A 72,089-nucleotide genomic window follows, 5' to 3' on the forward strand; every position below is an offset into this window, starting at 1 on the left:
ATATAAATCATCGATAGAAGAACCTCCGAAATTAGAGTTAAAGCCACTTCCAAACCATTTGGAATACGCTTATTTACATGGTGAATCTGAATTACCTGTAATAATATCGTCTTCTCTTACTGAAAATGAGAAATCACAACTCATTTCTGTGTTAAAAGCTCATAAACCAGCCATTGCATGGAAGATTCATGATATTAAAGGAATAAGTCCTTCGTATTGCACACATAAAATCCTTATGGAAGAAGGTCATAAAACGTATGTGCAACGCCAACGAAGACTAAATCCTAATATGCAAGATGTAGTTAAGAAAGAGATTATTAAACTGCTAGATGCAGGTTTGATATATCCAATTTCTGATAGTCCATGGGTAAGCCCAGTTCAATGTGTACCTAAGAAGGGTGGTATGACTGTCATTACAAATGAGAAAAATGAGCTTATTCCTACTAGGACTGTAACAGGATGGCGTGTATGTATTGATTATAGAAAATTAAATGACGCCACCAGAAAAGATCACTTTCCCTTACCTTTCATAGATCAAATGTTGGAAAGACTAGCCGGAAATAGTTACTATTGTTTTCTAGATGGATTTTCCGGATATTTTCAAATTCCAATAACACCCGAGGACCAAGAGAAAACTACATTCACGTGCCCTTATGGTACTTTTGCTTACAAACGCATGCCATTTGGACTTTGTAACGCCCCTGCAACCTTTCAAAGGTGCATGATGGCGATTTTTCACGACATGATAGAAGAATGCATGGAAGTATTCATGGATGACTTTTCAGTCTTCGGTGATACATTTAAATCATGTCTAGTTAATCTGGAACGAATGCTAATTAGATGCGAAAAATCAAATCTAGTACTTAATTGGGAGAAATGCCATTTCATGGTTAAAGAAGGCATCGTTCTTGGACATAAAATTTCAAAAGAAGGAATTGAAGTGGATAGAGCTAAAGTAGATGTAATTGCTAAACTTCCACATCCCACAAATGTTAGAGGAGTTAGGAGTTTTCTAGGGCATGCCGGTTTTTACCGACGTTTCATAAAAGATTTTTCTAAAATTGCCACTCCTATGAATAAACTCCTAGAAAAGGATGCGCCATTCATCTTTTCAGATGAATGTATCAAATCTTTTAATATTCTTAAAGAGAAACTCACTAATGCGCCGATCATGATAACACCAAATTGGAATCTACCATTTGAACTAATGTGCGATGCAAGTGATTTTGCAATGGGAGCCGTTTTAGGACAAAGGATTGAAAAACGATTTCAACCTATATATTATGCTAGTAAGACGTTACAAGGAGCACAAACGAACTATACAACTACTGAAAAAGAACTCCTTGCTATTGTCTTTGCTTTTGACAAATTTCGATCATATCTCGTTCTAGCAAAAACGGTGGTCTATACCGACCATTCTGCTCTTAGATACCTATTTTCAAAACAAGATGCTAAACCAAGATTAATCCGTTGGATCTTACTCTTACAAGAGTTTGATATTGAAATCAGAGATAAAAGAGGAGCAGAAAATCTCGCCGCTGATCATCTTTCTCGTCTTGAAAATCCCGAATTAGAAGTTCTGAATGAATCGGCCATACAAGACAACTTTCCTGATGAATATCTATTGAAGATAGATTATAAAGAAATCCCATGGTTTGCAGACTATGCAAACTACATAGTTTGTGGATTCCTTGAAAAAGGATTATCGTACCAAAGACGAAAGAAATTCTTCAGTGATATAAAACACTATTTCTGGGAAGATCCACATCTGTTTAAAAGTTGTCCCGATGGAATAATACGCCGATGTGTATTTGGAGATGAAGCTAGTAAAATTTTAAACCATTGTCACACAGGACCAACAGGAGGGCATTATGGGCCTCAACTAACAGCAAGAAAAGTTTATGAAGCTGGATTCTATTGGCCTACAATTTACAAAGACGCACACCTTCTTTGCAAATCCTGTGATGCATGTCAAAGGGCCGGAAAAATAAGTCAACGTGATGAAATGCCACAAAATGTCATCCAAGTATGTGAAGTATTTGACATTTGGGGTATTGACTTTATGGGTCCATTTCCAAAATCTCATAATAATCTATATATACTCGTAGCCATTGATTATGTATCTAAATGGGCGGAAGCACAAGCTCTCCCAACTAACGATGCACGAGTTGTAGTCAACTTTTTAAAACGTCTTTTTGCAAGGTTTGGAACACCGAAAGCTTTAATAAGTGATCGGGGTACTCATTTCTGTAATAATCAACTTGAGAAAGTTCTTAAAAGATATGGAGTAACTCATAAAATCTCCACCGCATATCATCCACAAACAAGTGGACAAGTTGAAAATACAAACCGAGCTTTAAAACGTATTCTAGAGAAAACCGTAGGATCAAATCCGAAGGAATGGTCCATTAAATTGGAGGATGCACTCTGGGCTTTTAGAACAGCCTACAAAACTCCAATTGGAACCACACCTTTTAGACTTGTTTATGGAAAAGCATGTCATCTTCCAGTAGAAATTGAACACAAAGCATTTTGGGCTTTGAAGACATGTAATCTTGATTTACATGAAGCCGGACGTCTACGATTAAGTCAACTAAACGAATTAGAAGAATTAAGACATGAAGCATACGAAAATTCGTTAATCTATAAAGAAAGAACGAAGAAATGGCATGATAAAAGAATCAGAAGTTCAAAAGAATTTAAAGAAGGAGACAGAGTTCTTGTTTTCAATTCACGATTCAAGCTATTTCCTGGAAAATTGAAATCAAGATGGTCTGGACCATTCATAGTCAAAAGAGTTTTCCCATACGGAACGATAGAATTAATAAATTCAAATGGGATAGAATTTAAAGTTAATGGTCACAGAGTTAAACATTACATACATGGTCCGATGGAAGTCGACAACGAAGTTAATCACAATTTCGACACCACAGCTAACTAAGTGTGGGGAGAATCAAGTCTTTAAAGAATAATATGTATTTCTGTTAGAGTTAGATTGTCTGTTTTCGTGTAGTTCTCGAAAATGGAACCCGAATGGTCTTTCCCTAGCAGACCCTAAAGAACTAGTCTTCTCCCCCCATTCTGAATTTTTATTTTTTTTAGGTTTTTACGAAATGAAGACTGCCTGTGAACTAAACCATGGTCTAATGCTACACGCTTTGATCACTAAACGTAATAATGACATACTACCGAGCGAATTAGTATCAGTAATCAGAGAAAGAATGGACGGAGTTAGAAAAGGATCCAGATGCGAAGATAATAAGTTACAATTTGGTAAAGGAAAATCAAAATCCGCAGCGAAAAGAAGAGCACGACACCTAGAACGATGTCACAAATGCGGAAAATGGTCACATGGAGGTAAATGTTCAAATAATCAAACCTATTCAAATACCGAATTTGTTACTTTATGCAGAGACGGACCGTTCATATGTTTAGAAGAAAAGACACTGAATGCTCGAGGTTACACCTTTGGAGCCATGGAAAACCAATTAAACCGACTATCTTATGAATGGAATAGATCATATAACTAAGAAATCTATTTCACAGGTATGTCTGTACAGTTTTTGTTTTTATTTTTATTTTTAACCTTTTGATAATAAACGCTAATTTGTTCGCTAAAAAGTATTAAATTGGTATTGAATAAAATTAGGTTTGGCGACCGAAATTATTGATATCATTCAAAAATTTATTACATCACTGCGAAATTTAACGTTTATTCTTAAGGTATAAATATCTTTAATCAATCAACCCAAAATATTTCAAAAATTCGTCATGAGTTAAATTAGGTCTTGGAACCGAAATTACTTTACCGAAAAGAGGGGCGCATATTTTTGATAATATTTGATTGATTAAAGTGGGATAAAAAGACAAAAAGATTTTTAAATTTATTTTTACCATGTTTTTAAAATTAATATTTAAATCTTAAATTAATATTGTAAACTTTGTAAAAATAATATATTTAAAATATTTGAAAAATTAATATAAGTTTGATATGAATTTATAAATTTTTAAATTAAGTTTGGTGTGAATTTTTAATTTTTAAAATATAAATTTTTAATTTTATGCATTTCAAATTTTAAGTTTGGTGTGAATTTTTAATATTAATTTTAAATTTTATATTTAAGTTGTGTGAATTTAAAAACAAAAATTTACTTTATCTCATTAAGTTAAGAATATGATTTTTAAAATTCGTCGTAAGTTGAAGACTAGGTCTTTGAACCGAAATTGCTTTACCCGAGGGAGGGACGAGAACTTTTATTATCATTATTTTTAATCTTATTGATTTAAAGTATGCCAAAAAAATTAAAAAAATCCAAAAATCTAAGCTTTTAAAACAATCGCTTGAAAATGACAAAATTTTAAAATTTTGTCGAGGGGCGGACTAGGGCATCGTCCCGAAACGACCTCGTCTTAAAAAGAAACAAAATTTTTAAAATTTTATTTAATTTATGTTTTAAAAGCTTAAGGTTTAAAAAAAAAAAAAAAAAAAAAAAAAAAAAAAAAAAAAAAACCTGGAATTTAACCCCATGCGAGTCGCATGGGGATGGGCAGGAAACCATGCGACTCGCATGGCTAATAAAAACTGGCCAGGATCAAAATTCCAGTCGACCTGTTTCTTTCTCACAATAAACACACATACACAAACACGAAAACTCTCCCAAATCCTCTCAAAAATCCGCCATTTTTCACCAAATTTCTTGCAAGACTTCACAACAATCATGCCTAGATTCAGTAGTCTCAACCCCTTCAGGAGAAAGGTAAAGATTTCACCCCTAATCTCTTTAAATTCGAATTTTTGTGTTCTTGAGCTAGAAATTTTATATTTTGATTTTGTTAAATTTAGGTGTAATTAGAGCTAAATTGTTGTTATATTATGCATGTATATCCTAGATAGAAGCTATTTAACATGAATTGAAGCTAAAAACTTCAAAATTTTAAGAATCTAGGGTTTGTGTTCTTGAGCAATTTGGGGCTTTTTGATATAAACAGGTTATGGCCGATTTTTGTCATGAATTGTTGCTAAATTAAGTAGTGTAACATGTTTAGGTAGTTAATTGATCCAAACTTTGAGCCTAAACATGATTTTGAGAATTAAAGTAGACTTTTTAAGTCTAAAAATTCATGAACTTGGATAATTTGATATAAAGGCCATTTGAAACTTGTTTCATTGCTAGTAGTGATTATTTTGGCATGTTATTTGAGATAAATGCTTATGAACTTGATGTACATTTTTCGTATATGCTTATTTGACAAAGTGTAGACTTGACAAAAATATGAAAATGAGCACTAGTTTGATTTGAATGCCATGTAACAAGTGTTTAATTGCTATAATGATTATTGTTGACATGTTTAAGAGTTTAAATGTGATAAAACATTGTACACATTTTCGTATGTAAAAGTGTAGAATTGTTATTGTTAAGAAAATGTGTATAAAATGTGTTATGAATTGAACATGTCATCATAATTGTTTCAAGTTATTATTTTGCTAACACTAATGCATATTTGGATGCACAAATTTTGTGTTTAATGTGTTTTGCAGAGAAATACAGATACGGACGGTGCATCATCATCCAGACAACCAGAGCCCGAACCGGAAATGTTTCATGAACAAGAACAACATATGCAACAAGAAGAAGAAGAACATGAGGAGCAACATATTCCTTATCACGATCAAGATCAATTATTCATGAATCAGTTTCGTCAATTCGCTCCACATCAAATGATTCTGAGCTTAGACATTAATGAAGATCAGTTACACCCAAATCTGAGATTTGATCGATGTTGGATAGAGTATCCAGATTATCAAAAGAACATGCACATTCTCTACTTTAAGGTTGTTGAAATGCCAAGGGCAATTGACTGGGTACCTTTGGAAACAGTTGACCTTGCCGAACCGATTCGGGAATTATTGGTGCAAAGGTATGGTAATTCTCAGTTTAACGATTGGATGCGCCTATTTTCAATTCGTAGAACCATATATAGGGAATGGTGTATACAATTACTTAGTACTATTAAGTTAAACAGTGATGTTAGGAGGATAGATGATAGAAGCTTTATTATATTTCTGTTAGGTGGACGCATGTACAGAATGTCCATGATAGATTTAGCCAGGGCCTTACAAATTTACACCCCTGCTGAACTTTTGAGCCCCGACTGTAATAGCCTGATTGCCCAAGGAGAAAGGATAGATAGGGAATTTGATATTAACGCCGTCTGGAGGCGTATGTCCCACTTTAATGAATTTCACGCCAGTGGAAATCATACATACTTAGATATAGACAGAGCTGAACTCCGGGTGATTCATAGATTCTTAGCAAACACAATTACACAAAGGGGTAAGAATAAGGAGAAATTGACCGTAAACGATTTGTTCTACCTCAAGTGTATTAGAGACCCGAGGAGTTTCGTTAACATTCCCTATTGTGTTGGTTATTATCTCGCTAATGTAGTTTCGGGGATGAAATCAGGGAGTATTATAGGTGGTGGTATTTTCATTACTCTCATTGGAGAGTATTTAGGTGTGGATAAGCACCAAGGGGGTCCAATGAACGAAATAGAGGACGAAGGTGAAACTATAAGTTCAAACCTTTATCACGGTGCAAGGGTATTATTGATGAGACGTGGTCGGGTATATCGATACGAGGGACCTCAGCGACAGGTAGAGAGAGGTTCGGATGACGAAATGGAAGAGGCGAACAACATTATAGGAGTTGTTCAGGAGACTGCTCTTGATTTAGGCGTTCGTATGGAGGATGAATACATGACGAACTATGATAGGCATATGCAGTACGAGGCATGGCAACGTCGGAATGACTACGAGCATTCCCGGCAACGAGAGCATGGCCGATGGGATTATCATCAGCGCCAAATTATAAGCCAGTTGCAGCCTGGCGAGATGTATTATCCGACCCGACCCGCATACTATCCTGCACATCAGCCAGAAATGAGACCACCCTATGATTTATATGATTATGACGCAGCATACCAGTTCACCTATCAACAGCCATGGAACCCGGACGCGAACATGAATTGGGATCCATATCCTAATTTTCCTCCTAACCCACCTCCTGATCAGTAGAGATAAGTTGGTAATTTATATTTTTATTATTTTAAACACTTAACATTTTAATTACATTTATGTAATGTTTGATATTTCTATTATTATTGTGTACTAATATTTTTCTTATAGTTTGAAAGTGGGATGCGAAAGTTCCATTTCAAATTACATGTATGATTATATTTGTATTGTATGTATTCTATTTTATGCACAAAACAGGGTAAAACAACGCATTTTCAAAGACTGGCATTAAGTTCAGCAAAAGCAAGTAATTTTGACGACAAGATGCAAAATATATGTGAAATAACAACAAGACGGAATGAACAAATGACGTGCACCATTTATCATTCAGCAAACAAACGCCAATATATTTGGAAACTTTGGTAAAAATTTAATCATTTTCACACTAATCACCCTCAATAATTTAAATTGTTACTGATTTCTTGCAAATGAGGGCATTGCAAGATCTTAAGTGTGGGAAGGGGTTAAATTCTTTCGGATTTTAAAAATTTTTATATTAAACACTTGGTTACCATTAAAAATACTAGTAAAGCAGTAGTTGTATTAGAATCTAGTGCTCTCTGATAAAAAAGAACAGCCCTAGTCTTATATACTGACTACCCAATTCTAGTAAAATTTTTCAAAATTTTCAATTAAATGAATTCAAAATCATGTTTATACATATTTATGAACGATAAAACTAGGTTTTAACACCGAAATTATTGTTACCTCGGAAAGGACATAAATTGAGAAACAAACTAAAATGTTAAAATTCATTTAAAATGGAATAGAGGACGATAAAAAGGAAAATAAAAGCCAAGTGTGGGAAAATTTACCAAATTATTTTAAACATATATCTGTAACAAATAACTGAAAATACTTTTGCTTTGGACTAAACTAAACTGTTTTACCCGATGAAAGAAAAGAAGAGATGGATCTACACGATGAATCAATTCCATCATTAAAAGGAAGTAAAGTCTTCCGAAAAAGAAACGCGCTTCTTGATTTAGGTCATGAAGTTGTCGTCCAGACCAGCTGTAGGTTGACGAAAAATCTAGAAAAGTCATCACTAAAATCAGCAGAAAATCCACGGACCTCAGCATTAAACAGGGTCGCCAAGTGGTCAGATTTATCCTAACCATGAGAAGGATTTATCTCGTACAATGGGGAGGCACCGTGCAAATTAGCTGGATAAGACTAATGAATCAGATCCCCAGAAAGGATAATCTCCTTAAAGATTAAAAATCAGCTTTTAAGCCTGATATTACTCAATCCTTGAGATTGACCTTAAAGATTGAGAATTCAAACTCATGGAATTCAATGATATCTAAACTCGAGCTTGAACGAGAAAATATTTTGATCAAAAATACAAACCGATTTGTTTTCTGAAAACCTATTTTCAATGCGTTCATTACCATTGAACGTAAAATCCTAGGAATTCACCTGGAATTCATTAGGTCACCTGAACTAAATCGGGTGTCAACCGTAAGAACGGTGGTTGCATAGCATGGTCGGAGACAGGACCTTGTGCCAGACCGAAAAATCATAGGATGATCTTTACTATCGCTCCTACCAAGGATATTTCTAGCATCCGACACGTTTAATAAGACCATAATCATCTGCATGTCATAGGACATTGCCTTAACAGTTTCTTGTTCAACGCTTTCCTTTACAACCGGACGGTAGTTTACCGAAAGGTAATATACGGGACAAGTAAACTGGACGTGTTGCTTTCCAAATACAAGGTTAGCAAGTGGGTGACACAAAACCGCAAGTTTTGAGCTAAAATTTTCAAATCTGAAACCCACCAAACCCACAAAAATATTTTGCAAACACCGGTAAAGGGTTATTCCGGAAAACTTATCTAGGGTAAAAACTAGATTTAATTTTCAAAAGATCAAATGTTTTCATAAAGATCCAATTTCCTTAATGGATCTAAATTTTTATAGTCATGTGGGACTGTAAACCATATCGTTACTACCATTGTTTATACCGCCGTATAGAAATCACTGATGTACAAAGTGTGAAGAATAAAGAAGTGATTCTAGTATTTCAAGACGATATTGCTTGAGGACAAGTAACACTCAAGTGTGGGAATATTTGATAATGCTAAAAACGAACATATATTTCATAGCATTATTCCTCAAGAAAGACAAGCTTTTAGTTGCAATTGTTCTATTTACAAGCGATATTCGTTTAAATTTTAAAAAGAGAAGATAAAAGGCAGATTCGACAAATTGAAGACAAAAAGGTCCAAAGAGCTAAAAAGTACAAGATACAATTAAAAAGGTTCAAAATATTGATGAGGAACGTCTCAAAATGACAAGAGTACAAGTTACAAGACGCAAAGTACACGATATAAAATAATACGCGAAGACGTCCGAAAATCCGGAACCGGGACCTGAGCCTAGAAGAAACGCCCAACGCAACGGACCAAAACTATCTACTCAACTATGCATATAAATATAATATAATATATAAATAATTATTAAAATTATTTATATATTTATATTATTTATTTATTATGTCGGCAAGCAATCAGACAAAAGATCATGAGCTGGAATCTCTTTCCATGCGACTCGCATGGCTGGAAGGGGAAACTCATGCGAGTCGCATGACCCCCTTTTCCAGGCCACATTCTATTTAAAGCGACTTCTGGCATCCGTTTTCTACACCTAATATCTATCTCTCTCTCAATATATACGTAATATATATATATATATATAATTTATATTTTAATTTTAATTTTAATTTTAAATCCTAATAATAAGGGTATGTTAGCGAATGTTGTAAGGGTGTAAGTCGAAATTCTGTCCGTGTAACGCTACACTATTTTTAATCATTGTAAGTTATGTTCAACCTTTTTACATTAATGTCTCGTAGCTAAGTTATTATTATGCTTATTTAAAACGAAGTAATCATGATGTTGGGCTAATTACTAAAATTGGGTAATTGGGCTTTGTACCATAATTGGGGTTTGGACAAAAGAACGACACTTGTGGAAATTAGACTATGGGCTATTAATGGGCTTTATATTTGTTTAACTAAATGAAAGTTTGTTAATATTAATATAAAGATTTACAATTGGGCGTCCCTATAAATTACCATATACACTCGATCGGACACGATGGGCGGGGTATTTATATGTACGAATAATCGTTCATTTAACCGGACACGGGAATGGATTAATAGCCACTAGAATAATTAAAACAGGGGTGAAATTACATTCAAGGGTAATTGGTGTAATTGTTAACAAAGTAGTAAAACCTTGGTTTACACGCAGTCGATAACCTGGTGTATTCATTAAACAAAGTATTAAAACCTTGTTACAATTCGAATCCCCAATTAGTTGGAATATTTAACTTCGGGTATAATAATAATTTGATGAGGACACTCGCACTTTATATTTATGACTGATGGACTGTTATGGACAAAAACCAGACGGACATATTGAATAATCCAGGACAAAGGACAATTAACCCATGGGCATAAAACTAAAATCAACACGTCAAACATCATGATTACGGAAGTTTAAATAAGCATAATTCTTTTATTTCATATTTAATTTCCTTTATTTTATATTTAATTGCACTTCTAATTATCGCATTTTTATTGTTAATTTATTTTATCGCACTTTTAATTATCGTACTCTTTAATTATCGCAAGTTTATTTTATCGCACTTTTATTATTCGCAATTTCATTATCGTTATTTACTTTACGCTTTAAATTAAGTCTTTTATTTATTTAATATTTTACATTAGGTTTTAACTGCGACTAAAGTTTTAAAATCGACAAACCGGTCATTAAACGGTAAAAACTCCCCTTTATAATAATAATATTACTTATATATATGTTTGTATTTTTATAAAAGTAAACTAATATAGCGTTGAGCTTTGTTTAAAGATTTCCCTGTGGAACGAACCGGACTTACTAAAAACTACACTACTGTACGATTAGGTACACTGCCTATAAGTGTTGTAGCAAGGTTTAAGTATATCCATTCTATAAATAAATAAATATCTTGTGTAAAATTGTAGCATATTTAATAGTATTTTCGCACTAAAAATAATACTATTTCGTATACACCTGCTTCGACATCAAGTATTTTTGGCGCCGCTGCCGGGGAACGCCGAAGCGAAACGCCATATATTTTTTTTTAGTTATAATTAGTTTTTGTAAAATTTATATTTTTGTTTAAAAATTAAAAAAATAAAAAAAAAATATATTTTAAAGAGTATTTTAAGTTTTTCTTTATTATTTACAAAATATTAAAGTATTTGTATTTTATTTTAGTATTTTATTAAGTTTTTAGTTAAATTATATATTTATATCTTATATTATAAAACTGAAAATATAAAATAAATTTTAAAAATCACGTGACCTGTCAAATTGAACCTGTCAATTGAACCAGTCCAGTTCAGTCATGTGACTCGCATGACCCACCGGCTTATTTCATGCGACTCGCATAAGGAGTTTGACCAAGCCACATCCAAACCCTAATCACGCATTTATTACGGATATTATTTAATTATTATTACTTAAACCCTAAAACTATTATTATTATTATAATTAAGTTTTTAATTTATTTAGTTATTTTTACTTTTGTTTAGTTTTATTATTTATTTACTTAATACTATAATATAAAAAATATAAAAATAATATTTTTATAAAATCTAATATTTTTATAACTTTTTATAACTTTTATATTTTGTTCCTTTTTAATCGTTGTAGCGTAATATTTATATTTTTTGCTCATATTTAATTTTAAACTTAGTTTTTGCCATAATTATTTTTACTCCTAGATTTTTAGGCTTTGCCGTAGAATTCCTTAAGTGCTTTTTCTTTAGACTAAGATTTAGGTGCTTTAGAATTTTGCGACGCCTTTTTAAGTTTTAGTTTCTTTTTAAGTTATTTCCATTTGGGATTTAGTTTTTCCTGTAAGCTTTAATATTTTTAGACACCTTTTACTATGTATCAATTATCATTCCAATTAATAATTTCAATTTGCGATTATAATTTTAAGTTAGTTGTAGTAATAAGGTTAGGTTAGTTAAGTATTTTTAAGTTTTTATAAGTTTCTTTTATTTTTCCGTCACCTTTTATTTTTCAACCATTTTTTCTTTTTCAACCTTTTTCGACGAACTCTTTTTCTCTCTTATTTCTCGCTATTCTAGTTTTAGGACTTAGAATTTTTTTTCTACTTCTAATCTAAATTTCTTAAAATAACGAAAATTTATTTTAAGTGGTTAAATTAATAGACATCAAAATTTTCTGGTTCGTAGTAATAGTTGGATTTGTACGTGGACCGGGTTATTGGAGCCAAACAGTCCTCAATTATATTGAGACCAAACGAATCCTGCCCCTCTGCTGCATCTTTTGGCTATTCGAAACGTGGGCAAAATCAGAAAAGTCTATTGATTGGATAACTTATTATAATTTTTCTTTCCTTTTTAAAAACTAATAGGATATTCAGTGAATGCACCGAGCAAGACGTTCATCACCTTTTGTACGTTCACCACCTGTAACTCGATCAAGACATCTTTTAACAAATATAACCGCCGTTGATTTTTCTTTAGAATCGTCATCCAGTCGACCAAGTACTTCAATTCAAATTTCCGATAATCCATTTTTTGAACCCAACCTCACAATTGAGAATCCGGAAAATATTCAGGAACGGTTCGTAGATCCTGAACCACTAAACTTTCCTCCGGAGCCACCAATCATTCAAACAGAGATTGTTGAGGAACGAACTATTAAAACAGAATCATCTAGTGATACCGATTCAACAAATTCAATTATGGAGAATCTGGAACCTTTAAGTATGGAAGACCGAATGAGAGCTAAACGCACTGGCCAAGGTCACGCAATTACTCATCCAGACATTAATGCGCCAGATTATGAAATCAAAGGACAAATTCTACACATGGTGACTAATCAATGCCAATTTAGTGGTGCGCCGAAGGAAGATCCAAATGAACATCTACGTACCTTTAATAGGATCTGCACACTATTTAAAATCCGAGAAGTGGAGGATGAACAGATATATCTCATGTTATTTCCCTGGACTTTAAAGGGAGAAGCCAAAGATTGGTTGGAATCGTTACCTGAAGGGGCGATCGATACATGGGATGTTTTAATTGACAAATTTCTTAAACAATTCTTTCCTGCATCTAAAGCCGTAAGACTTCAAGCAGAAATTGTTACGTTCACACAGAAGCCAAATGAAACTCTATATGAGGCGTGGACAAGATATGGAAAGTTATTAAGAGGATGTCCGCAACATGGTTTAGACACCTGTCAAATAGTACAAATATTCTACCGAGGATGCGACATCACTACAAGAAAAGACATAGATATAGCAGCTGGTGGTTCTATTATGAAGAAAACCGAAACTGATGCTTACAAAATTATTGATAATACTGCTTCCCACTCACATGAGTGGCACCAAGAAAAAGATATCATTAGATCATCTAAAGCAGCTAGAGCCGATTCTAGCCATGACTTAGATTCCATTTCCGCAAAGATAGATGCTTTCGAGAGACGAATGGAAAAGATGACTAAAGATATTCATGCTATATGAATTAGTTGTGAGCAGTGTGGAGGACCACATTTGACAAAAGATTGTCTCAGTATTGAATTAACAATGGAACAAAGAGAGAATATTTCATACATAAACCAAATGCCTGGAAATAATTATCAGAATAATTATCAACCGCCAAGACCGATTTACAATCAAAACCAGAATTATAACCGAAATATTCCATACAACAACCAACAAGGTCCTAGCAATCAACAAGTATCTAATAATACTTACAACCAGCAAAGACCGAATTTTCAAAACAAACCACCACAACAAACCGATGATAAAAAGCCGAATTTAGAAGAAATGATGACGAAGCTAGTTGAAACTCAAACGCAGTTTTTCACATCTCAAAAACAAACTAATGAACAAAATGCTCAAGCAAACTAAGGATAGCTAAGGAACAGGAGAATGTTCTGTAGGAGAAGGAACTGAACCAATTGATGAAACTGAAATGATAGCTACACTTATGGCTAATGGATATGAACCAACAACAGAAGAAATTTAAATGCTAAAAGAAGAAGACAGATATCGATATAAATCATCGATAGAAGAACCACCGACATTAGAGTTAAAGTCACTTCCAAACCATTTGGAATATGCTTATTTACATGGTGAATCTGAATTACCTGTAATAATATCATCTTCTTTTACTGAAAATGAAAAATCTCAACTCATTTCTGTGCTAAAAGCTCATAAACCAGCTATTGCATGGAAAATTCATGATATTAAAGGAATAAGCCCTTCGTATTGCACACATAAAATCCTTATGGAAGAAGCTCATAAAACGTATGTGCAACGCCAACGAAGACTAAATCCTAATATGCAAGATGTTGTTAAGAAAGAAATTATTAAACTGCTAGATGCAGGTTTAATTTATCCAATTTCTGATAGTCCATGGGTAAGCCCAGTTCAATGCGTACCTAAGAAGGGTGGCATGACTGTCATCACAAATGAGAAAAATGAGTTTATTCCTACTAGGACTGTAACAGGATGGCGTGTTTGTATTGATTATAGAAAATTAAATGAAGCCACCAGAAAAGATCACTTTCCCTTACCTTTTATTGATCAAATGTTGGAAAGATTAGCCAGAAATAGTTACTATTGTTTTCTTGATGGTTTTTCCGGATATTTTCAAATTCCAATAGCACCCGAGGACCAAGAGAAAACCACATTCGTGTGCCCTTATGGTAATTTTGCTTACAAACGCATGCCATTTGAAATTTGCAACGCCCCTGCAACCTTTCAAAGGTGCATGATGGCGATTTTTCACGACATGATAGAAGAATGCATGGATGTTTTCATGGATGACTTTTCAATCTTCGGTGATACTTTTGAATCATGTCTAGTTAATCTTGAACGAATGCTTATTAGATGCGAACAATCAAATCTAGTTCTTAATTGGGAGAAATGCCATTTCATGGTTAAAGAAGGCATCGTTCTTGGACATAAAATCTCAAAGGAAGGAATTGAAGTGGATAGAGCTAAAGTAGATGTAATTGCTAAACTTCCACATCCAATCAATGTTAGAGGAGTTAGGAGTTTTCTAGGACATGCCAGTTTTTACCGACGTTTCATAAAAGATTTTTCTAAAATTGCCACTCCTATGAATAAACTCCTAGAAAAGGATGCTCCATTCATCTTTTCAGATGAATGCATCAAATCTTTTAATATTCTTAAATAAAAACTCACTAATGCGCCGATCATGATAACTCCAAATTGGAATCTACCGTTTGAACTTATGTGTGATGCAAGTGATTTTGCAATTGGAGCCGTTTTAGGACAAAGGATTGAAAAATGATTTCAACTTATATATTATGCTAGTAAGACGTTACAAGGAGCACAAACGAATTACACAACTACTGAAAAAGAACTCCTTGCTATTGTCTTTGCTTTTTACAAATTTCGTTCATATCATGTTCTAGCTAAAACGGTGGTCTATACAGACCATTCTGATCTTAGATACCTATTTTCAAAACAAGATGCCAAACCAAGATTAATCTGTTAGATCTTACTCTTACAAGAGTTCGATATTAAAATCCGAGACAAAAAAGGAGCAGAAAATCTCACCGCTGATCATCTTTCTCGTCTAGAAAATCCCGAATTAGAAGTTATAAATGAATCGGCCATACAAGACAACTTTCCTGATGAATATCTATTGAAGATAGATTATAATGAAATTCCATGGTTTGCAGACTATGCAAACTACTTAGTATGTGGATTCCTTGAAAAAGGGTTGTCGTACCAAAAACGAAAGATATTCTTTAGTGATATAAAACACTATTTCTGGGAAGATCCACATTTGTTTAAAAGTTATCCCGATGGAATAATACGCCGATGTGTATTCGGAGATGAAGCTAGTCAAATCTTAAACCATTGTCACACAGGACCAACAGGAGGGCATTATGGGCCACAACTCACAGCAAGAAAAGTTTACGATGCTGGATTCTATTGGCCTACAATTTTCAAAGACGTACACCTTCTTTGCAAATCCTGTTATGCTTGTCAAAGGGCCGGAAAAATAAGTCAACGTGATGAAATGCCACATAATGTCATTCAAGTATGTGAAGTATTTGACATTTGGGGTATTGACTTTATGGGTCCATTTCCAAAATCTCATAATAATCTCTACATTCTTGTTGCCATTGATTATGTATCTAAATGGGCGGAAGCACAAGCTCTCTCAACTAACGATGCACGAGTTGTAGTCAACTTTTTAAAATGTCTTTTTGCAAGGTTTGGAACACCGAAAGCTTTAATAAGTGATCGGGGTACTCATTTTTGTAATAATCAACTTGAGAAAGTTCTCAAAAGATATGGAGTAACTCATAAAATCTCCACCGCTTATCATCCACAAACAAGTGGACAAGTTGAAAATACCAACCAAGCTTTAAAACGTATTCTAGAGAAAACAGTAGGATCAAATCCGAAGGAATGGTCCATTAAATTGGAGGATGCGCTCTGGGCTTTTAGAACAGCCTACAAAACTCCAATTGGAATCACACCTTTTAAACTCGTTTACGAAAAAGCATGTCATCTTCCAGTAGAAATTGAACACAAAGCATTTTGGGCTTTGAAGACATGTAATCTTGATTTACATGAAGCCGGACATCTACGATTAAGTCAGCTAAACGAATTAGAAGAATTAAGACTTGAAGCATACGAAAATTCGTTAATCTATAAGGAAAGAACGAAGAAATGGCATGATAAAAGAATCAGAAGTTCAAAAGAATTTAAAGAAGGAGACAGAGTTCTTCTTTTTAATTCACGATTCAAGCTATTTCCTGGAAAATTAAAATCAAGATGGTCTGGACCATTCATAGTCAAAAGAGTTTTCCCATACGGAACAATAGAGTTAATAAATTCAAATGGGATTGAATTTAAAGTTAATGGTCACAGAGTTAAACATTACATACATGGTCCGATGAAAGTTGACAATGAAGTCAATCATAATTTCACCACCCAAGAAAACCTTCAAAATGAAAACATAAATATGTTATCAACAACATATGAAAAATCAAAATTGGAAAATAAGGAGGATTCAAATTTGAGTGATGAAGAAGAATTATTATACAAACCTCCCATTCCAAGAAACAAAGAAAAATATGAACAAGAAGTTCAAATAGAACTGAAAGAACACCCGAAAAAGGTTTACAAACCAACTCGACTTACTAAAGCAGGAGACCCGGGTGAATTTATCATTTTTTGCTTGCTTAATGATGGTGCTGTATATAATGGACTCGCAGATTTAGGAGCAAGTGCAAATATTATGCCTCTTTCGTTATACAAAAGATTAGGTATGGGTAAATTAAAACCAACCAAAATAGGTGTTCAATCATTTGACCTAACCATTAAACACCCGGTTGGAATAGCAAATAATTTACTTGTTAACGTGGGAAGTTTGACCTTTGTTGCAAACTTCATAGTGATTAATATGGAGGAAAACCTTGATATTCCTCTAATTTTAGGTCGCCCATTTTTAGCCACCACCGAGGCATTCATTGATGTAAGAGAAGGAAGAATGACACTTAGGGATGGTGATAAATCGATCACCTTTGTGAACCGAAAGTTTAGATCTCCACTAACCAAAACTGTTAAATCAATAAAAATGCATAAGTGTGGGGAAGATGAAGAAACACTTAATGATGATTCGATCACAAAGAACCCCGTTGATGATACGAAATTAGATGAACCCATTTTTAACAGTTCAACGAAGAAACTTTATAAACGGATTCACGATGCTAGGATTAAGGGAAACTTTAAGTTATGTAACCGATTAATATCCAATTTATCGCCAAAAGAAAAGGCAATGTTAGTTGAATTTGTGAAAGTGACGGAGGAAATCAACAAATGGATTGAAGTAAAAGTCAAAGATATACAAGTTGTTGATGATCCAATTGAAAATAACGTTAATCACAATTTCAACTAAGTGTGGGGAGAATCAAATCTTTTTAGGGTAATATGTATTTCTGTTAGAGTTAGATTTTCTGTTTTCGTGTAGTTCTCGAAAATGGAACCCGAATGGTCTTTCCCCAGCAGACCCTAAAGAACTAGTCTTCTCCCCCCATTCTGAATTTTTTTTTTTTTTTAGGTTTTTACGAAATGAAGACTTCCTGTGAACTATTCCATGGTCTAATGCTACACGCTTTGATCACTAAACGTAATAATGACACCATTCCAAGTGAATTGGTATCATTAATCAGAGGTAAATTGGACGGAGTAAGAAAAGAATCGAGAAACGAAAATAATAAGTTACAATTTGATAAAGAAAAATCAAAATCCGCAGCGAAAAGGAGAGCTCGACACCTTGAAAGATGTCACAAATGCGGAAAATGGTCACACGAAGGAAAATGTTCGACGAATCAGACATATTCCAATACCGAATTTGTTACTTTATGCAGAGATGGACCGTTCATATGTTTAGAAGAAAAAACGTTGAATGCTCGAGGTTACGCCTATGTAGCTATGGAAAATCAATTAGTTCGACTATCTTATGAGTGGGCTAAAGCATATCACTAAGAATACTATCTCACAGGTAAGTATGTACAGTTTTTATTTTTATTTTTATTTTTAACCTTTTGATAATAAACGCTAATTTGTTCGCTATAAAGTATTAAATTGGTATTCGATAAAATTAGGTATGCGTGACCGAAATTATTGATATCATACAAAAATTTATTACATCACTGCGAAATTTACCGTTTATTCTTAAGGTATAAATATCTTTAATCAATCAACCCAAAATATTTCAGAAATTCGTCAGGAGTAAAACTAGGTAATATAGCCGAAATTACTTTACCGAAAAGAGGGGCGTATGTTTTTGATAATATTTGATTGATTAAAGTGGGATAAAAGACCAAAAAGATTTTTAATTTTATTTTTACTTTGTTTTTAAAATTAATATTAAAATAATATTGTAAACTTTTTAAATCAATATATTTAAAATTGTAAATATTTGAAAAATTAATATTTTTAATATAAGTTTGTATGTATAAAAACAAAAATATAATTTAAGTTTGGTGTGAATTTAAAAACAGAAATTTACTTTATTTCGCTAAGTTAAAAAAATTGATTTCTAAAAATTCGTCGTAAGTTGAAGACTAGGTCGTTGAACCGAAATTGCTTTACCTGAGGGAGGGACGAGAACTTTTATTATCATTATTTTTAATCTTATTGAACTAAAGTATGCCAAAAACATTTAAAAAACCCAAAAATCTTTACTTTTAAAACCGCGCTTTGAATTGACGAATTTTAAAATTTTGTCGAGAGACGGACTAGGACATCGTTCCGAAAAGCCCTCGTCCTAAAAAGGAACAAATTTTTAAAATTTTATTAATTATATGTTTTATTAGTAAAGGTTTTTATAAAAAAAAAAAACAAATGGTACTGTACCCGGACCCCCATGCGATCGCATGGGAAGTGAACTCCAACCCCATGCGATCGCATGAGGCTGGATTCCAGGCCACAAACAAAAAGCTCAGCGAGTTCTGTCTTCTCCACAAAAACACACACATATACACGAAACTCTCTCAAATCTTCACCAAATTTCATCATTTTTTTACCATAATTCGTCAAATTTCTCCCTCTAATCATGAAATTGTTCAGAAGTTTATCAAGAAAGGTAACAATTACACCCCTAAACCTCTTTAAATTTAATTTTTAGTGTTCTTGAGCTATATTTTTCATAAATTGATTTTGTTAATTTCTAGTGTAATTAGTGTTAAATTTTTAGTATTTTATGCATGTATAACCTAGATTGATGCTATTTAACATGATTTGAAGCCAAAAACTTCAAAATTTTTAGAAATCTAGGGTTTGTGTTCTTGAGCAATTTGAGGCTTTTTGATATAAACAGGTTATGGCCGATTTTTGTCATGAATTATTGCTAAATTGAGTAGTGTAACATGTTTAGGTAGCTAAATGATCCAAACTTTAATCCTAAACATGATTTTTGAAGATTAAAGTGGACTTTTTAGTTGCAAAATTCATGAACTTGATTAATTTGATATAATTGCCAATTGAGACTTGTTTAATTGTTAGTAATAACTATTTTGACATGTTATTTGAGTTAAATGCTTATGAACTTTGTCTACATTTTCATATGTGTTTATTTGAAAAAGTGTAGAATTGTAAAAATTATGAAAATGCATATAAGTTTAAGTTTGATTTAACATGTTATTGTGATTGTTTTAAATTGTTATTTTGCTAACACTAATGCATATTTGGATGCACAAATTTTGTGTTTAATGTGTTTTGCAGAGAGCCGATACTGGAGGTTCATCATCGTCATCATCTAGACGACCTGCTCCAGCTCCAGAACCAGAACGAGAAATGCAATATGAACCCGAACAAGAACCACAACAGGAACCACAACAACAGCCTGATCAACATGTACCTTATTATGATCCGCTACAGTTTGTTACTGAATTCATAGTATTTCCGATGCATCCGCCTGTAGAATACCCAACGATTCCTGAACACACGTTGCATCCTAATCTGAGATTTAGAAGATGGAGAGATTACCTGGCATATCAAAGTAATAAATTCAAATTAATAACGAAAGATGTGGAGGTTCCTAGGGTAATTGATTAGGATCCTTTGGAAAGGGTCCAACTTGCTAACTGTGTTAGGGAGCATTTGATACAAAGGTATGGCAGTTCTTCTTTTACTGATTGGGAACGCTTATTCACCATTCGTAGACCTGTATATAAGGAATGGTGTGTTGAGCTGATGAGTACTATAGCGTTAAATGTAGATGTAGATAGATTAGATTATAGAAGTTTTCTTAGGTTTATACTTGGCGGTAGGATGTACAGGATGTCCATGCTGGACATGGCCAGGGCATTACAGATATATACGCCCGCTGAATTACTACTACCCGATTGTATGAATTTGATTTATCGTGGTGAAAGGGTAGATAGGAATTTTGACGCAAACGCCGTCTGGAGGCGTATGTCAGACTATAATGTTTTTGGGCGGGGAGGAATACATACCTACTTACATATTAACAGAGCCGAGCTTCGTATAATTCATAGATTTTTGGCTAACTCGATTACACAGAGAGGTCACAACAAGGAAAAATTGACCTTACATGATTTATTTTACCTAAAGTGTATTCGAGACCCAAGAGGCTTGTTAATATCCCCTACTGTTTTGGTTTTTATTTATCTAAGATGGTTGAAGGAATACAGGAAGGGGGGATAATTGGAGGAGGTATTTTTGTTACTCTCATTAGAGAGTATTTAGGTGTAGATAAGGACCAAGGGGCTCCACTTTTGGAATGTAGGGAACAGGTTGAGCTTTTAGGATTGAGGGTTTATGCGGGAGCTAAGGTATTAAAGAGTAGACGCAACCAGGCAATACCCTATGTAGGTAGTCATCCTCAGGTAGAGAGAGGCTCAGATGAGGAGATGGAGGAAGTAGATGACATTAGGGATGTCATTCGGGAGGCTATGACTGATGTCTACCAGCGTGTAGATGATGTAAACATGACAAACGCGGAGAGATTTCGTCGGATGGAGCAGTGGCAAGCCCGGAATGATTACGAGCATTCCAGGCAATGACAGCATGATAGATGGGACTATCATCAGCGTCAGATTATGACCCGACTGTCACCTCAGGAGCCCTACATCCCGACCCGACCAGCTTACTATCCTCCACACCAGCCTGAGATGAGACCGCCTTATACTCTCTACGACCCTAACCAGGCATACCAGTACACCTATCACCAACCATGGAACCCGGACGATGACATGAACTGGAATCCCTATCCATGATTGATATAGTTCCTGTTGGTAATTTTTATGATTGTTATTTTTTTTTTTATTTCTGTTTATTTATGTTTAAACACATTATATTATGATACTTTTATTGTAATGTTTAATATATTTATTATGTTGTACTAATATTTCATATTTAATTTAAAAGTGGGATTTTAAGTCCCATTTTAAATTACCATGCATGTTTATATTTGTATGTATGTATATTGTCAATTGTACAAAACAGGGTAAAACAGCGCATTTTCAAAGACTGACATTAAGTTCAGCAAAACCTAGTACTTTTGACGACAAAACGAAAAATAAATGTGATGTAACAACAAGACGGAATGAACAAATGATGTGCACCATTTATCATTCAACAAACAAACGCCAATATGTTTGGAAACTTTGGTTAAATTTAATCATTTTTCTACGCTAATCACCCTCAATAATTTAAATTGTTACTGATTTCTTGCAAATGAGTGCATTGCAAGATCTTAAGTGTGGGAAGGGGTTAAATTCTTTCGGATTTTAAAAATTTTTAATTTAAACACTTGGTTACCATTAAAAATACTAGTAACGCAGTAGTTGTATTAGAATCTAGTGCTCTCTGATAATAAAGAACAGCCCTAGTCTTATATACTGACTACCCAATTCTAGTAAAATTTTTCAAAATTTTCAATTAAATGAATTCAAAATCATGTTTATACATATTTATGAACGATAAAACTAGGTGTTAACACCGAAATTATTGTTACCTCGGAAAGGACATAAATTAAGAAACAACCCAAAATGTTAGAATTCATTTAAAATGGAATAGAGGACAATAAAAAGGAAAATAAAAGCCAAGTGTGGGAAAATTTACCAAGATATTTTAAACATATATCACATATTTCTGTAACAAATAATTGAAGATACTTTTGCTTTGGACTAAACTAAACAGTTTTACCCGATTTACTGTAAGAAAGATGGATCTACATGATGAATCAATTCCATCATTAAAAGGAAGTAAAGTCTTCCGAAAAAGACACGCGCTTCTTGATTTAGGTCATGAAGTTGTCGTCCAGAACAGCTGTAGGTTGACGAAAAATCTAGAAAAGTCATCACTAAAATCAGCAGGAAATCCACGGACCTCAGCATCAAACAGGGTCGCCAAGTGGTCAGACTTATCCTAACCATGAGAGGATCTGTCTCGTAAAATGGGGAGGACACCGGGCAAATTAGCTGGATAAGACTAATGAATCAGATCCCCAGAAAGGATAATCTCCTTAAAGATCAAAAAACAGCTTTTAAGCCTGATATTACTCAATCCTAGAGATTGACCTTAAAGATTGAGAATTACAAACTCATGGAATTCAATGATATCTAAACTCGAGCTTGAACGAGAAAATATTTTGATCAAAATTACAAACCGATTTATTTTCTGAAAACCTATTTTTAATGCGTTCATTAACATTGAACGTAAAATCCTAGGAATTCACCTGGAATTCATTAGGTCACCTGAACCAAATCGGGTGTCAATCGTAAGAACGGTGGTTGCATAGCATGGTCGAAGACAGGACCTTGTGCCAAACCGAAAAACCATAAGGGTGAGCATTACTATTGCTCCTACCAAGGATAGTAAATGCATCCGACACGTTATAGACCATAATTAAAAGCATGTCAGGGGACATTGCCTTAACAGTTGCTTGTTCAACGCTTTCCTTTACAACCAGACGGTAGTTTATCGAAAGGTAATATACGGAACAAGTATATTGGACGTGTTGCTTTCCCAATACAAGGTTAGCAAGTGGCTGACACAAAACCGTAAGTTTTGTGCTAAAATTTTCAAATTTGAAACCCACCAAACCCACAAAAATATTTTGCAAACACCGGTGAAGGGTTATTCCGGAAAACCTATCTAGGGTAAAAGCTAGATTCAATTTTCAAAAGATCAAATATTTTCATAAAGATCCAATTTCCTTAAAGGATCTAAATTTTCATAGTCATGTAAGCCACAACGTTACTACCATTGTTTATACCGCCGTATAGAAATCACTGATGTACAAAGTGTGAAGAATAAAGAAGTGATTCTAGTATATTTCAAGACTATATTGCTTGAGGACAAGCAACGCTCAAGTGTGGGAATATTTGATAATGCTAAAAACGAACATATATTTCATAGCATTATTTCACAAGAAAGACAAGCTTTTAGTTGCAATTGTCCTATTTACAAGTGATATTCGTTTAAATAATAAAAGGTGAAGACAAAAGACAGATTCGACGAATTAAAGATGCAAACGACCAAAAAGCTCAAAAGTACAAAATACAATCAAAGTGGTTCCAATTATTGATGAGAAACGTCTCAAAATTACAAGAGTACAAGACGCGAAACGCAAAATACAAGATATTAAATTGTACGCAAGGACTTTCGATAATCCGGAACCAGGACCAAAGTCAACTCTCAACGCTTGACGCAACGGACTAAAAATTACAAGTCAACTATGCACATAAATATAACATAATATTTAAATAATTCTTATAATTATTTATATATTATATTTATTTATTAAAACGTCGACAAGCAAATAAACAAAAATATGTGAGCTGCTACCTACCCCCATGCAATCGCATAGCCTGGAGGCACAAAAGCCATGCGATCGCATGGCCCTGAAATCCAGGCCTGGTCCTATAAATTCGCGTGTTTTGGCTCAGTTTATATATCATATATCCATCTCTCTATCTATACGTAAATATATTTATATTTATATTATAATTTTAATTTTAAATTCTAATAATAAGGGTATGTTAGCGAATGTTGTAAGAGTGTAAGTCGAAATTCTATCCGTGTAACGCTACGCTATTTTTAATCACTGTAAGTTATGGTTAATGTTATTTTTAATTTAATGTCTCGTAGCTAAGTTATTATTATGCTTATTTAAGACGAAGTAATCATGATGTTGGGCTAAAAATATTAAGATTGGGTAATTGGGCTTTGTACCATAATTGGGGTTTGGACAAAAGAACGACCCTTGTGGAAATTAGACTATGGGCTATTAATGGGTTTTTATATTAACTAAAAGATACCTCGTTAATTTAATATATAGACTTATAATTTGACATATTTATATATAACCACATACGCTTGACTATGTACGGTGGGCGGGATATCTATAAATACCAATAATTGTTCATTTTATCGGACACGGAACTGGATTAATAGTTAATAGACTTGTTGAAACAGGGGTGGATTACATTCAAGGGTAATTGGTGTAATTGTTAACAAAGTAGTAAAACCTTGGTTTACACGCAGTCGATGACCTGGTGTATTCATTAAACAAAGTATTAAGACCTTGTTACAATTCGAATCCCCAATTAGTTGGAATATTTGACTTCGGGAATAAGAATAATTTGACGAAGACTTTCGCACTTTATATTTATGACTGATGGACTATTATGGACAAATTCGTATGGACATATCGAATAATCCAGGACAAAGGACAATTAACCCATGGGAATAAACTAAAAACAACACGTCAAACATCATGATTACGGAAGTTTAAATAAGCATAATTCCTTTATTTCATATTTAATTTCCTTTATTTTATATTTAATTGCACTTTTAATTATCGCACTTTTATTTATTGTCATTGTATTTAATTGCACTTTTAATTATCGTACTTTTTAATTATCGCACTTTTATTTATCGCAATTTCATTATCATTATTTACTTTACGCTTTAAATTAAGTCTTTTATTTATTTAATATTTTACATTAGGTTTTAACTGCGACTAAAGTTTTAAAAATCGACAAACCGGTCATTAAATGGTAAAAAAAAACCCCCTTTTTATAATAATAATAATACTACTTATATATATTTTTGTATTTTTACAAATATAAGTTAAAAATATAGCGTTAAGCTTGTTTAAAGATCCCTGTGGAACGAATCAGACTTACTAAAAACTACACTACTGTACGATTAGGTACACAGCCTATAAGTGTTGTAGCAAAGTTTAGGTATATCCACTCTATAAATAAATAAATCACTTGTGTAAAATTGTATCATATTTAATAGTATTTCCTAGTAAAAATATAACTATTTCCTAGTACACCTCGCACACATCATTGTACTTACATTATCAAATGCTTTTTATATTGACACGAGTACTATATATACGTATTGAGTTTGTTCACAAAGCCTCTAGCTTGAATACTTTTAATACCATCGGGTAAGCACAATTTAGATGGACGGATCCGTTAGGTTGACAACCTCACCCTACTTTATAACTGTGGTGCATTTAATTTGAACATTAGATACACTCGAACAAGTGTATAACATTTTATGAGGTAAGGAGAGTGTAGTGGTTTCTATGCTCTGGTCATTGCTAGTATTCAGGTGCTCATAGATTATGTAAACGTTTCGCAACTTGGAGTTGTACTTGTAAAATCTCGTAGTCAATGGATTTAAACTATTTTCTGATAACCGTTTTTCAGATACTATGATACGTTACTTGAAACTGTGGTCTACAAAAATTTGAAACTAGACATGGTAATGTTTACACGTATATAAAACGAAACTATTTTGATGTCACACATTTGGAACTTGACATCGCTGATTACGAAAAGTTAACACTTGACATTGATGTATGCAAACTTTTGACATAAAACTTCGGTGGTCTTCTACTAATAAACGTTTTCGGAATATTATTTCTTAAACATACTATATTGTTTACCTAAAACCTGTAGATTCACTCAACATTATTGTTGATCCCGTTTTTGCGTGTTTTATTCTCAGATATTAATTGCTTCCGCTGTAAAACATTGCTGTTACGTAGAAGTCAAGTCAAGCACTGGGACCAGAGATAACATTTCGTTAAAGGGATTTTTGACGGGGTGTTACAGACTCAATAACCCAACCAATATCGCGAGCATGATCCCGGGGAGTTTACCAATCCCCAGCCCAAGTCCGAAGGCTATAAGCCATTCCGCCAAGCTCAAGCAACTCTAATCCACCCTAGTCTAGCAACTAAGTAGCTCCACACCAAAAATACCTATAAAAGGTAAACAACGAGAGAGGTAAGCTAATGTTTAGTGAGAAGAACAATTATACACATATGCATATAACTTACCAACCCGCAACCACAACACAAATATAGCATACAAGGCATCACAATAAGCATCTCAACAAGCATGTCATAAACGTAATAACATGCTAAAAAACAACAATACAACAATAGTATGCTATATAACAACGTCACACACAAACCTCATGGTTAACCAATAGCACAAAGGAGTGGTTCTTTCGAAGGACCACCGATTGTTCACAATAACCGTTAGTGATACGAACACACGATATACGCTGACCGTTAGTGATACGAACACACGATATACGCTAACCCCATGGTGATAGGAACACACGATATACACCATACGACCCATGGTGATACGAACACACGATATACACCATACGACCCATGTGGTATCGAACACACGAACTTGAGTGAATCCGACACACTTGGAAAATCACTCTAGTAAAATCGACACACTTGAAATCACTATACCACATCAACCACATTAACCATAAGCAAGTAAATCATATACATGAATGCATACGTATTCCACTCACCTTGAACGTACACACAAGCACAAGCCATGTATGTACAACCTTCATCATCTCATCCGAGCAAGTAATCACATATAATGCACATATAGGTTTACAACACATCAACACTTATTCTCTAAAAGAGAATCTAACGCCCACACCCTAAACCAAGGGTTTCCACCTTGCTCACTAAAATCCTCCCATTTAGACACCTAAATGGAATTACCACTACGGGTGGTAATTTCAACCCGCACACAAACAAGTATCATTTAACCAGATCGCACTTGACCTGAAAAGACTATCATAAGCCATATCCCACGATTATAAACAAAATCAAGTCATCACCCATTTTGATCCAAATCAAAGTCACAACCAAAATTTTAACTCACAAACATGTTCTCATGAACATCTCAAACTTCCACCAAAAAGTTAACTAGTGATTTATACCCAAGAATTAAGACTAAACTCCCAAAATTCGTCATCCAAACCCTAGATTACAACACTAAGGTTTACACACCAAAACTTACACCAAAAACCCCCCAAATTCAAAGAAAATAAGGTTTATAAGTCACAACTAACACAAACTCTAACACAAATCCGAAATCACAAAATAAAACCAAAATCAAGCTAGATGCAGAACACAAAAACGGCACTCCAATTTGGGCAAGAATTAACACCTTCCTCATCCTCTAGCTCCTTCTCACTCTAAGGTTTGTTCCTCTCACTAGAACTTGAAGCTTCTTGATGAAAATGAAGATAAAATGAATTCTAGATCTTCTTGGGAGTTAAAAACCCAATCCCATTCAAAATTGCAATCAAATCCTCAATTTCCAGCATTTTACACAAAAGTCCCTGAGCTGCCCGCCTAAGGTCGCGACGTGATGGCATGAGTCGCAACGCGACATGTGCCCAATTCAGAAGTTAGGGTGTTACATTGAAGGAGTTGATGCAAATATTTTAATAAATTTAATTTTTATTTTCGGTTTTATAGTGATCATTTATAATTATAACTATGTTATATATTTGGACGAAAATGCATTCACGTGTTGTGCACGTGATCTAACTTAATGGGCAAAAGTTAACAATCGTTAACTCTAATATTATGCGTGAGATATCTTAATAGTTCGAGGTCAGCGAAGTAAAAAAAGGGTAAGGTCAACTACGCTGTTTGGTACAACGTTGAAGGACCAACAACGAAATTTTGTTTTTATGATTTAAGTTTACTTTTAATGACATTCAGATTTACTTACTAATTATGACTTTAATGGTAAATAAAACACATCGTTTTTTAACAAGCAAAATTTAATTAAAAACAAAGCCCCCTAGCGAGCAGCTAGGGAGAAAACAAATTAACATGCGATTACAACGACATTAAAAGATTAACATGCGATTACAACGACATTAAAAGTCAATCATTTCATCTTACATCAACTTGTCCCCTACTACTAACCCACGAATAAAAATAACAAATGGAATCAAATAAAAAACGATTTCTTCATTGCTTCGCCGGAGAAAATCAAGCCATTCATGTACCTCCATACATGGCAAACTAATATCGAGATAATAACACATTCTTTAGCCTTTGCATCTTCCTTAACACACCAATCTTCAAACCAAGAAATCACCTCATCCAATGTTGTATCATAATACCGATAACAAATCAACAATGCAACGTCACTTTTGAGGCGTTAGACACGATGTACAAAACCATTTTATCACTCACTAAGATTTAATACTCCCCACTATTTACCTTCACTCCATGACATTGTCAAATCACAATCAGGATTAAAAGTGGCCTAAGAATATGCCACCCTTAAAGAGCCAACGTCCTCGTTGATCACGTTTGGCACCCACTCTTCGATTTCAAGCCACCACACCGAGCCTCGTTGGTCACCGCAACAGTTGGTACCATCTATTCGGGTTCACGCCACCACTTCATAGGGAACCACTCCAAGGTGTTGGGACTCGAATAATGGCTTGCCCTTATACCGTTTTTTATGAACATATTCCATACGAAGCTCATTCCAAGCCAAAAACTCAAGTATATAACCCACTTTTAAAAATTAGCTTAAATAAGGAGGGAACACGCAATCTTATAGACTATCTTTTGATCTGCACTTCATTCTGAAATCATAACAGTATACTTCGTATTACGATTTTCAGTGTGGTCTTGATGTAAATTAAACATATACAACCTTTAGATATAAAATAAAAACGAAGTTAATTACTCCGTATATTTTCAATTTATGTGATGCCACAACTAATTAAGACATCAAAACAAACATGGCCCTTTGGGTTACGTTTAGATACGATATTCAAATTTATAAACTGCGATTAATCATTATAAACTATAAATATTCATTTTTAGCATCGAATTTTCTAATATAAATTTGGTATCAATATTTGTTCATGGCGAGTTTGAATAATTAAGTATAAATATAAAATTTAATTTATACAGCGTATAAGGATACTTAGCCGTAAAGCCTACGTTTAACCCAAGCAAAATTTAAAAGTGTTTAACAATCAAGAAATGTTTGAATTATTGTGCTCATGGTTGACTATGTTACACATAAAAGATAAAAAAGACCTATAAAGGCATAAAAAATATGTAAGAATACAGGGAGAAATTTTGATTGGAAAGAACTCACAAAATCATGTATTTTCTCATTTAAATATAACTAGCTTAGTGCCGGCGAATTCACAGGGCTACTTTATTGGATTAAGCGGGTCTTGATTTTACGTGAGTAAATGTGATTAATTTTTTTATTTTGCATGTGATCTAGTAACCTCGAAATGGAGATAATATTTCTATATAGTTATTGAGCAAAGTAGAACCAAAAAACGCATATCTACAGGTAGAAAAGAATCGTTGTATATTAATTTAAAACTTAAGTCTTGTTTCTCATAGGTTATTCCACGTTTCCAATCTCTTGATGTGCTAATGAATTGTAAAGATAGCGTAAGCCTTCTGCTTTGGATATAGAATTTTTTGGAAATGTCAGGTAAGATATTGTGCTTAAGACCCGCAAAAATTGCGGGTTTAAGTTAAAGAAAATGCCATAAGAAGATATTAGTGATTCTAAAAACGGAAGTACCATAATTATTGGTCAGTATAAGCAAGCCTGATAATCTTAACTCTCTTAAGTGAATTGTTTAGTTTACAAAATGTGATAAAGAAAGTAAGAGTTTAAGAATATAATTGATAGTGTTATGAACTTAATGATGTGATAAATTAAGGATAATGAAGATTTATTTTAATGAAGGAGCATTTGTAAAAAAAAAAATTCAGAGAATACTTGCATATAAAATAATCAAACAAATGTTTCAAACACTAATATATTAGTATCTCAACCCACCTATAAACACCTCTTGTTTCAAACAAAGTATGACTATGGACCATAGCTAATATATACCATATCTTGTGTCGTTATTATTCCAGGGTCATTGTTTAAAGCTACCTAGCACAAGCAGATGGTGATATGGTTAGGCATATTTTAAAAAATGTTGACATATACGTGATCAAAATTGTTGTAGTCATAACGCAAGATGATGGTGGCAAAAAGCATGATGTTGATCAACTTATGACCTTCTATATGTAGAACAACGTGCATCTCTTACAAATGCAACATATAAGTGATATATATCGGTGTAGTAGTAATTTCGTATGTCAATGTACTTGAAGTCTAATATGATATCAATTTAGTCAAAAATAACTCAAATTTGAAAGCCAACATGTAAATTTCATTCAGGATATGACTAACTACTGTTTTTGAACCCGTCATCAATTATTTTTTATTTTTAATCAAATATTTTAGAACTTTAACAAAAGATATTACGATGGTGGGTCACCGAAACCCCTCCTGACCCAGTATTCAAATGAATTATTTTAACTGATACCTTTTATATTAGTTAGCTCGTGCGTTGCACGGGGACTCTTCCGCAAACAATATTAAATCTTAAAAATATATATGAATTAACAATATTATAAGGAAAAGTGATTTTAAAAGAAACACAATAATCATAAAAAAAACTCAACATTAGGTGTTGTAACTAATATGATCAAGAACTGATTTCATCATATGCCCAACTAAAGCACCAATAACACATTCCAAGTCATCCTTTTTGGTTGCTTCAACCCCATATTTTAATCTGTCAATGAGAAAAAAAGGTGAAATCATAAACAAAGCATAAGAGACGTAGTAATACGTAGTATAAATCAGAAAAATTAACACTTACACAGTAATAAAAATTATAATAATCAATGATTACCTGCAATTTCAAATACAATTATCTTCAAGTTCGATCTTTATGAATTAAGTCAATCGATCTCAAATTTTTTGTCCGGCACCTATTTCAAGTAAAAATATCTTCAATTTCGATCACCTATTAAAAAAATTAGAGATTCTAATTTGTTGGTTGGTAAAAAATCGACATCAACATTAAGGGCTAAGATTAAGCAAATTTATAAAGTAAAAAAAAAAAAAGAAGAAGCAAAATAGGAATGATAAAATTCGGGTCATAATCAACCATGTAAGATAAACTAATGCTAAAAACAACGCAATAAAGAAGTTAATAGAGTTATTTAAACCCGCTAATTTCCCCTGTTAAACATAAAATAAGTGGGAAAAAAAAGTATCACACAATATACCAACCAATATATATGACTATGTATTCTAGTAACGTTTACCAGAAGTATTCCGAAGATAATGAACAACAATGTTACTCCTAGCTATTTGAATACTTCACGTGACAAGTGCCTGTCATAAAACATGTATATATGAACGAAATGATCAAATAGTTTTTTTGTTGAAGTTACTAAGTGACATTTGATCCAAGTTTCTTCAAAATTCTGTTGCCCTTTAAACAAATATAAAATCAAATAACAACAAACCTTATAAAGATGAAACGTCTCTTCTCCAATCTCAAATCGTCACATCACTTGGAACGTGGAAGTCTACTTGTACACGTCCTAAAACATAACATACATCTTCGAATTGTAAGATATATATTAAACTATATTACTCGTAATTTAGTCTATAAGAACGAACACGACCATATATTAATATGACTGTTCATTATTTAGGTACTATCCAACCATCACGATGACATTAAGGTTCTACTAATTGTGATCCTGAAAGTTTTCAATCATTAAGAAACATCTGACCTATACTAAGGTTTTAAAGTTTTAAGTTTGAAAAGTTTAGCATTGCATACTGCATTATATATCATGTTGTAGGTTTAGAAATCACCATAAATCACATGATTTTTTAGCTTCTTTAAGAAGAAAGGCATGATCCCTTTACATTCTTAAATGCAATATCTTTAACAATATGATTTTTGTAATCATATGTAACAAACCTATTATCAATAAAAAAAAAAAAAAAAGTTAGATTATTTAAACAAAACTTGTGCCTGGTAGCATTAACCCATTTAGAGACATACATAGAGTAACCATTTTGACCCTTACCCCAAACCATTGACAAAAATTGATTCGGTATCACACAGATAGATAGGATGCACATTTGAGAACGGTCAAAAACTTTCTTCTTGACTTTTCCTTTACAATCGGGTCAGAATTCTAACTCAAGCATCATAAGACTCGGTGTTCAAAATAATGCATTAATAAGAACCTTACTTGATCTGAAGGAACTTCAATATTGATAAGACAACTTTACATCATGAGTCTACCTGTACATAAAGCAATGCATTTGAAAACAGGCGCCAATATTATATCGCAATCCATATCCATAACAATAATTTAATTAATAAAAGTTTAAAAGGCCTTTTTAGTAGACACTACTGGAAAAACCCCAATTGGGGACAACAAAATTTTGTTTTTAGGGACGACATGTCGTCCTCAATAATCTTGCGGGACGACATGTCGTCCCCATAAAGTCGTCCCCAGTGTTCTGTCGCGAAAAGTTTTTCGGGACGACTGATTTTTTTTTAGGGACGACGGTGGGACCCACTTTGACTTTTCAATTGTTAATCTTGTCCATTTTTTGGGGACGACTTTTAGGGACGGCATGTCGTCCCTAAAGATATAATATTAAAAAAATCATTTTTCCAACGAATTAATAATTATAATATTTTTAATCTAATTGGGACGACTCTTTAGGGACGACATGTCGTCTCTAAAAAAATAATATTAAAATATCCTATTTTCATTCTAAATAATAATAATAATATTAAAATGTAATTGGGGACGACAAAAGGGTACAACATGTCGTCCCCAATAAGCTGTTATCGTTTTTGGGCCGATTAAAAACTGCTTTTCCAGCCGTAAAAACGGCACATTTAAACCAAATCAAAACCTGTTGCACAAAACACAATATATTTCACAAACACAAGCTCAACATTAATTAAAACATGTCCGAAACATTATCCAACCGTTACAAACTTAATCCGAATACTAAAAGATTACAATCCGACACAAAGTTTACAACCTTAAAACATTATCCAAAGTTTACAAACTTAAACCAAATCCGAATAGCAAACAAACTTACAAACTTACCTTGCTTCATCTTCATTTTCTTCATCACTTTCGCTTTGAGACGCACCACTTTCTTCCATGTCTTCATCGTCATCACCTTCGTCTTCACCTTCGGTTTCTTGAGTTTGATTGGGGGTTGGGAAAAAAGATTGCCATTGGGGCGGGATTGCCATATTGTTAAAGGCAAAAGTATCGTATACCGCTTCCTTTAGCAATGGGTTTTCGGAACCCGGTGGTGGTGGTCGTCTTGTTTGACAAGTTGATGATGAAGATGATGTACTAGCCGATCCGGGTAACGTTTTACCCACTCCGCGACGGTACCCGCGACGTTTGCCTAAAACTTCCAACATAATGACTTCATCACTCCTTTCCGGATATTTTTCTTTTAATTTCAACATTTTTTCCTACATAGTTAACAAATATTATTATTAGTATTATCATATAACAATACGACAACCCATATTCACCATTTGACCCATATACACATATACATATACTTATATTGACCCATATTGACTAAATGACTCAATTGGGGACGATTTTAATCCACATTGACCCCAATTGACCATTTGACCCATATTGACCATTTGACCCGTATATACATATACATATACTTATATTGACCCATATTGACTAATTGACTCAATTTAACCCAATTTTAACCCATATTGACCATTTGGCCCACATATACATATACATATACTTATATTGACCAATTGACTTCATTTAAATCAATTTTAACCCATATTGACCAATTGACTAAATTTAACCCAATTTTAACCCAATTGACTTTTGTTGACTTCGTTTGACTTTATATATATATATATATATATATATATATATATATATATATATATATATATATATATATATATATATATATGTAAGTACTTACGTGGTTCACCCTAGCTTTATCCCCACTCCATCCACCTTTCTTAAAAGTGTGGTTGTTCTTGAAGTTTTCGATAAGACTCGGAGGATCCAGAGAGGCCTGCAAACACATATTAATATTTGACCATTTAAAATTTACAGACACGTATTAATATTTTCCATAAACTAAAGTTAAAAATAGGATTTACCACACGGTCGGCAATTGACCTGCTACCCTGCGTACTGGCGTATTCCATCTTCGCCCTATTTTTCTTGTTCTGCGCAGAACGAGCCCGGAATTTACTTGAAAGCATTAGGTCCACAAATGGGTCCCATAGACGTTGTTGAACATTCGGTGGGGGTCGGTTTCGAAGGTTATTGGGAAGTGCGTACCCGTCATTATCCGTGAAATATTTTTTTTGTTTACTTTTAGCATTTCTCCATCGGTCCGCGCACAAAGAATTTACCCCGGCTTCCACCACCTTTTGGGTATGTCCACCATCTAGCCAGTCGCCCATCTTAAAAAACCCCTACAACAATTTGAAAAAAAAAAGTTACAAAATTCTATTAGTATAATAAGTAATATATTATATAAAGTTTAAGATTAAATAAGTCAACTATAATATAATTAACCGAATAAACTTACACCGAGATCAAGCCAAATTTTTTCTTTGTTTTCGCCAGGAACCTTTTCCCAACTCTCGTAATGCTTTGGAAATAACGGGTCCTTAACGATTCCCGCGAGCATATTAATACACATCGACTTGTCCATCTATACTTCAATACTTTTGTCATATAATTTTTTTTTTTTGTCAACTCCTTAAAATTTTGTCAAAGTTCTTCAAAAGACTAGTTTCAGGACCTACCTCAAGATGCACAACCTGAACCTGGTACCCACCGTGGCGGTGGAGGATCTTCAGAACCATCACCACCATGATGTGGAGCTGCAACATCTGCCATCTAAAAAATAGAAATACATACAAACTCGATAAATATAATGATAATTAGAAAGTAAGTCAATTAATAGTCAAATTATACATACTGTTACTAAATTATTACACATGCTAATACTAAAAGAACTCAGCAAAAACTGACTCACTAAAAAAACATGTAAATTCATACATATGGTTACTAAATCCAAAAGTGCAATTTAATACAAGCAAAAAGAACTAGCTCAATTTTTTGAAAGTCAGCAAAACCTAACTCAAAAACTAACTCAATTTTTTGAAAGTCAGCAAAAAGAACTCTACAACTTTCTATTAGTAAACTTGTTTCTGGAAATCCAAAAGTGCAATTGAATTAATTAATTTTACCAGTCACGTTTCATGATAACTATCCTAAATTATATAGTTACTAAAATTCCTAAAAGAACTCAGAGAAAGCTAACAATTTACATAACACAATTTTTGAAAAAGTTAACAGCTTTCAGACTTATATGTTACTAAATTTTTTGAAACGTTAACATCATTCAGTCCCTTAGAACTCGTAACAAAGCTATTATGTATCAAGTATCATTCATAAATACAAGCAGACAACAAAAATTGTACAATTTTACCCTAAAAACGCTGGAACAAAATATAGCTAACAGTTAATATAAAGTAAGAATTTTAGATGGTAAATACCTTGGATGTTGTTAGGAGTGTGGATTGATGCTTGAATCTTTGAAAAATGGCAATCTTCCGGAGTTATGACTGGATTTGGTAGATGGGTCGGTGCTTGGGAGAGAAAAGGGATAGGGTGAGTAGCTGTAGGTGATGAGTTTTGTTGAATTTGGGGTTTGTGGGTAGTGTAATTCAACATTTTTCATTTAGCGCTCAACTTTCATTTGGCGGGTATTAAAAATATTTTCCCGGTTAAGTTATTGCGTGGACAAGCCCAATCTTTTATATATTTTTTCCTAATTAAAAAATCATTTTTTTATTAAATTTATGCTTCTTAAATTAAAAATCAGTTTTTAATTATTAAAATATCAGTTTTTTCTAAGATTTATATTTTTTTAATTTATTAAAATATGATTAAATATATATTACTCTATCCATTCCATATTAATTGTTATCATGTAAAAAACACACAATTTACGCAAAAAGGTGGATGCAAATACAACAAAATTTTGCTGTATTTACAGCTTCTCGACCGGTTTCCCGAGACTTTTTTCTTGTTCCGCTATTGTCTCGATTTCCCACTATACATTCTTAACAACAATAATATAACCAACAAAAAACATTCGGCCCATCTGATAAGCCTTTAGCTCCTCCTATAAGCATTAAACTTGTTCGATAAACATTCATCTCGCCTGATAAGCATTAAGTTGTCTAAGCGTTAAACTCACACGGTCTATTTGGCCCGTCCTCATATCTGTCAGGCCGATTAAATCTCGTTTGTACTCCTTCAAGAGACATTGAACATGTTGTTAACGCTTCGTCGGCAACGTACCCCTCTGCTATACAACCTTCAGGCTTAGCTTTATTTCTAACATAATTTTTTAATTTCTTCATGTATCTCTCAACTGGATACATCCACCTCATGTAAACAGGCCCTCCATATATAGCCTCTTCCGGTAAATGCATAACCAGATGAATCATTATGTCAAAAAAAGCCGGAGGATAAATCAGCTCAAAAGTACATAAAAGTTTAATCAATTGTTTTTGAGCTTTCACCATGTCGGCTACCATTAACTCTCGAGCACAAATTTGCTTAAAGAATGCGCATAGCTGGATTATTGGTGTCGAGATAGTTACGTCCAAAAATGCGTTAACTCCGACCGGTAATAATCGTTGTATCATGATATGGCAATCATGAGACTTCATGCCTGTTATGTTGTTATCATCCTTGTTCACTTTCTGCCTGAAATTTGATCCAAACCCATCTGGAAGTTTAACATTTTTAATGAATTGACAAAAATGGACTCGGTCTTCGGGTTTAAGCGAGTATTTAGGATGAGGTTTTAAGTATTGCCCGTCTTTTTTACCGTTGTTTTTTGGTTGGAGCCACAATTCTTTCCTAATTCCCATTCTTTCCAAGTCAACTCGTGCATTGTGAGTGTCTTTGGATTTGTCATTCATTAATAAGGTACCCAATATAGCCTCCAACACATTCTTTTCAATATGCATGACATCTAGATTGTGTTGCAGTGGAAGATGTTTCCAATACTCAAGTTCCCGGAAAATAGAAATTTTAGTCCAGTTGTGCGGACAATTAGGGGGACGTTTTCTTTTTCCACCAACATTTTTATGATTTTTCCCGGGATTACCAACTGGCAACAACGAATTGAGTTGTTCTTCAATATACTTATAGTTGAACTTTCTAGGTTTTTTGGTTTTATCAACCTTACCATTGAATTCTAAGCTTTGTCTGTAAGGGTGATTCATTTCAAGGTTCTGTCTATTACTTACGTAAACAATTTTGTTTTGCACACGCATTGCAGGAGTGTCCTCGTTACATATAGAGCATGCTTTATAACCTTGGCCACTCCAACCTGATAAACTACTACGGGCAGGATAATCGTTGATGGTCCAGATAAGTATGGCTTTCATTATAAAATTCGTGTTTGTAACTGAGTCTCTCGTAATCACTCCTTCGGACCATAAAGCCTTCAACTCATCAACCAAAGGCCTCAAGTAAACATCGATATCTTTTCCAGGTGATTTAGGACCAGGAATTAGCATAGTCAACATGAGAGAACTTTCTTTCATACATATCCACGGAGGCGTATTGTATGTTGTCAGTACTACTGGCCACATGCTATAAGCCGTATTCATGTTGCCGAATGGATTGAAACCATCGGCAGCCAACCCTAATCGAACGTTTCTGGGTTCTTGTGCAAAATCTGGATATCTTTGGTCGATTTCTTTCCACGCTCGACCATCTACCGGATGACGCATCTTACCCTCTTCCTTGCATTGTCCAGTAACATGCCAAGTCATATACTTTGCAGTGTGTCTGGAACTATACAAACGTTTAAGTCTGGGAGTTATAGGAAAATAACGCAAAACTTTATTAGCAACTTTCTTGCCCATTGTGCGTTCCGCTTTCCATCTACTCTCCTCACATATTGGACAATTATCCAAATCTTTGTACTCCATGTTTTATTTGATTTAAATGCATCTACTGCTTTTTATTTATTTTTATTCATGAAAACTTTACAAACAATCATGTAACTTAGATCTCAATAACAATTTAAGTAGTATTTTTTATTTAAACTTTAAGTGCGTCTACTGCTTCTTTTTTTTTTAAGTTCATGAAAACTTTAAAAACAGTTACGTATTCAGTTAGATTTGAACATGTAAATGCAATCTATATAGAGTTTAATGACATGGTGTTAAATTTACGAGGACAAAAGTAAACTATAATTATAAGATGAGGGGTGTTGATTGGAAGTTCACCAAAAAGTTGTTATCCCTACCAGATTCTAAACTCTACCTGCAACTCTTTCTGTCCTCACTTTACAACTTCAAAATTGTCACTCTAAACTCAATTATATAGCCATTAAAACACAATTCATATACATATATACTAACACAGTTGGGGGTGGCAAAGCACCCCTCTGCCACCCTACTAACTCCGCCCCTGACTCCAAATCAGTTTGCTACTTTACATGATTATAATACATCAAAATCAAAAATACTTCACATATCACAGTTAAAAGAATTTGGACCAAAACTGATGTATCTCTAAAACTTTGTAATTTAACATTACTAATCAATTTCATATCGTTCTGTTCAAAAAAAAAATCAATTTCATATCGTTAACTCTATTTATTGTGAAAAAATAAACAAAAAATTACTAGAGATTTACATTTAGATTTAGAGAAAGAAGTGAGATACTGAGATGTGAGTTACCTTGATACAGTAGTGTAACGCCAGAAGCAGAGAAATCAGAGATGGAAATGAAGATGAAAAAAGTTATGGTTTTCTATTTTCTAACTTTTGGACAACTGGAACCATGAAAAACTCCTTTTACCTTTTTCTAACTCTCTTAGACTTGGGGGGAGTCATAAATTTGGTGGAGGGAAATTTAATTTTTCGTGAAAATTATTAAGTGGCAGTGTTATTTTTTATTGGTAAAGAAGTGGCAATGTCCAAATAATATATTAAAAGTGACTGATTGCAATATAAGAACTAATTACGGAGAAATTAATAGAGATAAATTGGTGGAAGTGATGTAGTGGGGTAGAGATATAGTAATATATGCTCTTGACTTGGTGGAACTAATTATTATGTAGTGAGGCCATCACGAGATAAATTGGTGGAACTAATTATTATTATTATTATTATTATTATTATTATTATTATTATTAAAACTCTAATTGTTGTAATATATTAGTACTACTGTAGTGCAAGTTGGTTTAATGTGGGACAAAGTTTTGTCCAATTTTCTTAATAAGATACCAACGTGTAAGTTTTATTGTAAACGTTATGTTATTCATAATTCATGCATGTATGAATGAACATTCGTGATGAAGTGCCAACATACACAATTTCTGTCTTTCAGATTTTCGTATTTGTCTACAATCTACAAGTAACTATCACTTGTACCACTTCCTAACAAATAACCATCATATGAGAAATGATAAATCCACAATTGAAATTGAATATATAGTAAATAAAAAATTAAAGTAAAAAAACAACTAGTAATATTAATAATAATAATTTTTGACGGATCGTTAATAAAAAAATAAATAAAAATGGACAACCATATAGTATGATAGTGTGTGACGCAATACTTATACTAGAAAATAATATTACTAGTTGAATTCAACCTTTTTTCGTTTGTACCTTTAGTGGCGCTGGTGCGCCACAAAAGGCGCCACAAATGTCATCCCCAAAAGTTTTTAGAGACGACGTGTCGTCCCCAAAAAATAGCACGAAATTTTCCCACCTTTGGAGCCAAATATTTCTGCGCCAAAAAAACAATTAAATATAATTCTTTTTTTGGGGACGACATTTAGGGACGACATGTCGTCCCCAAAAGTTTGGCGGGATTTTTTTTGCTTTTTGGAGCCAGTTTTTTACCAAAAAAATAAATGAAAAATGGTAATTTCTTTGGGGACGACATGTCGTCCCTAAATGTCGTCCCCAAAAAACTGGTCAAACGTCTCAGAAAAAGCTGGCCCATTTTTTGTCGTTTTCCTTATTTTTGGGGACGACATTATGTCGTCCCGAAAAATGTCGTCCCCAATTTATACTTTTCTAGTAGTGAGATTCCATTGATGTAAATAGATACAGCTTAATATCAATGCTGATTGATTTTTAAGATCTAATGAATGTTGATCAATATTAACAGGAAATGTATATATTAAACATCATATAGTAATGTAATAACACTCAGCTTTGTAATGGCCTCAAGTCAACACCATGAATGAGACAAAAACTCTTGGATCAAGGTTGGGATTCTCCACCCACCAACATGTATTAATATTTGAGTCAGTTTGGGTTAATGGGTGAATCTGGTAACCTGAAACAAATTAAAACTTCATTTTCTAACCCACAAACCCAAATATCACACTAATACTCGTTTGACCCGTTTGCCTAAACTGTACATAGCAGGGTAGGTTAAATAATTGGGTTATCATATTTGTTATACTTCATTGAATAAAAAGTGTTGTCGTGTACTCGTGTCAACCTAAACCCCTTCTGACCCATCATGTTTTAATATTTGAGCCAGTTTGGGTTAATGGGTCAATCTGCTAACCCGAAATAAATTACCAACCCAAATGTCACACTAATACTCGTTTGACCCGTTTGACTAAACTGTACATAATAGGATAGGTTAAATATATGGGTCATCATAATTGTCATACTTCATTGAATAAAAAGTGGTCTTGTCAACCTAACCCCATCAGACCCATCATGTTTTAATTTTCGAGTCAATTTGGGTTAATGGGTCAACTAACCCAAAACAAATTAAAACTTCATTTTCTATATAAGCACCAACCCACCAACCCAAATGTCACACTAATACTCGTTTGACCCGTTTGCCTAAACTGTACATAACAGGGTTGGTTCTATGTCCAAGGCTTTCAACACATACGATAATCAATGCAAAATTGAAATGAATACCTTTCTCAAGATTCTTAACATTCTTGGAAGATAATGTAATTCTAATCCTGTGAACCTGCTTTTGAGGTTCTTCAAGTGCTAGCCTCGCTCGCTTTACTTCAACCCTCAAATCCGAATAAATAGATAAATATGAAAGTATACCATCTGCTAAAGTTGATCGAATTCACACAACCATCAGGTACACATGTTAATCTGCAAGTAAATTTCAACGACTTCAATGAAATATTCACTCAAATAATTTCTATTTGTTTGCATATATTTTTTTTTAACAGCAATTTTGGCATCGAATCCTCGCATTTGCCACCCACACACAACCGCATACAACAACATGCATCAGTCCTTTGAAGTTCACAATAAAACTGCACATCTCACATAATAGTCAATGCAAAAAAATTAACCAAACTAAGCAAATAAGACAGATGATCGTTAATGACAATCAGTTATTGCAAGTATCAATACATTCGATTAATGAGGCATATATACATAAATTTTAAGTCATATAACAGTAAATACGACTTTCCTGAATCAGTGGTTCCTAAGGAAAGTAGATGGACAGGAACAACTACTATGCATTGACTGTGCAAAGCATAAACTGCACGATATCATGTAACCGAAAACGCACACTACTGACATTTAGAGGTTATCAACTTATATATCATAAATGTACGGGCAAAAGCAACACATTCATTTTTAAAACTGTTATGCATTGTAAGTGTACCTGCACAGGTTCACCGTAGCAACCTATAGTCTTCTCTTCAGCTGTTTCTAAGCTATAAAAAACAAAAAGGGTCAATAATATCCAGCGAAATGAAAAACACCAAAAAAATCAACATTACTGTCTATTCAGAAAAAGGTTAAGAGTAAATTAAAATAAAATAGATTTAAATACCTTTCAGTTGAATCCAGCCAACTACCCTTTGTATTATAAAACTTTCATCATTCTCAACATGGTCATATTAACTTAATTAAAAAGACTAAGAGCTGCTTACACTTAAATCCTTTTGTAATACTGGTAAGGGAATGTATGAACAATTACATTCATCATAAACTCGGCATACATATTAACTTTGAATTGAATTATCTATAAGGTAACGCATGATTCACTACAATCAGCATACACAACACATTTAAGGAATAAAAACTGCTCACAAGTATACATCATAGTAAAAAAAAAAAAATGAAATTCAAGTTGATTTACATAGATCAAACATCTTAAGAGATGAAAGATATTTCAAAGACCAAAGTTACCCTATTTTTATAACTGTTCACAGAAGAATATATATATACATAACTGACTCCATCAGAAAGTAAATATAGTACCAGTAAAGAGAGGTTAGAAAAAAAACCACAAACAATGAGAAAGTAACAAATTTTAAAGATTAATCAACTGGTGCAAACTGAACAAAAATGAAAGATTCTTAATAAGCATAAAATTTATAACAAAATTTTAGAAAACACATATAGCATACAAAAGCTAACAACCAATGATTATACAAAACAATACAAAAAAAAAAAAGAACTTTTATCCAAGTAATGTAGACAAACAGACGAAATTGTAAAATCTTAAATTATCATTATACATGAGAATGTTCATTTTGCAACCCCAACAATAGAAGCGAGCTTTATAACTAAATAAGAAAATGCAAAACAAAAACTTATTACAATTGCTATTTATGATTAGGTAGCAAAACCTTCACAAAGTAAAATAACTCCTTATTTACATACAATATCTAATATAAATTGTATCACATCGGTAAAAGAAAAAATAGTTTATATCTTAAATACATACATATTCAACCAAGTTAATTCATCCATCCATTTTAAATATTCAAATTTGGGTTATTCAGCCCATTTGATCCATTGATCTATTTTAACTTTCTACTACCCCATCATAGAATCAAACAACAAAAGAAACAAATTTTAAAAGGAAAGCTGATTGAACAAACCTTTTAAGTGACACACCGAAAAGGAGTGAACATTTAAAGCAGAATCATGTGAACAAACGAAAATCAAGTTGGTTCCTACGAAAATTTAGATAATCTTAGAATAATGAGAAGTAATTGATAAAATATGCCTATTTACCTTGAGTCCTTGATAGTAGATGTACCTTCAAATGATCCAACGCAACATTGTGCTGACCGAAAAAGCTATTGTACCTGTTCGTGTAAGTTATATATTTGACAAAAATACGTTACTAAGTTGCATATTTGGCATAACTACACTACAAAGTGGCATTACATATTTGATAAACATATATTACACATTTAACTGTAACCAAATTCACTCTGTCATTTCATCGAACATCGGGTGTGCGTCTGAGAAGATGTTATCTTGCCTTTGTTCACTACATTACTACGTTTCAGATGCATATTTGTTCACAGTCTAATCCTACAAAATTAAAACAACCTAAATGAATACTTGCAATACATATGACAAATTTTGAACACCATCTTGACGACTCAGAAATTTCTGACCAAATTTAAACTTAATCTTTATATGATTTCGACACGATAAGCAAAGACTGTAATGTTGAGTCTAAAAAATTTTGGAATTATATTCATGTAATCAATTACCCTTTGACTACTCCCGACGATTCACGAACAATTCTTTGTAAATAAGTATATATAAATATATATAAATATATATATATATATATATATATATATATATATATATATATATATATATATATATATATATATATATATATATATATATATATATATATATATATATAAATATAAATGTAAGAAGTGGAAATAATAAAATGTAATTGAATCATTAGAATCTAATGTGCAAAATAATATACAGAATAATTAAGTTGCTATGAAGATATACATGTATATGAATCCTATACATAAGTAATATTATATACATTGTAATTTATATAATTAATAAATATTAAAGATTCAATATAATTAGTAAATATGATATAACTAATAAATGATAATATATTAAAATAAAATTTCAAGTTTAGATATAATTACTATAATAATATTTTCAATACATTCAATATTAATGTCCATACTAATGTTATTAATATTAAGATATAATCTATAGATATGAAGTTGATATATATAAGTTGTGGTAGTATTATTACTAATATTTTTATCATTAATAATATTAGTGTTATTATTATTAATAAAATGGTTGTTATAAATTTTATAATTATTATTGTCATATTCATTAATAAAAATTTTATTATAATTACTAGTATATTATTATAAATTTTTATTTTATTAAAAGTATTATTATTGTAGTTATATTTATTAATCAATAAGATTAATCATGATAAGTAAATACATAAATATATACATATAGATATATAAATACAGATATATAAAAGCAGATATATATATATATATATATATATATATATATATATATATATATATATATATATATATATATATATATATATATATATATATATATATATATACAGATACAATATATACATCAATATTTTTGTACTAATAATATAATTATTTGTTTAGATTAATTAATACGAATTAATACTAATACAGAATCAAATCCAGTAATGGGATCAGTTTCATATCACGATCACTGTAATGATTTTTGTTTCCTGTCTACAAATCGAATCTAATCCCTAATTCAGCCAAATTCTGTTAGCACTCCCTTTCTCCTTTTATTTTTTTATTTATTATCCAGTACGAATTGATTCCTCCTGTCGAGCATTCTTTGTTGTTACTCCTGGCTCTAATATTTCTGTCAATATTCTCAATCTTCTTTTACTTTGTTTATATATCTTCTGATTGAACTCTGTCGACCCCATCAAGGCTACGAAACAAACTGCAATCAAATCTTGTGATGTATAAATCGTACGAATCTGTTTCCAATCACGATCAATCCTTATTGATTTTTGTTTCTTGTCTGAATTCATTATCCAGCTTTAACAATTAATTGTACGAATCTGTTTCCAATCTCTTTCTGCTTTATATATTTTGTTTGTTCCTTCCTGGCTCATATATATCTATCGAACTCTTCATTGCTATAAAACAACCCATCACTCCTGTAAAACCAATGACGAGAAACACAAACCATTTGATTATGTATATATATAATCAAGCATACACAAAATATATTAACTCACCTTATATTCTTGCTTCGTTTATTCACCATCAAACCTAATCACCACCTTATAATCAAAACCTATCACCGCCATCAATAACCCACTATCACAACCATCATCTAGCTGTGGTCTTTGCAGCCGTGGACCACCTTCAATTCATGATCCACTAAAACCCACCAAACCTTGTTTATTACTTTGATTGATCAATAAATCAAACACCACCTTGAACTCCTTGCTTTCCACTGTTTTGCTTACTGCTGCAAGCTTCTTCCTATGACGCATCCAACCAACTTCTGTTACAAGTGAATCTGCGTAATATTTTTTTTCTCTTCTCAATCTTGCTCAGCGAAAATAAGTATATAAAAGCATAATAAATGTTTGATGAGGATAAGTAGGAGGTGGTAAAGGAACGGGTTAGATATATATTCATATAACAAAACCCTTTATCAAAAGCCGAAGACACATAATATATTTGTGAGACTTGTGGCCGACATTTTACAAACCAAACCCCACTTAATTAATTTTTCGTGAGCTGTTTTTAATAATTGGAATTTTCCTTTTGAATCGTGTAAACAAAACAGAAATAATGGAATCCTATGGTTACAGCGAAAAGTTGATAAATATATTAGGACGTATTAGGGCCGCTGTAGGGCCGATTACAAATCAATAAGAGAATAAGTATTTAGATGTGGGACTAAAAGGATTGTTGGCCGACCCCAAAATGGGTCATATAAATCACGCGTTATTTTTTTTTTTATGATGATGTTTATGGATTAAATAAGGATAAAAGTAGGGTAGAGATAGGGTGACGAGCAGGACCCTATTTTGAACCGTGTTCCTTATTTATTTTTTTCTTTCGTTGGACTATACTGTTTGGATATTAAGCTTATGGTTACGTCCTTTTCAGTTTGGGCCGACCAGTGGAACTTGGAATGATATCTAATTACATTAAAATAGGTAAAGGGTGTTGCTTTCCTGGTTAAAACCGAACCCACTTGGCTTTATTAAAGATTCATATACAATGCATTTGATAAAAGTATTTCGGTATATATATTGTGCATGAGGGACACCAACATGGTGGCCGACAACCACTAATATAATGTAAACCATTTGAATATTAGAAGAATGAGAGGAATCAGAATTTGGTTACAACATATACTTTGGGCCAAAGTTGTGTTTATTTTATTAGCGGGCTATGATTTTTTTACTTGATCATTTTAATACTTGGGCCATGAAGAGAGTTGATAATGGTGATGGTTCGGTATTAAGAGATAGATAATGATACGTTAATGATGAGGTAATGGAAGTTGATACATGACATGATAGAGGATTATGATGTTTAAAGATGATGGATTTAGGATATGATAAAGATGATTAGGAATGGTGATGCTAGGTAATGAGGCAGTTATTAAACAATTTCATATATGTTAAATAAATAAACGATCGAGATATTCCACGAAGGCAACAAGTGGAGCAAAGGGTTATGTAGTGACCCGAACTTTTCCATGTTTATATATATTAATTGAGATTGATATTTACATGATTAAATGTTTCCAACATGTTAAGCAATCAAACTTGTTAAGACTTGATTAATTGAAATATGTTTCATATAGACAATTGACCACCCAAGTTGACCGGCGATTCACGAATGTTAAAACTTGTAAAAACGACATGACGATATATATATGGATATACATATGGTTAACATGAGATTATGATAAGTAAGTATCCCCATAAGTATATTAACAATGAGTTATATACATATAAACAAGACTACTAACTTAAGGATTTCGAAACGAGACATATATGTAACGATTATCGTTGTAACAACATTTAAATGTATATATATCATATTAAGATATATTAATATATCATAATATCATGATAATATAATAATTTAACATCTCATTAGATATAATAAATAATGGGTTAACAGCATTAATTGAGATCGTTAACTTAAAGGTTTCAAAACAACACTTACATGTAACGACTAACGATGACTTAACGACTCAGTTAAAATGTATATACATGTAGTGTATTTAGATGTATTAAAATACTTTTGGAAGACTTCAAGACATATATCAAAACACTCATACTTAACGAAAATGGTTAAAGTTACTTTCACATTCTTTTCTTTCATCAAGAATTCTAGTCGTATTTTTACCCGTATTATACACAGCTTCAAAACGTACTTACTATGGGTATATACCAATAGGAACTAGCATGGGATTCCACTCTTGATTATGTCATGTATGACTAATCAATTTTAACTTCTACCATGAGCTAGTCAACTAACTAGAACTCCTTTTAACCCCACTCACCACTCACCAATTACCACTCATCATTCACTCCATTTCACTTCCAATTCTCTTTCTAATTCTCTCTCAACACACCCACACTATTATGAACGTATTTTTCCAGTAATTAATCATCATCTTCATCAAAAATCACTTCAAGAATCAAGCTATAATCATCATAGGAAGAACACTTCAAGAACACTTCAAAAATCCCTTCAAGTTTACTAATTTACTTCCAAGCTTTCTATCCATTCCAAGTAATCATCTAAGATCAAGAAACCTTTGTTATATACAGTAGGTTATCTTTCTTATTCAAGGTAATATTCATATTCAAACTTTGATTCAATTTCTATAACTATAAACTATCTTAATTCGAGTAAAAATCTTACTTGAACTTGTTTTTGTGTCATGATCCTACTTCAAGAACTTTCAAGCCATCCAAGATCCTTTGAAGCTAGATCATTTCTTGTCACTTCCAGTAGGTTTACCTACTAAACTTGAGGTAGTAATGATGTTCATAACATCATTCGATTCATATATATAAAACTATCTTATTCGAAGGTTTAAACTCGTAATCACTAGAACATAGTTTAGTTAATTCTAAACTTGTTCGCAAACAAAAGTTAATCCTTCTAACTTGACCTTTAAAATTAACTAAACACATGTTCTATATCTATATGATATGCTAACTTAATGATTTAAAACCTGGAAACACGAAAAACACCGTAAAACCGGATTTACGCCGTCGTAGTAACACCGCGGGCTGTTTTGGGTTAGTTAATTAAAAACTATGATAAACTTTGATTTAAAAGTTGTTATTCTGAGAAAATGATTTTTATTATGAACATGAAACTATATCCAAAAATTATAGTTAAACTCAAAGTGGAAGTATGTTTTCTAAAATGGTCATCTAGACGTCGTTCTTTCGACTGAAATGACTACCTTTACAAAAACGACTTGTAACTTATTTTTCCGACTATAAATCTATACTTTTTCTGTTTATATTCATAAAATAGAGTTCAATATGAAACCATAGCAATTTGATTCACTCAAAACGGATTTAAAATGAAGAAGTTATGGGTAAAACAAGATTGGATAATTTTTCTCATTTTAGCTACGTGAAAATTGGTAACAAATATATTCCAACCATAACTTAATCAACTTGTATTGTATATTATGTAATCTTGAGATACCATAGACACGTATACAATGTTTCGACCTATCATGTCGACACATCTATATATATTTCGGAACAACCATAGACACTCTATATGTGAATGTTGGAGTTAGCTATACAGGGTTGAGGTTGATTCCAAAATATGTATAGTTTGAGTTGTGATCAATACTGAGATACGTATACACTGGGTCGTGGATTGATTCAAGATAATATTTATCGATTTATTTCTGTATATCTAACTGTGGACAACTAGTTGTAGGTTACTAACGAGGACAGCTGACTTAATAAACTTAAAACATCAAAATATATTAAAAGTGTTGTAAATATATTTTGAACATACTTTGATATATATGTATATATTGTTATAGGTTCGTGAATCAACCAGTGGCCAAGTCTTACTTCCCGACGAAGTAAAAATCTGTGAAAGTGAGTTATAGTCCCACTTTTAAAATCTAATATTTTTGGGATGAGAATACATGCAGGTTTTATAAATGATTTACAAAATAGACACAAGTACGTGAAACTACATTCTATGGTTGAATTATCGAAATCGAATATGCCCCTTTTTATTAAGTCTGGTAATCTAAGAATTAGGGAACATACACCCTAATTGACGCGAATCCTAAAGATAGATCTATTGGGTCTAACACACCCCATCCAAAGTACCGGATGCTTTAGTACTTCGAAATTTATATCATATCCGAAGGGTGTCCCGGAATGATGGAAATATTCTTATATATGCATCTTGTTAATGTCGGTTACTAGGTGTTCACCATATGAATGATTTTTATCTCTATGTATGGGATGTGTATTGAAATATGAAATCTTGTGGTCTATTGTTACGATTTGATATATATAGGTTAAACCTATAACTCACCAACATTTTTGTTGACGTTTTAAGCATGTCTATTCTCAGGTGATTATTAAGAGCTTCCGCTGTCGCATACTTAAATAAGGACGAGATTTGGAGTCCATGCTTGTATGATATTGTGTAAAAACTGCATTCAAGAAACTTATTTTGTTGTAACATATTTGTATTGTAAACCATTATGTAATGGTCGTGTGTAAACAGGATATTTTAGATTATCATTATTTGATAATCTACGTAAAGCTTTTTAAACCTTTATTGATGAAATAAAGGTTATGGTTTGTTTTAAAATGAATGCAGTCTTTGAAAAACGTCTCATATAGAGGTCAAAACCTCGCAACGAAATCAATTAATATGGAACGTTTTTAATCAATAAGAACGGGACATTTCAGTTGGTATCCGAGCGTTGGTCTTAGAGAACCAGAATTTTGCATTAGTGTGTCTTATCGAGTTTGTTAGGATGCATTAGTGAGTCTGGACTTCGACCGTGTTTACTTGAAAAATGATTGCTTAACAAATTATGTTGGAAACTATATATTTTTAACATGTGAATATTATGTGATATATTAATCTCTTAACGCGTTTGATATTATGTGATAGATGTCTACCTCTAGAACAAGTCCCATTGACTCACCTAATAATAATGAAGAGTCAAATGTAAATTGGAATGATTCGTGGACTGATTCACAAGTTCCCGAAGAGGAACCGGAAGAAGAGTCGGAACCGGAAGAAGAATCGGAACCGGAAGAAGAATCGGAACCGGATGAAGAAATAGAACCGGTGGGGGAAATAATAAAACGGTTAAGTAAAAGAAAATCCTCAACCAACCGACCAAGGTTAATTATGGTCAATGGTGTTTCCGCCAAGGAAGCAAAATATTGGGAGGATTACCAATTCTCCGATGAATCGGATTCTGACGAGAATTCCGATGATGTTATAGAAATTACCCCAACTGAATTTAAAAAGGCAAAAAAAAATAATAAGGGAAAGGGCATAAAAATAGAGAAATCTAATTCCAACCCCGATGAACTTTATATGTATCGTCAACCCCCGAAGTCCTTAAGTTGTAACAATGACCCGGGAACCTCTAAACCACCAGGTTTTTCTAAACCAATGTGGAAAATAACAGCTAGTATTAGGGGAACATCATATATCCCTAGAAACTTGGCAAAACGAACCAAAACCGAAGAAGAAGAAACAAGCGAGTCGGAATAAGATAGTTGTATTCGTGTGGTGTAATATATGTAATATAGTGTGCTTATGCTTTATGATATATGTAAAAATTGCTTGTATTAATAAGTATTTTTTTTATGAATCTAACTCTTGTCTATTTTACAGTATAAAAACACAAAATGGATAGACAACCCAATATTCTAAGAGACCTACCCGGAGACATGAATGATGAAATCTTGTCTAGAGTCGGTCAGAATTCTTCGGCACAACTATTTAAGGCGAGATCAGTTTGTAAAACATTCGAAGAACGTTCCAAGAATGCCTTGGTTTATAAAAGGCTTTCGTTCGAAAGATGGGGGATATCACATTGGGAAATCCATAAGTTACGATGTGTTTACTTTGACGCATATATTGCGGGGAACCCAAATGCTATTTTACGCAATGGGTTAAGAAATTATTTTGACTCAATATATCCGAATATTGGACTTCGTGATTTAGAAAAAGCGGCTAACATGCAACATAAAGAAGCATGTTATGCTTACGGATTAGTAATGTTCGCTTCTCACCAAAGTGAGAACAAGAACATCGGCCTACAACTATTAAACAAAACGTTCCCACAAGTGACGGAGTCGGTAATTGGGGTAAGAAATGAGGTTTTTAGATTGTTACGGGACTGTTGGACATTACGTAACCCTCGTCCCTTTGACGACGTTACAACACGCTGTCTTATCAACGGCCATAACGGTTATGTTCCACAAGACCAAGGATGGGAAGTAATCCTAGTAAAACCAGAATGCATGACTTGTTTCTGGACGTATGAATTACGTGTCTTTATTGCCTTTGCTGAACGACTTGTGTACTAGCTAGAATTATCTTCACAACCATCTTGTATCAAATTTATTGTGTGCTATATTTCATGCTATATGTAAAATAAGCGGTATTGTAAGTTTGTAAAATATTGTGTAAAAGTTTGAACGCGAAATATTATTATAATCAGTTTTTCATATAGAATTGTAGTAGTTGAATTGTATATTAGCTACTAAGTATGAACTTAACGGGTAGGTACTACCCGAATTTAAACTTATAAAACGCTAATATGAAGAAAAAGCTTTTATAAATGAGTTCATATTATGCTACGAAATACTATTAACTACTCTTAATATTCTGTATGATTAACTTGTTCCATTTAACTATTTTGAAGGAAATGGCACCGACTACTCGACACACCGTGAATATGAATGAAGAGGAATTCCGTACTTTTCTAGCTTCAAACATAGCAATAGTACAGGCTGCGCTACATACCAACAATAACCTTGGATCTAGCAGTACAGGAAATCGTGTAGGATGCACCTACAAAGAATTCAGTGCCTGCAAACCTTTGGAATTTGATGGAACCGAAGGACTGATCGGATTGAAACGGTGGACCGAGAAGGTCGAATCGGTGTTTGCCATAAGTAAGTGTACTGAAGAGGACAAAGTGAAGTACGCTACGCATACCTTCACAGGTTCTGCGTTAACATGGTGGAATACCTATCTAGAGCAAGTGGGACAAGACGATGCGTACGCACTACCGTGGTCAGCATTCAAGCACTTGATGAACGAAAAGTACCGTCCCAGAACCGAGGTCAATAAGCTCAAGACAGAACTTAGAGGGTTACGAACCCAAGGATTTGATATTACCACGTATGAAAGACGATTCACAGAATTGTGCCTATTGTGTCCGGGAGCATTCGAAGATGAGGAAGAGAAGATCGACGCGTTTGTGAAAGGATTACCGGAAAGAATCCAAGAAGATATAAGTTCACACGAGCCCGCCTCCATACAACAGGCATGTAGAATGGCTCACAAACTAGTGAACCAGATTGAAGAAAGAATTAAAGAACAGACTACTCAAGAGGCCAATGTGAAGCAAGTCAAAAGAAAGTGGGAGGAAAACGGTGATAAGAATCACCAATACAATAACAACAGCAATTATAACAATAATCGCAACAACTATCCTAACAATCGCAACATCAATCACAACTACAACAAACGGCCCAACAACAACAACAACAACAACAGCAACCACAACAATCATCTTAACAACAATAATAACCGCAACAACAACAACAATCAGAAGCAGCTATGCCAAAGGTGTGAAAAGTATCACTCGGGGTTCTGCACCAAATTTTGCAACAAGTGTAAAAGAAATGGTCATAGCGCGGCGAAGTGTGATGTCTACGGACCAGGGGTTAACAGAACGAAAGGAACAAATGGTGTCGGAACGAGTAATGGCGGAGCAAGTAGTGTCGGAGCAAGTTATGCCAATGTAGTTTGTTATAAGTGTGGAAAACCGGGCCACATTATTAGAAATTGCCCGAACCAGGAGAACACGAATGGACAAGGCCGCGGAAGAGTTTTCAATATTAATGCGGCAGAGGCACAGGAAGACCCGGAGCTTGTTACGGGTACGTTTCTTATTGACAATAAATCTGCTTACGTTTTATTTGATTCGGGTACGGATAGAAGCTATATGAGTCGAGATTTTTGTGCTAAATTAAGTTGTCCAATGACGCCTTTGGATAGTAAATTTTTACTCGAATTAGCAAATGGTAAATTAATTTCAGCAGATAATATATGTCGGAATCGAGAAATTAAACTGGTTAGCGAAACATTTAAGATTGATTTGATACCAGTAGAGTTAGGGAGTTTTGATGTGATAATCGGTATGGAATGGTTGAAAGAAGTGAAAGCAGAGATCGTTTGTTACAAAAATGCAATTCGCATTATACGAGAAAAAGGAAAACCCTTAATGGTGTACGGAGAAAAGGGCAACACGAAGCTACATCTTATTAGTAATTTGAAGGCACAAAAACTAATAAGAAAAGGTTGTTATGCTATTCTAGCACATATCGAGAAAGTACAAACTGAAGAAAAGAGCATCAATGATGTTCCCGTCGCAAAAGAATTTCCCGATGTATTTCCGAAAGAATTACCGGGATTACCCCCACATCGATCCGTTGAATTTCAAATAGATCTTGTACCAGGAGCTGCACCAATAGCTCGTGCTCCTTACAGACTCGCACCCAGCGAGATGAAAGAACTGCAAAGCCAATGACAAGAACTTTTAGAGCGTGGTTTCATTCGACCAAGCACATCACCGTGGGGAGCTCCTGTTTTGTTTGTCAAGAAGAAAGATGGTACATTCAGGTTGTGTATCGACTACCGAGAGTTGAACAAACTTACCATCAAGAACCGCTACCCACTACCGAGAATCGACGACTTATTTGATCAACTACAAGGCTCGTCTGTTTATTCAAAGATTGACTTACGTTCCGGGTATCATCAAATGCGGTTGAAAGAAGATGATATTCCAAAGACTGCTTTCAGAACACGTTACGGTCATTACGAGTTTATGGTCATGCCGTTTGGTTTAACTAATGCACCAGCTGTGTTCATGGACCTTATGAACCGAGTGTGTGGACCATACCTTGACAAGTTTGTCATTGTTTTCATTGATGACATACTTATTTACTCAAAGAATGACCAAGAACATGGTGAACATTTGAGAAAAGTGTTAGAAGTATTGAGGAAGGAAGAATTGTACGCTAAGTTTTCAAAGTGTGCATTTTGGTTGGAAGAAGTTCAATTCCTCGGTCACATAGTGAACAAAGAAGGTATTAAGGTGGATCCGGCAAAGATAGAAACTGTTGAAAAGTGGGAAACCCCGAAAACTCCGAAACACATACGCTAATTTTTAGGACTAGCTGGTTACTACAGAAGGTTCATCTAAGACTTTTCCAGAATAGCAAAACCCTTGACTGCATTAACGCATAAAGGGAAGAAATTTGAATGGAATGATGAACAAGAGAAAGCGTTTCAGTTATTGAAGAAAAAGCTAACTACGGCACCTATATTGTCATTGCATGAAGGGAATGATGATTTTGTGATTTATTGTGACGCATCAAAGCAAGGTCTCGGTTGTGTATTAATGCAACGAACGAAGGTGATTGCTTATGCGTCTAGACAATTGAAGATTCACGAACAAAATTATACGACGCATGATTTGGAATTAGGCGCGGTTGTTTTTGCATTAAAGACTTGGAGGCACTACTTATATGGGGTCAAAAGTATTATATATACCGACCACAAAAGTCTTCAACACATATTTAATCAGAAACAACTGAATATGAGGCAGCGTAGGTGGATTGAATTATTGAATGATTACGACTTTGAGATTCGTTACCACCCGGGGAAGGCAAATGTGGTAGCCGATGCCTTGAGCAGGAAGGACAGAGAACCCATTCGAGTAAAATCTATGAATATAATGATTCATAATAACATTACTACTCAAATAAAGGAGGCACAACAAGGAGTTTTAAAATAGGGAAATTTAAAGGATGAAATACCCAAAGGATCGGAGAAGCATCTTAATATTCGGGAAGACGGAACCCGGTATAGGGCTGAAAGGATTTGGGTACCAAAATTTGGAGATATGAGAGAAATGGTACTTAGAGAAGCTCATAAAACCAGATACTCAATACATCCTGGAACGGGGAAGATGTACAAGGATCTCAAGAAACATTTTTGGTGGCCGGGTATGAAAGCCGATGTTGCTAAATACGTAGGAGAATGTTTGACGTGTTCTAAGGTCAAAGCTGAGCATCAGAAGCCATCAGGTCTACTTCAACAACCCGAAATCCCGGAATGGAAATGGGAAAACATTACCATGGATTTCATCACTAAATTGCCAAGGACTGCAAGTGGTTTTGATACTATTTGGGTAATAGTTGATCGTCTCACCAAATCCGCACACTTCCTACCAATAAGAGAAGATGACAAGATGGAGAAGTTAGCACGACTGTATTTGAAGGAAGTCGTCTTCAGACATGGAATACCAATCTCTATTATCTCTGATAGGGATGGCAGATTTATTTCAAGATTCTGGCAGACATTACAGCAAGCATTAGGAACTCGTCTAGACATGAGTACTGCCTATCATCCCCAAACTAATGGGCAGAGCGAAAGGACGATACAAACGCTTGAAGACATGCTACGAGCATGTGTTATTGATTTCGGAAACAGTTGGGATCGACATCTACCGTTAGCAGAATTTTCCTACAACAACAGCTACCATTCAAGCATTGAGATGGCGCCGTTTGAAGCACTTTATGGTAGAAAGTGCAGGTCTCCGATTTGTTGGAGTGAAGTGGGGGATAGACAGATTACGGGTCCGGAGATTATACAAGAAACTACCGAGAAGATCATCCAAATTCAACAACGGTTGAAAACCGCCCAAAATTGACAAAAGAGCTACGCTGACATTAAAAGAAAAGATATAGAATTTGAAATTGGAGAGATGGTCATGCTTAAAGTTGCACCTTGGAAAGGCGTTGTTCGATTTGGTAAACGAGGGAAATTAAATCCAAGGTATATTGGACCATTCAAGATTATTGATCGTGTCGGACCAGTAGCTTACCGACTTGAGTTACCTCAACAACTCGTGGCTGTACATAACACTTTCCACGTCTCGAATTTGAAGAAATTTTTTGCTAAAGAAGATCTCACTATTCCGTTAGATGAAATCCAAATCAACGAAAAACTTCAATTCATCGAAGAACCCGTCGAAATAATGGATCGTGAGGTTAAAAGACTTAAGCAAAACAAGATACCAATTGTTAAGGTTCGATGGAATGCTCGTAGAGGACCCGAGTTCACCTGGGAGCGTGAAGATCAGATGAAGAAGAAATACCCGCATCTATTTCCAGAAGATTCGTCAACACCTTCAACAGCTTAAAATTTCGGGACGAAATTTATTTAACGGGTAGGTACTGTAGTGACCCGAACTTTTCCATGTTTATATATATTAATTGAGATTGATATTTACATGATTAAATGTTTCCAACATGTTAAGCAATCAAACTTGTTAAGACTTGATTAATTGAAATATGTTTCATATAGACAATTGACCACCCAAGTTGACCGGCGATTCACGAATGTTAAAACTTGTAAAAACGACATGACGATATATATATGGATATACATATGGTTAACATGAGATTATGATAAGTAAGTATCCCCATAAGTATATTAACAATGAGTTATATACATATAAACAAGACTACTAACTTAAGGATTTCGAAACGAGACATCTATGTAACGATTATCGTTGTAACGACATTTAAATGTATATATATATCATATTAAGATATATTAATATATCATAATATCATGATAATATAATAATTTAACATCTCATTAGATATAATAAATAATGGGTTAACAGCATTAATTGAGATCGTTAACTTAAAGGTTTCAAAACAACACTTACATGTAACGACTAACGATGACTTAACGACTCAGTTAAAATGTATATACATGTAGTGTATTTAGATGTATTAAAATACTTTTGGAAGACTTCAAGACATATATCAAAACACTCATACTTAACGAAAATGGTTAAAGTTACTTTCACATTCTTTTCTTTCATCAAGAATTCTAGTCGTATTTTTACCCGTATTATACACAGCTTCAAAACGTACTTACTATGGGTATATACCAATAGGAACTAGCATGGGATTCCACTCTTGATTATGTCATGTATGACTAATCAATTTTAACTTCTACCATGAGCTAGTCAACTAACTAGAACTCCTTTTAACCCCACTCACCACTCACCAATTACCACTCATCATTCACTCCATTTCACTTCCAATTCTCTTTCTAATTCTCTCTCAACACACCCACACTATTATGAACGTATTTTTCCAGTAATTAATCATCATCTTCATCAAAAATCACTTCAAGAATCAAGCTATAATCATCATAGGAAGAACACTTCAAGAACACTTCAAAAATCCCTTCAAGTTTACTAATTTACTTCCAAGCTTTCTATCCATTCCAAGTAATCATCTAAGATCAAGAAACCTTTGTTATATACAGTAGGTTATCTTTCTTATTCAAGGTAATATTCATATTCAAACTTTGATTCAATTTCTATAACTATAAACTATCTTAATTCGAGTAAAAATCTTACTTGAACTTGTTTTTGTGTCATGATCCTACTTCAAGAACTTTCAAGCCATCCAAGATCCTTTGAAGCTAGATCATTTCTTGTCACTTCCAGTAGGTTTACCTACTAAACTTGAGGTAGTAATGATGTTCATAACATCATTCGATTCATATATATAAAACTATCTTATTCGAAGGTTTAAACTCGTAATCACTAGAACATAGTTTAGTTAATTTTAAACTTGTTCGCAAACAAAAGTTAATCCTTCTAACTTGACTTTTAAAATTAACTAAACACATGTTCTATATCTATATGATATGCTAACTTAATGATTTAAAACCTGGAAACACGAAAAACACCGTAAAACCGGATTTACGCCGTCGTAGTAACACCGCGGGCTGTTTTGGGTTAGTTAATTAAAAACTATGATAAACTTTGATTTAAAAGTTGTTATTCTGAGAAAATGATTTTTATTATGAACATGAAACTATATCCAAAAATTATAGTTAAACTCAAAGTGGAAGTATGTTTTCTAAAATGGTCATCTAGACGTCGTTCTTTCGACTGAAATGACTACCTTTACAAAAACGACTTGTAACTTATTTTTTGACTATAAACCTATACTTTTTCTGTTTATATTCATAAAATAGAGTTCAATATGAAACCATAGCAATTTGATTCACTCAAAACGGATTTAAAATGAAGAAGTTATGGGTAAAACAAGATTGGATAATTTTTCTCATTTTAGCTACGTGAAAATTGGTAACAAATATATTCCAACCATAACTTAATCAACTTGTATTGTATATTATGTAATCTTGAGATACCATAGACACGTATACAATGTTTCGACCTATCATGTCGACACATCTATATATATTTCGGAACAACCATAGACACTCTATATGTGAATGTTGGAGTTAGCTATACAGGGTTGAGGTTGATTCCAAAATATGTATAGTTTGAGTTGTGATCAATACTGAGATACGTATACACTGGGTCGTGGATTGATTCAAGATAATATTTATCGATTTATTTCTGTATATCTAACTGTGGACAACTAGTTGTAGGTTACTAACGAGGACAGCTGACTTAATAAACTTAAAACATCAAAATATATTAAAAGTGTTGTAAATATATTTTGAACATACTTTGATATATATGTATATATTGTTATAGGTTCGTGAATCAACCAGTGGCCAAGTCTTACTTCCCGACGAAGTAAAAATCTGTGAAAGTGAGTTATAGTCCCACTTTTAAAATCTAATATTTTTGGGATGAGAATACATGCAGGTTTTATAAATGATTTACAAAATAGACACAAGTACGTGAAACTACATTCTATGGTTGAATTATCGAAATCGAATATGCCCCTTTTTATTAAGTCTGGTAATCTAAGAATTAGGGAACATACACCCTAATTGACGCGAATCCTAAAGATAGATCTATTGGGTCTAACACACCCCATCCAAAGTACCGGATGCTTTAGTACTTCGAAATTTATATCATATCCGAAGGGTGTCCCGGAATGATGGGGATATTCTTATATATGCATCTTGTTAATGTCGGTTACCAGGTGTTCACCATATGAATGATTTTTATCTCTATGTATGGGATGTGTATTGAAATATGAAATCTTGTGGTCTATTGTTACGATTTGATATATATAGGTTAAACCTATAACTCACCAACATTTTTGTTGACGTTTTAAGCATGTCTATTCTCAGGTGATTATTAAGAGCTTCCGCTGTCGCTTACTTAAATAAGGACGAGATTTGGAGTCCATGCTTGTATGATATTGTGTAAAAACTACATTCAAGAAACTTATTTTGTTGTAACATATTTGTATTGTAAACCATTATGTAATGGTCGTGTGTAAACAGGATATTTTAGATTATCATTATTTGATAATCTACGTAAAGCTTTTTAAACCTTTTTTGATGAAATAAAGGTTATGGTTTGTTTTAAAATGAATGCAGTCTTTGAAAAACGTCTCATATAGAGGTCAAAACCTCGCAACGAAATCAATTAATATGGAACGTTTTTAATCAATAAGAACGGGACATTTCAGGTTAGGGGTATTGTTGAGGAACGAGAGGTCTCGAGTTCGAGCCTGAGTTATGGCATTTTTTTAGAAGAAGAAGATGACAGACATTTGTATTAGGATAAATAGATTTGATGAATCAATTAAATCAGAAGTGGGGTGACAAAGGAATGGTTAAAGGCGTTATCAGGTTAGCGGGACATCGCAGGTTCAAACCCGGACTTGGGCATTTTGTTAGGGCTACTCCTTTGAGGTAGTTTACTTATTTATTTATTTATTATTATTATTATTATTAGTATTATTATTATTATTATTATTATTATTATTATTATTATTATTATTATTATTATTATTATTATTATTATTATTATTATCACCCTAAGTATTATTAATGACATAACTAGTATTGGAATAGGTATTATTAGTATTATGACTAAGATTATTGATATTAGTAATAATATTAGTATCATTATTTTAAGAATTAACTCTTTTATTAAAACAATCATTTTATATAAAATTATCATTTCTAGTATTAATAATAATAATAATAATAATAATAATAATAATAATAATAATAATAATAATAATAATATTATTATTATTATTATTATTATTATTATTATTACTATTAGTAATATTATTTTTACTATCATATTTATTTAAAGTATCATTATTACAACAATTCTAGAAACTACCATTTTTATTAAAATTATCATTTTTACTAAAATTATATTTTTATTAAAAATAACATTATTAATAAAATTATTATTTTTTTATTATTATTTTGAATTGACATTATTTATATAATTATTGTTAACATTATAAGGAAATTACAACTTTTTAATTACTAAGTATTAGTATTATTTTACCAATTAACAACAAGTACATAACACTAAATTTAAAACATATAACATATAAGTTATTAAAATAACAAGTATATCACTAATAATATAAATTCGTTCGATTACAACCAAATGTGTTAATATATATATAAATGATATATGTTCGTAAATCCGAGGCCAACCCTGCATTGTTCAGTTCCGTCATATGCATATTTTTTCTACAAAATATCGTATGGTGAGTTCATTTGATTCCCTTTTACTCTTTACATTTTTGGGACTGAGAATACATGCGTTGTTTTTACAACTGCTTTATTAAATGCTTTTAAAATATATTTTTGAACTGCGAATACATGAAATGTTTTTATAAATGTTTGACGAGATAGACACAAGCAAAACATTCCTCGAATGAATTATTATGCAGACAGAAGTTCTGTGGATTATTATTGAATTATGTGAACATGATAATTGCCACCAATTGATGTGAATATTTTCCCCTGATTATTATTGCTTGGTAACCTAAGAATTAGAATTGGGTATGGCCCTAATTCACGCGAATCTTAAAGGTAGCTACCGGGTTTAACACCCACACCCATAATGTTTACTAGACGGAAGAGCTAGTGGGCGTGGTGTTTAGTACTTTGAAGTTTATATATTATACATACGAGATGTTCTGTTTTGGAGATATTATTGATGTGCATTATATGTTAAGGTCGGTTACCAAGTCAAGCAATGAAAGTAAAGTGAATGTTATGTATCGAGAGAATGATTTTATACACAGGTTATGTGTATGTTATTTTTTGTACACGAGATATGTGTACGGTTATTAAAAATCGCGAGGCAACCTACGGGTGAGAAAAGGATATGAACCTACTCTGCTAAGCATTATGAAAAATGGTTTCATACACGAGATAGGTGTACTGTATTTGAATCTTGTGGTATATCAAAATGATGAATTTTATTGTTTATGATAATCCTATGAACTCACCAACCTTTTGGTTGACACTTTTAAAACATTTTTATTCTCAGGTATTAAAGAAATCTTCCACTGTGCATTTGCTCATCTTAAAGATATTACATGGAGTCGTTCATGGCATATAGAGGTCCGTTCATCGCAATGGTACCAGATGTTATTGTATTCGTTCAAGAAGATTTGAACGAGGTATGACATGTGGTATCAGAGCGGTGGTCTTAGCGAACCAGGTCTTGCATTAGTGTGTCTAACTAGTAGTTGTTAGGATGCATTAATGAGTCTGGACTTCAACCTAGTAGTTGTTAGAATAATTAATGAGTCTAGACTTGAACCTGGTCTGCATGTCAAAATTTTTGCTTACTGTTCTTTGACGAAAAATATCTACCTATCATTTTCAGTCTCGACACATCTTATTACAATTATAGCATGGATGGTGTACAGACAAACTCATATCCCATCACATTAAACCTTGTCTGACACATTTCCTTAATTCCCTCCGTAATCTACGGGATCTTCTGTACTATATGAAATGTCCCGTTCTTATTGATTAAAAACGTTCCATATTAATTGATTTCGTTGCGAGGTTTTGACCTCTATTTGAGACGTTTTTTTTCTTTCAAAGACTGCATTCATTTTTAAAACAAACCATAACCTTTATTTCATAAATAAAGGTTTAAAAAGCTTTACGTAGATTATCAAATAATGATAATCTAAAATATCTTGTTTACACACGTCCATTACATAATGGTTTACAATACAAATATGTTACATCGAAATCAGTTTCTTGAATGCAGTTTTTACACAATATCATACAAACATGGACTCCAAATCTTGTCCTTATTTTAGTATGCAACAGCGGAAGCTCTTAGTATTCACCTGAGAATAAACATACTTTAAACGTCAACAAAAATGTTGGTGAGTTATAGGTTTAACCTATATATATCAAATTGTAACAATAGACCACAAGATTTCATATTTCAATACACATCCCATACATAGAGATAAAAATCATTCATATGGTGAACACCTGGTAACCGACATTAACAAGATGCATATATAATAATATCCCCATCATTCCGGGACACCCTTCGGATATGATATAAATTTCGAAATACTGAAGCATCCGGTACTTTGGATGGGGTTTGTTAGGCCCAATAGATCTATCTTTAAGATTCGCGTCAATTAGGGTGTCTGTTCCCTAATTCTTAGATTACCAGACTTAATAAAAAGGGGCATATTCGATTTCGATAATTCAACCATAGAATGTAGTTTCACGTACTTGTGTCTATTTTGTAAATCATTTATAAAACCTGCATGTATTCTCATCCCAAAAATATTAGATTTTAAAAGTGGGACTATAACTCACTTTCACATATTTTTACTTTTTCGGGAAGTAAGACTTGGCCATTGGTTGATTCACAAACCTATAACAATATATACATATATATCAAAGTATGTTCAAAATATATTTACAATACTTTTAATACATTTTGATGTTTTAAGTTTATTAAGTCAGCTGTCCTCGTTAGTAACCTACAACTAGTTGTCCACAGTTAGATGTACAGAAATAAATCGATAAATATTATCTTGAATCAATCCACGACCCAGTGTATACGTATCTCAGTATTGATCACAACTCAAACTATATATATATTTTGGAATCAACCTCAACCCTGTATAGCTAACTCCAACATTCACATATAGAGTGTCTATGGTTGTTCCGCAATATATATATAGATGGGTCGACATGATAGGTCGAAACATTGTATACGTGTCTATGGTATCTCAAGATTACATAATATACAATATAAGTTGATTAGGTTATGGTTGGAGTAGATTTATTACTAACTTTCACGTAGGTAAAATGAGTAGTTTTTATCAATCTTGTTTTACTCGCCATTGTTCGTTTCTAATCCGTTTTGAGTGATTTCAGTGGCCACAGTTTCGTATTGAACTTAACTTTATGAATCTTAATAGAAAAAGTATAAGTTTATAGTCAGAAATACAAGTTACAAGTCGTTTTTGAAAGAGGTAGTCATTTCCGTCGAAAGAACGACATCTTGATGACCATTTTGAAAAACATACTTTCACTTTGAGTTTAACCATGATTTTTGGATTAAGTTTCATGTTCATAATAAAAATCATTTTTCCAGAAGTATAGCTTTTAAATCAAAGTTCTTCTTAGCTTTTAATTATCCCAACCAAAACAGCCCCCGGTTTTACTACGACGGCGTATATCCAGTTTTATGGTGTTTATCGTGTTTCCGGGTTTTAAATCATTAAGTTAGCATATCATATAGATGTAGAACATGTGTTTATTTGATTTTAAAAGTCTATTTAGAAGTATTAACTTTATTTGCGAACAAGTTTAGAATTAACTAAACTATGTTCTAGTGATTACAAGTTTATAACGTTGAATAAGACAGCTTTTTATGTATGAATCGAATGATGTTATGAACATAATTACTACCTCAAGTTCCTTGGATAAACCTACCCAATATGAGAAAAATGGATCTAGCTTCAAAGGATCCTTGGATGGCTTGAAAGTTCTTGAAGCAGAATCATGACACGAAAACAATTTCAAGTAAGATTTCCACTCGAAATAAGATTGTTATAGTTATAGAACTTGAATTAAAGTTTGAATATGATTATTACCTTATATTAGAAAGATAACCTACTGTAAGTAACAAAGGTTTCTTGATCTTGGATGATTATTTGGAATGGATTTAGAAAACTTGGAAGTAAACTTGCAATCTTGGAAGTATTCTTGATTTTATGAAACTAGAACTTTTGGAATTTATGAAGAACACTTAGAACTTGAAGATAGAACTTGAGAGAGATCAATTAGATGAAGAAAATTGAAGAATGAAAGTGTTTGTAGGTGTTTTTAGTCGTTGGTGTATGGATTAGATATAAAGGATATGTAATTTTGTTTTCATGTAAATAAGTCATGAATGATTACTCATATTTTTTGTAATTTTATGAGATATTTCATGCTAGTTGCCAAATGATGGTTCCCACATGTGTTAGGTGACTCACATGGGCTACTAAGAGCTGATCATTGGAGTGTATATACCAATAGTACATACATCTAAAAGCTGTGTATTGTACGAGTACGAATACGGGTGCATACGAGTAGATTTGTTGATGAAACTGAACGAGGATGTAATTGTAAGCATTTTTGTTAAGTTGAAGTATTTTGATAAGTGTCTTGAAGTCTTTCAAAAGTGTATGAATACATATTAAAACACTACATGTATATACATTTTAACTGAGTCGTTAAGTCATCGTTAGTCGTTACATGTAAATGTTGTTTTGAAACCTTTAGGTTAACGATCTTGTTAAATGTTGTTAACCCAATGTTTATAATATAAAATGAGATTTTAAATTATTATATTATCATGATATTATGATGTACGAATATCTCTTAATATGATCTATATACATTAAATGTCGTTACAACGATAATCGTTACATATATGTCTCGTTTCAAAATCATTAAGTTAGTAGTCTTATTTTTACATATGTAGTTCATTGTTAATACACTTAATGATATATTTACTTATCATTTAACATAATTAACCAAGTGTATCAATATCTTAATATGATTCATATGTACCTAGTAAGACGTTATAACGATAATCGTTATATATATCGTTTTCGAGTTTCTTAATTTAATAGTCTCATTTTTATGTATATAACTCATTGTTAAAATACCTAATGAGATACATACTTATAATAAAATCATGTTAACTATATATATAACCATATATATGTCATCGTATAGTTTTTACAAGTTTTAACGTTCGTGAATCACCGGTCAACTTGGGTGGTCATTTGTCTATATGAAACCTATTCCAATTAATCAAGTCTTAATAAGTTTGATTGCTTAACATGTTGGAAACACTTAATCATGTAAATATCAATTTCATTTAATATATATAAACATGGAAAAGTTCGGGTCACTACAGTACCTACCCGTTAAATAAATTTCGTCCTGAAATTTTAAGCTGTTGAAAGTGTTGACGAATCTTCTAGAAATAGATGCGGGTATTTCTTCTTCATCTGATCTTCACGCTCCCAGGTGAACTCGGGTCCTCTACGAGCATTCCATCGAACCTTAATAATCTGTATCTTGTTTTGTTTAAGTCTCTTAACCTCACGATCCATTATTTCAACGGGTTCTTCAATGAATTGAAGTTTTTCATTGATTTGAATTTCGTCCAACAGAATAGTGAGATCTTCTTTAGCAAAACATTTCTTCTAATTTGAGACGTGGAAAGTGTTATGTACAGCCGCGAGTTGTTGAGGTAGCTCCAGTTGGTAAGCTACTGGTCCGACACGATCTATAATCTTGAATGGTCCAATGTACCTTGGATTTAGTTTCCCCCGTTTACCAAATCGAACAACGCCTTTCCAAGGTGAAACCTTAAGCATGACCATTTTTCCAATTTCAAACTCTATATCTTTTCTTTTACTGTCCGCGTAGCTCTTTTGTCGACTCTTGGCGGTTTTCAATCTTTGTTGAATTTGGATGATTTTCTCGGTAGTTTCTTGTATTATCTCCGGACCCGTAATCTGTCTATCCCCCACTTCATTCCAACAAATCGGAGACCTGCACTTTCTACCATAAAGTGCCTCAAACGGCGCCATCTCAATACTAGAATGATAACTGTTGTTGTAGGAAAATTCTGCTAACGGTAGGTGTCGATCCCAACTGTTTCCGAAATCAATAACACATGCTCGTAGCATGTCTTCAAGCGTTTGTATCGTCCTTTCGCTATGCCCATTAGTTTGTGGATGATAGGCAGTACTCATGTCTAGACGAGTTCCTAATGCTTGATGTAATGTCTGCCAGAATCTTAAAATAAATCTGCCATCCCTATTAGAGATAATAGAGATTGGTATTTCATGTCTGGAGATGACTTCCTTCAAATACAGTCGTGCTAACTTATCCATTTTGTCATCTTCTCTTATTGGCAGGAAGTGTGCTGATTTGGTGAGACGATCAACTATTACCCAAATAGTATCAAAACCACTTGCAGTCCTTGGCAATTTAGTGATGAAATCCATGGTAATGTTTTCCCATTTCCATTCCGGGATTTCGGGTTGTTGAAGTAGACCTGATGGTTTCTGATGCTCAGCTTTGACCTTAGAACACGTCAAACATTCTCCTACGTATTTAGCAACATCGGCTTTCATACCCGGCCACCAAAAATGTTTCTTGAGATCCTTGTACATCTTCCCCGTTCCAGGATGTATTGAGTATCTGGTTTTATGAGCTTCTCTAAGTACCATTTCTCTCATATCTCCAAATTTTGGTACCCAAATCCTTTCAGCCCTATACCGGGTTCTGTCTTCCCGAATATTAAGATGCTTCTCCGATCCTTTGGGTATTTCATCCTTTAAATTTCCCTCTTTTAAAACTCCTTGTTGCGCCTCCTTTATTTGAGTAGTAAGGTTATTGTGAATCATTATATTCATAGATTTTACTCGAATGGGTTCTCTGTCCTTCCTGCTCAAGGCGTCGGCTACCACATTTGCCTTCCCCGGGTGGTAACGAATCTCAAAGTCGTAATCATTCAACAATTCAATCCACCTACGCTGCCTCATATTCAGTTGTTTCTGATTAAATATGTTGAAGACTTTTGTGGTCGGTATATATAATACTTTTGACCCCATATAAGTAGTGCCTCCAAGTCTTTAATGCAAAAACAACCGCGCCTAATTCCAAATCATGTGTCGTATAATTTTGTTCGTGAATCTTCAATTGTCTAGACGCATAAGCAATCACCTTCGTTCGTTGCATTAATACACAACCGAGACCTTGCTTTGATGCTTCACAATAAATCGCAAAATCATCATTCCCTTCAAGCAATGACAATATAGGTGCCGTAGTTAGCTTTTTCTTCAATAACTGAAACGCTTTCTCTTGTTCATCCTTCCATTCAAATTTCTTCCCTTTATGCGTTAATGCAGTCAAGGGTTTTGCTATTCTGGAAAAGTCTTGGATGAACCTTCTGTAGTAACCAGCTAGTTCTAAAAACTGGCGTATGTGTTTCGGAGTTTTCGGGGTTTCCCACTTTTCAACAGTTTCTATCTTTGCCGGATCCACCTTAATACCTTCTTTGTTCACTATGTGACCGAGGAATTGAACTTCTTCCAACCAAAATGCACACTTTGAAAATTTAGCGTACAATTCTTCCTTCCTCAATACTTCTAACACCTTTCTCAAATGTTCACCGTGTTCTTGGTCATTCTTTGAGTAAATAAGTATGTCATCAATGAAAACAATGACAAACTTGTCAAGGTATGGTCCACACACTCGGTTCATAAGATCCATGAACACAGCTGGTGCATTAGTTAAACTAAACGGCATGACCATAAACTCGTAATGACCGTAACGTATTCTGAAAGCAGTCTTTGGAATATCATCTTCTTTCACCCGCATTTGATGATACCCGGAACGTAAGTCAATCTTTGAATAAACAGACGAGCCTTGTAGTTGATCAAATAAGTCATCGACTCTCGGTAGTAGGTAGCGGTTCTTTATGGTAAGTTTGTTCAACTCTCGGTAGTCGATACACAACCTGAATGTACCATCTTTCTTCTTGACAAACAAAATAGGAGCTCCCCACGGTGATGTGCTTGGTCGAATGAAACCACACTCTAAAAGTTCTTGTAATTGGCTTTGCAGTTCTTTCATCTCGCTGGGTGCGAGTCTGTAAGGAGCACGAGCTATTGGTGCAACTCCTGGTACAAGATCTATTTGAAATTCAACGGATTGATGTGGGGGTAATCCCGGTAATTCTTTCGGAAATACATCGGGAAATTCTTTTGCGACGGGAACATCATTGATGCTCTTTTCTTCAGTTTGTACTTTCTCGACGTTTGCTAGAACAGCATAGCAACCTTTTCTTATTAGTTTTTGTGCCTTCAAATTACTAATAAGATGTAGCTTCGTGTTGCTTTTTTCTCCGTACATCATTAAGGGTTTTCCTTTTTCTCGTATAATGCGAATTGCATTTTTGTAACAAACGATCTCTGCTTTCACTTCTTTCAACCAGTCCATACCGATTATCACATCAAAACTCCCTAACCCTACTGGTATCAAGTCAATCTTAAATGTTTCGCTAACCAGTTTAATTTCTCAATTCCGACATATATTATCTGCTGAAATTACTTTACCATTTGCTAATTCGCGTAAAAATTTACTATCCAAAGGCGTCAATGGACAACTTAATTTAGCACAAAAATCTCTACTCATATAGCTTCTATCCGCACCCGAATCAAATAAAACGTAAACAGATTTATTGTCAATAAGAAACGTACCCGTAACAAGCTCCGGGTCTTCCTGTGCCTCTGCCGCATTAATATTGAAAACTCTTCCGCGGCCTTATCCATTCGTGTTCTCCTGGTTCGGGCAATTTCTAATAATGTGGCCCGGTTTTCCACATTTATAACAAACTAAATTGGCATAACTTGCTCTGACACTACATGCTCCGCCATTACTCGTTCCGACACCATTTGTTCCTTTCGTTCTGTTAACCCCTAATCCGTAGACCTCACACTTCACCGCGCTATGACCATTTCTTTTAAACTTGTTGCAAAATTTGGTGCAGAACCCCGAGTGATACTTTTCACACCTTTGGCATAGCTGCTTCTGATTGTTGTTGCGGTTATTATTGTTGTTAAGATGATTGTTGTAGTTGCTGTTGTTGTTGTTGTTGTTGTTGGGCCGTTTGTTGTAGTTGCGATTGATGTTGCGATTGTTAGGATAGTTGTTGCGATTATTGTTGTAATTGCTGTTGTTGTTGTATTGGTGATTCTTATCACCGTTTTCCTCCCACTTTCTTTTGACTTGCTTCACATTGGCCTCTTCAGCAGTCTGTTCTTTAATTCTTTCTTCAATCTGGTTCACTAGTTTGTGAGCCATTCTACATGCCTGTTGTATGGAGGCGGGCTCGTGTGAACTTATATCTTCTTGGATTCTTTTCGGTAATCCTTTCACAAACGCGTCGATCTTCTCTTCCTCATCTTCGAACGCTCCCGGACACAATAGGCATAATTCTGTGAATCGTCTTTCGTACGTGGTAATATCAAATCCTTGGGTTTGTAACCCTCTAAGTTCTGTCTTGAGCTTATTGACCTCGGTTCTGGGACGGTACTTCTCGTTCATCAAGTACTCGAATGCTGACCACGGTAGTGCGTAAGCATCATCTTGTCCCACTTGCTCTAGATAGGTATTCCACCATGTTAACGCAGAACCTGTGAAGGTATGTGTAGCGTACTTCACTTTGTCCTCTTCAGTACACTTACTTATGGCAAACACCGATTCGACCTTCTCGGTCCACCATTTCAATCCGATCGGTCCTTCGATTCCATCAAATTCCAAAGGTTTGCAAGCAGTGAATTCTTTGTAGGTGCATCCTACACGATTTCCTGTACTGCTAGATCCAAGGTTATTGTTGGTATGTAGCGCGGCCTGTACTGCGACTATGTTTGAAGCAAGAAAGGCACGAAATTCCTCTTCACTCATATTCAAGGTGTGTCGAGTAGTCGGTGCCATTTCCTTCAAAATAGTCAAATGAAACGAGTTAATCATATAGAATATCAAGAGTAGTCAATAGTATTTCGTAGCGTAATATGAACTTATTTATAAAAGCTCTTTCTTCATATTAGCGATTTATACTCTTTAATTCGGGTAGTACCTACCCGTTAAGTTCATACTTAGTAGCTAACATACCATTTCAACTACTACAATTCTATATGAAAAACTAATCACAAAAAAATATATATCATATTCAAACCTTTATACAATAACTTGCAAACTTACAATACCGCTATTTTACATATAGCATGAAATATAGCACATAAAACTTTGATACAAAGTAGTTGCAAAGATAATTCTAGTTAATAAATAAGGCGTTCAGCAAAGGCAACAAAGACACGTAACTCATACGTCCAGGAACAAGTCATGCATTCTGGTTTTACTAATACCACTTCCCATCCTTGGTCTTGTGGAACGTAACCGTTGTGACCGATAGTATGACAACGTGTTGTAACGTCGTCAAAAGGACGAAGATTACGTAATGACCAACAGTCTCGTAATAACCTAAAAACCTCATTTCTTACCCCAATTACCGACTTCGTCACTTGTGGGAACGTTTTGTTTAATAGTTGTAGCCCGGCGTTCTTTTTCTCACTTTGGTGAGAAGCGAACATTACTAACCCGTAAGCATAACATGCTTCTTTATGTTGCATGTTAGCCGCTTTTTCTAAATTATGAAGTCCTATAATCGGACACATTGAGTCAAAATAATTTCTTAACCCGTTGCGTAAAATAGCATTTGGGTTCCCCGCAATATATGCGTCAAAGTAAACACATCGTAACTTATGGGTTTCCCAATGTGATATCCCCCATCTTTCAAACGAAAGCCTTTTATAAACCAAGGCATTCTTGGAACGTTCTTCGAATGTCTTACAAACTGATTTTGCCATAAATAGTTGTGCCGAGGAATTCTGACCGACTCTAGACAAAATTTCATCAATCATGTCTCCGGGTAAGTCTTCTAAAATATTGGGTTGTCTATCCATTTTGTGTTTTTATACTGTAAAATAGACAAGAGTTAGATTCATAAAAGATACTTATTAATACAAGCAATTTTTATATATATCGTAAAGCATAAGCACACTATATTACATATATTACACCGCACAAATACAACTATCTTAT

General features: G+C 33.5%; 1 protein-coding gene and 1 long non-coding RNA gene across 4 annotated transcripts; both read right to left on the reverse strand.

Moving 5' to 3' along the window:
• Nucleotides 1–31,378: 31,378 nt before the first annotated feature.
• LOC139844163 (uncharacterized) lies at nucleotides 31,379–43,167 on the reverse strand. 2 transcript variants are annotated; one of them, XR_011757848.1, is made up of 8 exons: nucleotides 42,617–43,167; nucleotides 41,899–42,090; nucleotides 41,169–41,293; nucleotides 33,113–33,165; nucleotides 32,369–32,446; nucleotides 32,165–32,234; nucleotides 31,747–31,825; nucleotides 31,379–31,626 (listed from the first exon to the last, which is right to left on the reverse strand). It is a non-coding gene; the product is annotated as an uncharacterized lncRNA (long non-coding RNA). The 2 variants fall into 2 exon arrangements; XR_011757849.1 differs by lacking the exon at nucleotides 41,169–41,293 and having other exon boundaries at nucleotides 42,617–43,164.
• LOC139839964 (uncharacterized) lies at nucleotides 33,803–36,778 on the reverse strand. 2 transcript variants are annotated; one of them, XM_071830178.1, is made up of 6 exons: nucleotides 36,463–36,778; nucleotides 35,707–35,800; nucleotides 35,487–35,612; nucleotides 35,050–35,370; nucleotides 34,866–34,961; nucleotides 33,803–34,374 (listed from the first exon to the last, which is right to left on the reverse strand). In XM_071830178.1, the coding sequence occupies exons 2-6, from the start codon at nucleotides 35,791–35,793 to the stop codon at nucleotides 33,988–33,990; spliced, it is 1,017 nt and encodes a 338-aa protein (XP_071686279.1). In that variant the 5' UTR covers nucleotides 35,794–35,800; nucleotides 36,463–36,778; the 3' UTR covers nucleotides 33,803–33,987. The 2 variants fall into 2 exon arrangements, with proteins under 2 accessions (XP_071686279.1, XP_071686280.1); XM_071830179.1 differs by having other exon boundaries at nucleotides 35,487–35,625.
• Nucleotides 43,168–72,089: the final 28,922 nt, after the last annotated feature.

This window comes from Rutidosis leptorrhynchoides, chromosome 4 (assembly GCF_046630445.1).
Source record: "Rutidosis leptorrhynchoides isolate AG116_Rl617_1_P2 chromosome 4, CSIRO_AGI_Rlap_v1, whole genome shotgun sequence".
NCBI classification, from domain to species: Eukaryota; Viridiplantae; Streptophyta; class Magnoliopsida; order Asterales; family Asteraceae; genus Rutidosis; species Rutidosis leptorrhynchoides.

What these genes read in the sequence shown, in the direction of transcription:
- LOC139839964 (XM_071830178.1), bottom strand. Translation starts at nt 35,793, where the DNA reads ATGTTGCAGCTCCACATCATGGTGGTGATGGTTCTGAAGATCCTCCAC. An exon ending in AAATTTGGCTTGATCTCGGT is followed by an intron (nt 35,371 to 35,486) that starts GTAAGTTTATTC and finishes AAATTGTTGTAG; the next exon opens with GGGTTTTTTAAGATGGGCGA. An exon ending in ATAAAGCTAGGGTGAACCAC is followed by an intron (nt 34,375 to 34,865) that starts GTAAGTACTTAC and finishes TTAACTATGTAG; the next exon opens with GAAAAAATGTTGAAATTAAA.